Source organism: Prunus dulcis, chromosome 7, assembly GCF_902201215.1.
Source record: "Prunus dulcis chromosome 7, ALMONDv2, whole genome shotgun sequence".
Taxonomy (NCBI): Eukaryota; Viridiplantae; Streptophyta; class Magnoliopsida; order Rosales; family Rosaceae; genus Prunus; species Prunus dulcis.
Genome location: NC_047656.1, coordinates 9139009 through 9200326, shown reverse-complemented (window position 1 = coordinate 9200326; position 61318 = coordinate 9139009). Strand labels below are relative to the sequence as shown.

General features: G+C 36.5%; 6 protein-coding genes, 1 long non-coding RNA gene and 1 pseudogene across 9 annotated transcripts; 5 read left to right on the top strand and 3 right to left on the bottom strand.

Moving 5' to 3' along the window:
* Positions 1–3429: 3429 nt before the first annotated feature.
* LOC117634975 (DNA-binding protein SMUBP-2) lies at positions 3430–10175 on the top strand. 2 transcript variants are annotated; one of them, XM_034369278.1, is made up of 15 exons: positions 3430–3687; positions 3803–3907; positions 4453–4521; positions 4733–4822; positions 4932–5015; positions 5227–5391; positions 6195–6382; positions 6604–6676; positions 7648–7701; positions 8032–8289; positions 8445–8651; positions 8775–8878; positions 9219–9363; positions 9554–9688; positions 9809–10175. In XM_034369278.1, the coding sequence occupies exons 1-15, from the start codon at positions 3616–3618 to the stop codon at positions 9983–9985; spliced, it is 1926 nt and encodes a 641-aa protein (XP_034225169.1). In that variant the 5' UTR covers positions 3430–3615; the 3' UTR covers positions 9986–10175. The 2 variants fall into 2 exon arrangements, with proteins under 2 accessions (XP_034225169.1, XP_034225170.1); XM_034369279.1 differs by lacking the exon at positions 3430–3687 and having other exon boundaries at positions 3801–3907; positions 4457–4521; positions 9809–10019.
* Positions 10176–10436: 261 nt separating this feature from the next.
* LOC117634976 (dehydration-responsive element-binding protein 2F) lies at positions 10437–11569 on the bottom strand. The gene has a single exon (XM_034369280.1). It carries the CDS (start codon positions 11510–11512, stop codon positions 10655–10657), a length of 858 nt encoding a protein of 285 aa, XP_034225171.1. The 5' UTR covers positions 11513–11569; the 3' UTR covers positions 10437–10654.
* A 9238-nt stretch (positions 11570–20807) lies between these two features.
* On the bottom strand, positions 20808–26944 carry LOC117635765. 2 transcript variants are annotated; one of them, XM_034370126.1, is made up of 8 exons: positions 26780–26944; positions 26468–26664; positions 26210–26317; positions 23937–26112; positions 23642–23858; positions 23330–23402; positions 22980–23139; positions 20808–21121 (listed from the first exon to the last, which is right to left on the bottom strand). In XM_034370126.1, the coding sequence occupies exons 1-7, from the start codon at positions 26874–26876 to the stop codon at positions 22984–22986; spliced, it is 3024 nt and encodes a 1007-aa protein (XP_034226017.1). In that variant the 5' UTR covers positions 26877–26944; the 3' UTR covers positions 20808–21121; positions 22980–22983. The 2 variants fall into 2 exon arrangements, with proteins under 2 accessions (XP_034226017.1, XP_034226016.1); XM_034370125.1 differs by having other exon boundaries at positions 23642–26112.
* Positions 26945–44757: 17813 nt separating this feature from the next.
* LOC117634419 (putative pentatricopeptide repeat-containing protein At5g52630) lies at positions 44758–46873 on the top strand. The gene has a single exon (XM_034368524.1). It carries the CDS (start codon positions 44783–44785, stop codon positions 46610–46612), a length of 1830 nt encoding a protein of 609 aa, XP_034224415.1. The 5' UTR covers positions 44758–44782; the 3' UTR covers positions 46613–46873.
* A 1110-nt stretch (positions 46874–47983) lies between these two features.
* On the top strand, positions 47984–53312 carry LOC117634420 (protein DETOXIFICATION 42-like). The gene is made up of 11 exons (XM_034368525.1): positions 47984–48015; positions 48252–48373; positions 48947–49162; positions 49324–49484; positions 50495–50630; positions 51589–51685; positions 51852–51952; positions 52368–52531; positions 52872–52943; positions 53064–53137; positions 53256–53312. Exons 1-10 carry the CDS (start codon positions 47984–47986, stop codon positions 53121–53123), a joined length of 1161 nt encoding a protein of 386 aa, XP_034224416.1. The 3' UTR covers positions 53124–53137; positions 53256–53312.
* Positions 53313–54762: 1450 nt separating this feature from the next.
* LOC117635333 lies at positions 54763–56729 on the bottom strand (annotated as a pseudogene).
* Positions 56730–57129: 400 nt separating this feature from the next.
* Positions 57130–59169, top strand: LOC117634965. The gene is made up of 2 exons (XR_004586845.1): positions 57130–58522; positions 58700–59169. It is a non-coding gene; the product is annotated as an uncharacterized LOC117634965 (long non-coding RNA).
* Positions 59170–59826: 657 nt separating this feature from the next.
* On the top strand, positions 59827–60357 carry LOC117635332 (uncharacterized mitochondrial protein AtMg00820-like). The gene has a single exon (XM_034369666.1). It carries the CDS (start codon positions 59827–59829, stop codon positions 60355–60357), a length of 531 nt encoding a protein of 176 aa, XP_034225557.1.
* The last annotated feature ends 961 nt before the right edge of the window (positions 60358–61318 follow it).

Below are 61318 nucleotides of genomic sequence, written 5' to 3'. Positions count from 1 at the left end.
TGTTCAAGCATCCTAAATCATTTATATATGAACAATGTCCTCGTTTGATTGTGAATTTGGACTATTACTCAAGATTAATTTTATCACAATACATGGTGCCTGTCCGTGAGCAAACATTTTCATATGACAGTATATGGTGCTGTTGCGTAGTATAGCCGCCCGGCTATACTATTTTAAAAACCTGATTCTAGCCGTGCGCCTATACTATTTATAATTATAAAAGGGTCCACCCGCCTGGCACCTAACGCCCTCTTTGCCACGTGTATAGTATTTTTTTTATAATAAAAAACATAGTATAGCCGGGCGGCTGTACGATTTTTATTATAAAAAATCCGTGTATAGCTGCCGGCTATACTATTAACAAAATTTTTAAAAGACCCGCTTGGCGGCTAGCGCCCGCTTCGCCACATGCCAAAAAGGTATAGCCGTGAGGCGGTACTATTTTTAAAAATAATGTACGTAGTATAGCCACACCACGGCTATACGCTTTAAGAATTTTTTAAATTTTATTTTAGTGTGCGGAGAGGCTTTTTTAAAAAAAAATTAAATTTATTTTAGAATTAAAAAAGATAATGGGTAGTTGTGTTTCATAAAAATAGGATCCACTATCGGGTTTTTTATTATAATTTTTTTAATATAAAAAAGTGTGAATTTACCATATTATCCTCATTTAATTAATAATTTTAATTCTTAATGTTTGCATTAACCAATGACATTTTTTGGTATTTTGAATATTTTGCCATTCTCTGCCTTTTGATTTATATATATATATATATCCCCTTCTATTGAGGGATCCCTCAAATAATTTTATTTGAGGGACGCCCTTTAGGGAACCCTACAATTTTTTTCCCAATGATCCAAACCATCTATTTTTTAGGTCTTCATTCATAAATCATCCTTACAAAAAATTAGAGAAATTGGAACCCATTTCGACATCCAATTGTGTCTTACAAAATCAATGAACACGGTGCTTCAAGAAAATACTAAAATTTCAATAACTCAATTGAGTGGTCAAATGATATCTGATTTAAGTGATTTTTTGTAGAGATGATCTTTGAATGAGTATCTACAAAATAGACGTTTGGATTAGTGAAATACAATTCGGAGTGGGGCCTACAAAGGGTATCCCTCAAATAAGCTTATTTGAGGGATCCCTCAATAGAAGCTCTCTGTGTATATATATATATATTATATTTAATATAAGTATAGCTGCCCATCTATACTATTTATTTAAAAAATAAAATAAAAGAAAACGACCTTTCTAGTTGCATTCGTTTATACTTTATAGATATTAATTTGCTAGTTTTGACATCTCCAAAGCAAATATTGAAGAGAGAAATTTCACAGTAAATCAATTTGAGAGTTCAATTTTTTCTTTTTTTCTTTTTTGTGTGGGAATATTTTCCTTTGGTCTACCTCTTTCTCTCGAGTGCTACTAAATTATGTTACTGCACACAGTATTTGTTGTAGAGAATTGCATGCTGAGTTGGAATGTTCTTGGTAATTACTTCACATTGCATGCTAAGTTGGAATGTTCTTGGTAATTACTTCACATTTCAAACAACACTTTACATGAAAAATACTACCACCTCGCTTATCACTATACCCATAAATCTTTGTTTCAAATTGTTGTTCTGGTTGGCAAAGAGTTTGCAAAATCACAATTTTCATTTTTGTTACAACAAGTAAGAAATAATCTTAGCCTCTCACATTCTTTCAGTTAGTAAAATATGGAACGGGAAAAATATGAATAAAATACGTATGTGTTTTATTCGGCAATATTTTGGCAAATTACAACTAATAAGTATATTATTCAATTTTTTAATATATATTATTTTTATTCAATAATGTGCGAAAATTATGTGTATAATACCTAAATTTTGTGTATAATTGAAAATTTTGTAAAAAATAAGTATATTAAACATGAAAAATATGTGTCCAATACGAGTATTAAACGTGAAAATGCTAAATTCTTTATACGTGTAGTAGCTTTAGAAAAGTAAAAACTCAAAAGTGGACAATAGAGACTTAGATAATGGCCTAATAGTAATGAATAATGTTCTAAACTACCCTTATCGATAAATAAAAATTGGGAAAAAATAATTTATTTTTAAAAGGAGGACCCACATGGCGCCTAGCGCCCATTTTGCCACGTGCGGCTATACTATTTTTTAAAATAAAAAACTTAGTGTAGCCGCACTACTATACTCTTTTTATTTTTAAAAAATCCTGAGTATCACCACCCGGCTATACTATTTATAATTATTATAAAAAAAAAGGACCACCCACCTGGCGCTAGCTCCCGCTTCGTCACGTGGGCTCTACTATTTTTTATATAAGAAAAATGGTAGTATAGGCGCGCAGCTATATGATGTTGGGAAAAAAAAAAAAAAAAAAAAAAGGACCCACCTGGCGCCTAGTGCCCGCTACATCACATGTCAAAAACAATATAGCCGCGTGACGCCAGATAGGTCCTCTTTTTATTTTTTGGTAAAAAAAATAGTACAGTCGCACGCTATACTACGGTTTTTATTATTAAAAATAATAATATAGCTGCGCGGCTATACTATTTTTGACACGTGTCAAAATGGGCGATAGGCTCCAGACATGTCCTCTTTTTTTTTATAATTATTTTTTCACAATCTTTGTTCATCGATAAGGGTAGTTTAGAGCATTATCCATTACTATTAGGCTATTATCCGTTTCATTTTGAGTTTTTACTTTTCCAGAGCTATTATCCGTATAAAAAATTTAGAATTTTGCACGTTTAATACTCATATTATACACGTACATACGTATTTTTCATGTTTAATACACCTTTGTTTTATACAAAATTTTCAATTATACACACAAAATTAAGGTATTATACACATAATTTTCACATATTATTGAGTAAAAATAATATATATTAAAAAATTGAAAATATTATATTAAAATATTATGTAGTGCCGAACTTATCAGTTGTAATTTGCCAAAATATTGCCGAATTAAACACGTATGTATTTGATTCATATTTTTCCAGTTTCGTATTTTACTAGTTGAAAGAATGTGAGAGGTTAAGATTATTTTTTACTTGTTATAACAAAAATGAAAGATGGTGATTTTACAAACTCCTTGCCAACCAGAGAGCTTTAGTTGAGGGAATTCCTCAAATATCTTATTTAAGGAGCACCTTGTAGAGCCAGCTTTACATTGTATTTTAGTGATCCAAAACATTTAGTTTTTAGTTATTAATTTCAGTGTGCAAAAAGTTAGACAAATAAGAAACCGAATATTTAACACACATTTGGTGTGTATATTTTTATATTGTGAGAACAAGAAGGAAGATATATTTTTGTCAACAAATTTATTTAATAGGAATTTCGTCAATAAAATCAGCTAACAGCCATAACTGCATTACATTAGAGGGAAAAAAAAAATGATAAAGTGATCAAATTTGGAAAACAGAAAAAGGAAAAAATAAAACTTGTACCAAAACGCAGCGTCAGAGGCACTCACCACCACTAACGTCGTCAATATCCCTGTCTCAGCCTCTCTAATTATCAAATCACAGAAGCAGACCAGGAGCAAAAACAGCAGCAATAGCAGTGAACAAGAACAAGAGCAAGAGTAGCAATGGAGGGAGGGAAGAGCATCACCCTCCAACAGTTCATCTCTATCACGGCCCCTCTTATTGACTTGGAAAAGGTTTTCTCTCTCCCTATAATGCTCTTTTCCTGCTTTGTATCTTTGCACTCAATTTGACTGTAAAAATGCCGGAGAGAAATGAAGTTTTATAGAACTATCGTATTTTGGCAATCAGGACGCTGAGATATCTGCCTCCATCACTACTGGGTCGTCCAGAAACTTAGATACTGCGCAAAAGAAGGGCTCTACTATTCTCAATTTGAAGTGTGTTGATGCTCAGGTACTCGTATTTCATATGATTTCCACTTTCCTATGGCTTCCCAGTTACTGCTATCAATCCCCATTCCACTTCTAGGACAATTCGACACAACCCGAAAAGAGAGAGACAGAAAAGCTTACCCTCAGTTTGTTCCGATAGAAAAAGTTTGTAGGAAAATAATTTCTAGAGCATGTTTTTCTTGATTGGCTTTTTCTTTTGGCTTCAACACAACGTGAGGGTTGGAAAAAGTTTTTCTTCAACTGTCAGAAAGTTTCTGTAACTTTCTTCTGTCGAAACAAACAGGGCTTTACTTTTTCTACGAGAAATGTTTTCTTTAAGAGAACATATGAAAACTTCTCTAGTAGTGACCATGTAAGTTGAAGCATTCATTAAAACATAATTATAAAATCTCTAGAAAGCATTTTCCTAAAATGATGGAAATGTTCCAATGAATAATGTTTTCACAAATGAATGCATTTTGTCAAAACAAACAATTTGTTCTTGGGTGGAGCATAGGATAATAGTAATGTACTTATAACTTATTCTGCCTTTGGTTTTGAGAATAGACAGGACTTATGGGGAAGACTCTTCTTGAGTTTCAATCTACCAAAGCAGACGTTCTTCCTCCTCATAAGGTAAAGAATCCATAATTCCCTCTGGCTACTTGCTCAGTTTGAATTTTTGCAATGTTTGTTCTTCTTACTGTGGACTACAGTTTGAATCACTTCAAAGTTAATATGGTTGTTTTAACTTTTAACAAGCATTTGAAGGGGTCCCAGCTCCAAACTATACCATACTATCTCAAGTTTTTCCTAATATTTTTTCTTCTCTTCTTTTAATTTTCAGTTTAGCTCCCATGATGTGGTTGTTCTAAAACCAAATAAGGCTGACTTGGGGTCCTCTGCTCTTGGACAAGGTGTAGTTTACCGGTTAAAGGTAATTCTGTGTTGGGAGGCTTGCATTTTTTGTCATGATAATTTTAATTTTTGAGGGTCTTACTCTTGAGCTTACTTGTGCTGGTGGTTTGCTGGTGTTTCTTGAACAGGACTCATCAATTACTGTTGCTTTTGATGATGTTCCTGAAGATGGTCTAAATAGTCCTCTACGCCTGGAGAAACTGGCAAATGAGGTATGAAATTCAAACTCAAATCTTTGAATGTCATTTTTTCTTCAAATATTTTTAATCATCACATATTTTTGAAGGTTACAGTTAGTCTGGTTAAGAAGTTCTTAATAGTTGATTATGTATGCAGGGATTACTCAATCATCTATTTCCTATGCCCTTCTAGATTAATATTCATTGGAAAAAATTGCTGCAAGTATTAACTGCATTTTTTCAGGTTACGTATCGTAGGATGAAGGATGCCCTGATACAATTGAGCAAAGGTGTGCAGAAGGGTCCGGCATCTGATTTAATTCCTGTCTTATTTGGAGAGAGGACACCAACAGTGTCCAAGAAGGATGTCACATTCACCCCATTTAACAAAAACCTTGATCACTCTCAGGTCCTTAAGCCTAACTGTTTTCCCCTTTAATTCTCTTCTGAGTTGTGAATGGTGTCACTCACCATGTGTCATCTTGAGTTAACATAAACACATTATATTGATGAAATTTCTCTAATTCAGCGGCTTGAAAGAATGAATACACACAAGCACACATTCAACAGACACAAACACAATATGTACATGCATGTATTTGCCGATCTCTGAGTATGTGTGTGGACACAATGCCACCTTTGAATAAGAAGACTCATCACCTGCAGGTTCTCTGAAATTAATCATTTTATTAGTGAAACTAAAGAAAAAGCCAAACAAATTGAAATGTAGATAATTAATCAACAAGACAAATTCATTATTATCATATATAATCTTGCTTCATCTGAGGTCCTGAGGACCACAGCCTCCTCTTTTTTATATCAGTTTCACTTGTAATATTATCAATTAATGTTTTCAAATACATAAACTTCTTAAGGATAAAGGTCTGATGTTATTTGTTTAAATAATTGCACCTTAGATATGGTCGGTGAGACTAGGCAAATTTTAACTGATAAGTTGTGTCATTCTTGAGGTTACTTTTGAATATTAGTTGATTGATATGGTACCATGCCTATTGTTTTTGTTTTCTGTTTCTGTGTGCCCATTATTTTTGTGAAAATCCAAGTCCAAGTTCACTTTTTATGCATATAGTATTTCCAAGTTTAATCCATGTTTCATATCTTAGTAACTAAAGTACCTATCTGCATATTGTTTTCTTATTTTATTTTATTTTATTGTTCCTTCTCTTTTCCCTTTTTTATTTTGCTCTATAGAAAGATGCCATTTCAAAGGCCCTATCATCAAAAAATGTATTTTTGCTGCACGGACCTCCTGGAACAGGCAAAACTACGACTGTGGTGGAAATTATCTTGCAAGAAGTTAAACGTGGGTCAAAGATTCTTGCATGTGCTGCTTCAAATATTGCTGTTGACAACATTGTTGAACGACTTGCACGCCACAGGTATTGCACTGCTTTTGTTTTTGAGAACTTCATCTTTTAATTGAAATTTTAATGTAAACTCTAGCAAAGAAATATTGAGATCCTAAATATAAGTTTTCTGTAATCCTTTCGCTGGTCCCTCATTTCTTCTTTTATTTGTTTACTCCTTTTTTTCATTATTTCTGTTGTCATGCTGTTGTTAAGGAACGCCACTCGTTACTTATTACTGTGTCGTTTATTAGAGTAAAGTTAGTGAGATTGGGGCATCCTGCACGTTTACTACCTCAAGTACTGGACAGTGCATTGGATGCACAGGTGTGTGAATTCTTCAACTTTGCAAGAAGAGAAAGAATTAAATTCTTGTTTTTCTGATAGCATATTTTACTTCTTATTTAAAAATTATTATTTCATCGGATTAGCATGATTTTTGGTCTATATCTCTGCATTCTGCAACATTGGTTTTTTTTCTCCTATGTATATGAAGATTGACAGTCAGCCTTTGCATCCTCTATGAATATGTAATATGTATTATGCATACATGTGTATGAACAGACATATGTGTAGACACACGTACAGATATGTATATAATCCTTCTAAAGAATATATATGTATGCTTGAACTGATGCCTGACAAGTTATCAGGGATTTAGTTATCTTTGTGTGTCTAATTGGATTAGTAAATACACCTCAACTATTATTCTTATCTCAGATCCCGTTCTTTTCTGTCTTCCATTATTGCTGATGGTGTTAGCATGGATGTGCATATTTGTCATTCTCTGGAATTTTAGCTTCAAAGTAGATGCATTGCCTTTTATATATTATGGTGTGTCACATAGGGAAAAAACTTCTAAATAGGATTCTTCCTTTAGATAAAAAAGTGATCACATGGGTGATCACCCAGAAATGTGGTCAAATTATCCAAACCGTTCTTTTTAAGTACTAATAAAGGATCATCCTTGTAAAAATCAACTAAATAAGAAACCATTAGTCATCTAATTGTCACAAATAAATAGACAAACTTAGTGTTTCGATGACGATTAAACATTTGTAATGATAATAAGTAAATAGCTAAGTGATTTTCGATTTGGTTGATTTTTTACATGGATACACCTTGGGGACCCTAAAACTGAGCTGTTCAGATTTTTGGATCACTTTGAGTGGGGGACGCCATCAAAGTAGTCCCTTCTTTTCTCAGGACATTCCCTTTAGAAGCTCCCTCTATCATATTATAACTTGCCTATTTTTGTTTAACTGTTTTTCTTACCACACATTGTTCTATGGTGTCAGGTCTTGCGAGGGGATAATAGTGCTTTGGCAAATGACATTCGGAAGGAAATGAAGGTAGTTATGTAGAGTAAAATTGAAGCCTGAACTTGTAAAATCTATGCATGTATGAGTTTCAAATAAAAGTTACAATTGAATTTTTGTTGACAAGGATGCTTTACCACACTGACATGTTAGCATTTATTTATTTAGTAGGATTTTTCTTTTGGTTACATAGGAAGGGATTGAACCCTTGACCTATCATAATCCTAATCATTTCCCCACCCTCTCTCAACACTTGGATTTATTTAATAGGACTTAATTATAGAGGTTAATGTGCTGAAGACTGAAGTCTCACTGACCATTGCATGGCTTAACCTTAGGAGCTTGCACATTGCATTTTTCCAGGCATTAAATGGGAAGCTGTTAAGAACCAAAGATAAGAACACAAGGAGGGAAATCCAGAAGGAGCTTAGGACTCTATCAAAGGAAGAGCGTAAAAGGCAGCAGCTAGCTGTGACAGATGTAATAAAAAATGCAGATGTGGTGTTGACAACTTTGACTGGGGCATCTTCTCGCAAGCTGGACAATACTTCATTTGATTTGGTGATTATTGATGAAGCTGCTCAGGCACTTGAGATAGCATGCTGGATGGCTCTGCTAAAGGTAACAGTCAATACAAAGGCATATAAATGAGCATGAACACCAAAACTTGCATATGCATTTCCATAAAGTAACTGTTCATGTCATATGCATGCACATAGTAATGCATGTTGGTTTGTGTGAGTGGTCATCAAACACATAACATTTCATTGTTTTAGGGTTCAAGATGTATACTTTCAGGCGACCATCTTCAGCTTCCTCCAACCATCCAGAGTGCTGAAGCTGAGAGGAAAGGTTTAGGAAGGACCCTCTTTGAACGTCTTGCAGACATATATGGACATGAAGTCGTGTCTATGCTCACTGTCCAGTACCGCATGCATGAACGCATCATGGATTGGTCATCAAAGGAACTGTACAACAGTAAGGTGCTGAGAGCATGTGTTAGAACTTCCAATAACTGAGTGTTAGAACTTATATCATTTTTGAAAGCAAAAAAAATGATTCGCTTTGATTGTGTGATAGGATTATATGGTTTAATATCATTACAGATTAAAGCCCATTCAAGTGTTGCTGGACATATGCTTTTGGATCTTGAGGATGTAAAGAGGACCTCTTCAACAGAACCAACCCTTCTTCTAATAGATACAGCTGGGTATGCTGTGTATTGTTGCCATATACTCTTAAGTTCTTTGTTTTTTTCAGAATACTGTAGATCACTCTTGGAGGAGGTTTGGAACCATATAAATTTCATGCCAATCCCACGTAGTGTTGTTAGTTGTGACATTTTATTTTGTAGTTTCCAAAATTTCCATCCATAGTAGTGTGGCTAACGCCAGATGAGGTCCCATGAAAAAGAGTCATTTTGAATGTTGTGAGAAACAAAAACAAGTAGATCATATGCCGCATCATCTTCTCAAAAGGGATTCCTAATTTGTAATAAAAGAAATGGCTTCATGAATAACTGTTGCCGCTTGTTCATGCTGATCTGTCAGGTGTGACATGGAAGAAAAGAAGGATGAAGAAGAAAGCACTTTGAATGAGGGTGAAGCTGATGTGGCTATTGCCCATGCTAAGAGACTTGTTCAAAGCGGTGTTCAGGCTTCTGATATTGGAATTATCACCCCTTATGCTGCACAGGTATTAACCTGCCCTTTTCCTTGCTGTAAGCATTAGCTTCTTGTTATGAGCTTCATTTCTCTATATACAGTGAAGGATTACAATAGCTTCTAGATAAATGAAAATCCAAGTGTTCACTTCCATGCAGCTACTTGAGTAGCATAGATGCCTTTTTTTTTTTTCTTTTACTTATATCTGATATGTATTGCAGGTTGTCTTACTGAGAATGTTGAGAAGCAATGAAGACAAGCTAAAGGATTTGGAAATCTCAACAGTTGATGGTTTCCAGGGCCGGGAAAAGGAAGCCATCATTATTTCAATGGTTCGGTCTAACTCAAGAAAAGAGGTACACTTGTACTCTGGTACTATTACTAATGCATATTTTCAGAGTTGGATAGTAGACATCTCAGTTAGCACCATATTCTAGAATATAAGGAATTTAATTTTAGAACTTTGAAATATTCAGGTGGGTTTTCTGAGTGACAACAGGCGAATGAACGTGGCTGTAACACGGGCAAGAAGGCAATGCTGTCTTGTCTGTGACACTGAGACGGTGAGTAGTAATGCATTCTTGAAGCGATTAATAGAGTATTTTGAGGAGCATGGTGAGTATCTAAGTGCCTCAGAGTATGGCAATGAATGAGCAAAAATACCTGGGCATAATTTGTTGCTCTGCCCTGCAATCATATGCAAATTGACTGCTTGTGGTGATACAATAGCATGGCTCTGCTTTTGCGACACATGACAATTTATACCTATAGAAAATTTGAAAACAATTTTATTGTTGAAGATTTGCCTATTGGAAATTTGTTTATTGGACTTTTTTCTTCTTCTCTAATTATCTTATGTTATGTTTTATATTGAGGGCCCACATCTAGAATACAACTGACCATGTGGACCTGTAAGATGTTTCCCTCTAAATTCCTTAATTCAAGTCAGAACCAAGCAAACATGAACAAGCAAAACAATACTTTCATACTAAAGGGAATCACACCTCCCATTCACATGGTAGAGTAAAACTGATTTCAACCAGCTCATTTGTGATCAGAAATGTGACTTAAGAGTTATTGAAGCAACAGTAGCATTTGGGACATGTTCCTACCAGATAGTCTGGTATATTATGCCTCAATCTGGACCATGAGGTGAACTCTTGTTTGAACATGCGGTGGTGCCAGATTGACAGTATTACAAAATAACGTGCAATTACCCACTATAGCCTATTTTTAAACGACTGCGAAGTGCCGATTTCTAACAAATTCCTTCTCTGGTAAAGCAAGTCCTACTCTTCCATGTCTAGTTAAACAAGCTTCTCTTACAAGTCCCAAATAGAAGTGGGGAAGGGCAGCTCTTCATTCACATCATAAACTTGAAAGCTACCAGCATCTGCTCCTTGGTCTGAAATCCCATGCATCTCAATCAATGCATCCCAATTGAAATTCTTGTCAGCAAAGGGTCCAAATTCATCATTAAGTTCTGTAACTGAAGATTCTGGAACTCCAAAATTTCCAGTGGTGTCAATTGCCTCTGACTGTCTCTCTTTTTTCAGTACTCCCAGTTGCTGAAGAAACTCATTGAGGTCAATCTGCGGCTTCTCCCGGTTGTCTTCAATAATTTTTTCTGATGAAATTTCTACATCTTTCTCCTTCTCTGCAACATTTCCCATCTGTCTTTTGTCGCTTATGGTGTGAACCTCAGGTTTAGAATCACAGGAAGAAGAACTAGAGGACGGAGTAGTTTGACCAAGAACCCCATTTTGCTTAAGTTCTTGGAGCCTCTGATGAATGACATGAACACTTGGTTGGGCATTAATATTGAGCAAACCACAAGAAGGAAACATGGAAATGAAATTTTGGGAAGGGAACCATTTGAACTTTTGAGATTTGAGTGCAGGATTGGAGTTGGCTTGGAGGTGAGGAAGATTGAGAAAAGCATCTGGACCATAGAGTCTCCTGGCAGCATCATCATAAGCCATGGCAGCTTCTTCTGCTGTGGCAAAAGAGCCCAACCAGAGCCTGGTTCTCTTCTTTGGTTCTCTGATTTCAGCAACCCATTTGCCCCAAGTTCTTTGCCGAACGCCCCGGTATTCACATGAGGCGTTCTGAGGGCCACCTTTGCCTCTTGTTGGGCCTTTCTTCCATGGCTTCAATGGAGATTTTCTGCAGTTTTCCATGGCCTTTTTTCTTGGAGGGTTAGAAAAGCTCAGTTGAGAGTGAGAGTGAGAGTGAGAGTGTGGAGTTGAAGCTTGGGAGTGTGTATTACATTGGTGGAAAGGCGCGGGATATGTAGTGAATGAGAGTGCAGTTTGGTTTAAATGTTGTCACGTTTGGCAAAGTTTTCAAGCTCATGCATGTGACCGTTGTTGCTCTGTACTCTAATACCTTATAGCGATTGGTGAGTGTGAATCTTTTTTTCTTTTTTTTTTCTTTTTCTCACCCTCTTTGTTTTGACCTTTGCAAGACAATTCCAAATATAAATGGCATGATGGCATGTGTGATGGGGATATCTATGCATGCATGTATAAATGGAAGATGGCTGACATGTTAATATTGATTGGCTCATTGGATTTTTTTTATCCACCTTTTCCTTTGTATAAATGTACAAGTATCTACCAAGAGAACATTGGTAATGCCAGCATTTAGCAGGAGACATTTTTTTTGGTCCTATTTATCCGAAACGTGCATTTGTTAGGCCATCATTAAAAAAAAAAAACAAGGACTAACCGTAGTAGAAACTATGTAGTTTTCTAACTATGACCAAATGGAGAGATGAATATAATGTTTTCGATAAAAATTAAAAGGGTTAAAACCTTGCCAATGGGGTCTAACTCAGTGGAAAAGGGCATTGACTTGCAAATAGTGGTTTCAGGTTCGAAACCTCATGGCAACTTGGTTGTGTGTGTGAGAAATTGTAGTTTAGACTTCGTCTGTATTTTTTTTAAACTGAAATTTACATGAAATTTCAATTTAGGTGCTGAGAAAAAAAATTTAGCCAAATTGATCACTATATTAATCAAAGCTTCTAATTTATAGATGTGTAGTTAGTTTCCGTTAAGTGGCTGAATTAAATACATTTTTGGTAACTAGATTTTACACGAAATTTGAATTTGGTCTAAAAATAATAATAAACAAGAACCATGTAAATACTATGCTCTTCCACATGCTGCCCTAGCAGCTTAAAAAAAAAAAATGGAAGTGGATTATTGTCCTAGCAGCTGTTTACCTTGAGAAAAAAGAAAGTTGACAAGATAGTTTTAATGTTGTCTAAAAGAGAAAGTTGGGTGCTTTTAATGTTGTGGTGGTGACTGGAATTCTGGCTAAGCTAAAATGCTTTGGCCTATAAAGTGATGGAAGGAAGTGAATTCTTTGAATGAAGACTGACACTCTACCTAGGATTCTTTGTTCTAATGGTTTAAATACAGAGGGAGAGGTGCTCCAAGAAGACCAAGCATACCATACCCACCTCACAACATTTTAGATTGTCACGAGCTCTATTTCACATGTTTTCCTGCCATTCACAACCTGATACCCGGGACTCTCCTCACCTTTATCCCATGTTGATCCTCTCTCTCTCTCTCTCTCTCTCAAGCAACAGACAGGTGTGAAGTTTTTGACGATGTTATTGTATGTGATGATGTTGATGACAACAAGCTCCATGAGTGGCTACCATCCTTGTCTCTTTTCTTTACCCTTTTTTTCGTTGTTTTGTTTTGTTTTGTTTTATGGTGTTGGATGTCACTATGTTTTGTGTGATTGTACTATAATCATAAAATAACTACATATTATTAGGCGTGGCAATGGATTGGGTCGTGTCGGGATAATAAACGTGTTAAGAATACTCAATTCAAATCCAACCCATTTAATAAATGTGTCGTGTCGGGTTCGAGTCATCTTAAACAGGTTACCTAGTTAATAACATGTTTACTCATTCCTAGTTTCAAATTTAAAAAGGGGAAACATTAAATAGAGGAAACATGAGACTACATTAGGCTAATAAACAAATTATTTCATGTTTAAATAATAAAAAAAGATGAAACATGAGATTACATAAATTAAAAAATAACATCAGGTCGCGCTTCTTGATTCCACAATAGGAGCTTTTAGTTTGGCCCTCTGGATCTCTTCTCTTGGGCACGCACAGCTTTTTGGGGCTAATCACTTAAGCACCCAAAGATCACACTCTTAACATGAGCATAACTTGTATCGTGATCTCGATGCTTGTGTTTACCCCGTCAATCCAAGGCCTCTAGCTACTTTTGCATGTCTTGAGAGTAAAAATCTATTATCTTTGATAGCTTTTGATTCTCTTCATGCAATATTTCAAGCTGATGTTGATTCTCCTCCGCTGTATTTTCCCTCTCCTTCTTCAAACTCCTTATCACACACTGACAATCTTCAACCAAATTCTGCTCTACAACCAACTGAGCTTTTAGCACCTCTACCTCATGGGATTTCACAATGAGGCAATGCCCCACACTTGCGACAAATGTCGCACTTTGCACGCTCAATGCCATGGCATCACTCACCACCCGCTTATCATCCCTCATTCCCAGCACACGCACATACTTGGGAGTAACCAAACTCCTCGCAACTCCAACAGCAACATCATTCTCAAGGAGTAAAGAGTCGTTTATGGTAACTGGTCGTCATGAGGAAGCAAAGTAGGGCATCCACACTGGTGCAGTCCTTTACCCCTATGCCTATGTTGGCGGAGCTAGGTTTAGATTGAGAGAAAATGGGAATGAAGAGGCTATTTTTTATCTGAGTTTGAGGAGATGGGTTTAGATTTTTCTAAGTTTGAGGAGATAGGTTTTTTGAGTTTAGGTTTGATTTTTTTCTCCCACTGTATCCTTTTATAGAAGTAACTTGCAGGGCCGCTCAATAATAATAATATATATTTTTTAAAGTAATCTGCAGGGCCGCTCTGTAATTCCAACTCCTTGTTTCCCTCTCCTCGTTTCCCGTTTTCCGCTTCGAGCTTTGTGATTAGAAAAAAAATATTAAAATATAAAATAATTTTTATTTTTTAAATTTTAATTTAATTACTATTTTTAATTTAATTTAATTAGAAAGAAAAAAGACGTGAAATTCTATGTTTTTTTTTATAAACAGTTTGTAGAAACATTATAAATATCAAATTGTGTAGATCATAATCACAAAGTTGTGTGTAGCATCATGGATAAGGCGTTGGAGATGAATGGAAGTGTAGTGGGTTCAAAACTCATTGTGTGTGTGTTGGATCCTTAATTTTCTTTTATTTTTTTAAACCAATTAAATAAGTATTTTAGCGGGTTGGCAAGTTGATTCAAAATCGTGTTTTTTCCATGCAGGTTTCGAGTTGTATAACATATCGTATCGAAAATTGCCACCCCTACATATTATCATGGGTTGTTGGGAGGAGAGGGGGCCAAGAACAGAAGAAATACAATACACGAAGTTTTCAAATTTGGTTGGTTGGGTGTGATTTGGTGACCAAACCAAAACTATGGAACTTGGGACATGCTTCTGTTGCAGCTTGTACTCTCCAATAAGACATAAGAAAATAATCAAATTGGAAATTAATAACAGAACAAAACAAATTTGGATTAAACAACACACAGAAGACAGATGGGATGGGATGGGACGCACCGTGAGGCATGATGAGCCCCCACAAACAACATACTGAACCCTCCTTTTCAACAAAATGCAACAACATCAGCAAGACAAAGAAGCTCATCATGATACATATATGTACCAATAAAAATTTCAGTTGCCCATTCTGCTTCTACATGTTTTGGTTGGTTTACTTTTCTCCAATCTCTTGCTTGCCATGTCTCATCCACAACCACAAAGCCTAAAGCTTCAGAAATGAGCCTACACTCACATGATGATGGAAGAAAAAAGAAACACAGAAGAGAAATGCAAAGGAGGACTCTATTCTATTTTCTCCTCTGTCCTTATTTGACCACCAAATTTTCATTTTTCATATGTTCAGTAAGAGTTTTGAGACCCCCAATGACCTCAATCAAAATGGGGCATGCATGTTTGGCCATTTTTCATATGTTTTCTCTGTGTATGTTGTTGATAGTTGGCTATGCTTCTTATCCAAGGTTTTATCTATCAGGTCAAGGAGTAAAAGTCTTTGTTACTAGTACGCAATAGCAAATGTTCAGCAGAGGACAATTCTATACATATTTTCGTACATCAATGGAGCACAACAAGTACCTGATGGCTGACGACGACGGCGTTTGGTTTGGTTGACAAAGAAATGACCCCGCCTCTCTCTCTAGTGTGGGTGTGCGTGTGTGTGCTGCTGCTTCGTTATTCTTCCTCAGCGTCTGCGTCTGCGTCTGGGAGTGTAAACCTGTGTTTCCGTGAACCAAGTATGTTGGGCCCAACCCGTATCCACATTGGTCGTGGGCCTCCATTGGGCTTCAAGGCCAGCGAACTATGTGGGGCCCAAACTCTGTCTCGGTCAATAATTCTCACATAATAAAAATAAAAATAAACCGACCCGACCTGCCAAGCGCCCAGACCCGCCTATCCGCCTAGGCCGATTTTTCAAAAAATGTTTCCGAAATTTGAAAAAAGCATCTGATAAGTTGCAGATGCTTTTACAAAAAGCACGTGGCTCTGTCATAATTCTTGATGAGGTTCATGAGCGGAGGTTGAACACAGACTTAATTATCGGAATGCTATCTGGTGCTCGCAGGTAAAGCTAGAGAGTGGTGCTTGTAACTGCTAAAACTTGTATTAATCAAGGTTTATAACCCCTTTTTATTATTATTCTCGATTGCAAATTGCATGTGATGGCAGAAAGCGTGTGCAGAGCAGCAAAAGGCGGTGCTTTCGGGAAGAACTATTAAGTCCTGGACAGCAAGTTTTTCTGTTAAAGCTTGTGCTGATGAGTGCTACCTTGCGATTTGAAGACTTCATTAATAATAGAAAGCTGTTTCGTGATCCCCCCAACCGGTTATAGATGTCAGTGCTAGACAATTTCCAGTAAGCATTAAGTTTGAAATGACAACTGATGAAGAAAAACCTCACGAATTGCAAACCTTGTGATTAATGGAACTCTTATGTGGAACTTTATATTAGTTATAAGATCAGTTCATTAAATTCAAGTGAAGTTACTATTTAAATGAATCAGTGAAGTTACTATTTAAATGAATCCTGCAGCTAATATGAAAGTCCACATCTATAATCCATATATAGCACCCTCACCACCATCAAACGACTCCGATGGCAATGTTGATGCCAGAATAATATTATTAGGTTTTTATGTAAGAGTATGAAAGAAAAGAAACATACATGATTGTGTACTCTTGTTTTTTTTTTTTTTCCTATTTTTTCGTCCATTAAGATATATAAAGGTTCGCTTTTCGAGCATGACTTGTGAGAAATGAGTAGACCTACCCGCATAATTTTGGATTGATTTGACGATTATATCCTTAAATTTAACATTTTTTTTGTACATATTGACTATTTAAGAGCACCTATATTAACATTAGGGACCATGAGTGATAAAAAAAAAAAAAAAAAACTTTAAAAATGCAATCTGATAGTTTCGCAAACGTCAGGGACGTTTTGTGATAAAAAGTCTTTTCAATATATCTGGCAGCACAACCAAAGAAAGGAACCTAAAAACTGAGATAAGGTCCGATTTCAAATTTCAAAGCTACTTGGCCTTGTTGAACAGCAGGGAGGCCAGGCCCACCCTCCATCCAAGTATCGTAGAGGGTATAGAAGGCATCAAGGGTTCATGCTTTTTGGGTATGAGAGAGGCCAGACCTGCTTGCACGCTGTGACCAGAGCTGTTCTCTAGCTTGGCACTAGTCTCTGCGTACCTGAAAAGGATTCAAACATTCAACTAGAAAATTGCCAATTTCACTCCATTGGCACATCACATTTCTATAGGAAGTTCATGTGTAAGAGAGAGATTCGCATGTGAGATATCTACATATAGATATGCAGCAGTTTGTGAACATACAGATTCACATGTTAGGTTACTACTAACATGTTCTGAAGTTTTTAAAATCTTTACACACGACTAAATTCATGCTACATGCCAGACAGAACTAATGAAAAACTGAAAAGCTACTTTCATATCAGCAAAAAGTATGATTATAGACACACATGCATGAAAAACACCACATGGAGCAGGTAAGCTAGATACAATTGTGTAAAAAAATGGCAACCACCATCTCAGAAGTTAGAATTAGAAGACGCAGTAACCTAAATCCTTGACTCCATAAATTGTTGTTTCTCTTCTGCCAAATTGATGACTAAAAGCATTGTAGCCGCTATGAGTTTTGTTCTATGGAGATATTGCCAAGTCCTAATCTCCTAGATAACATTTATTATACAAAAGGAGGCTCCAGGCCACCTTATGCAGGCCTGCCAAATGAAGGTCCACATATAGTAGGAAAAGTGCCTTTTGTGTGCTTAACCTACGTGCCTATGATAAGAAGTATCCAAGAATCACTTAGTAAAACCACCCATCGAACTATGTACAACAAATTTACAAGAGGCAAGGGATCTCCAGGTGTCAGGGAAGATTTGGCGTGAATTCGTCTAACATGTTTTGTTCTGTCTTAGATTACGGGGTGCTTAACATGGTAGATTCTGAATGGGATGTTTCCTTTTAAGATTAACGCAATCAGAAGAATTTGCCAAAGTAAACATATAAAAGCATAAAAAAAGCAAAATGAAAGCATGAAAGGAAACGTACATGGAAGACACCGTGCCTTCGTATGCAAATGTTGACATGCCCTGTCTTTGCTTATGCTTGGGATTGGCTGTGCAAAGCACATAAACACGCCCGCGACGTTTAACTGTCTTACAAAACTCACACATCTTCTTCACAGAGGAACGCACCTTCATGGCTACTGAATTCATATATTTTTTAACAAAAAACAAAAACAAAAATTTAAGAAACCATCAAATTCAGCACCAACCCAAGTCATGCTTGAGATGACTAATGAGAAACAAAAAAACAAAAACAAAAACAAAAAATTGCAAATTGAACAAGAAGCTGGCAAAGTAATCAGTTAAATTTTCAATTTTTGTAAATGAAGGGACCTAATTATAATATGGCATCACCATCAGTAGGTTCAGATTATCAAATCCATGAGAGATTCATAAAATCCATATTAAACCAAAAACAAATGCCGACTGTTGGATCAAAATCCGCCTTTTATTCATCTAAAAAAACAAGTAAAACATGCATAAATAAAACCAATTACAGAAACCCTAGAAGCATGTAGAAATTACTAGCACCCAATAGCAAATGTTCAGCAGAGGACAATTCTATACATACTTTCGTACATCAATGGAGCACAACAAGTACCTGATGGCTGACGACGACGGCGTTTCGTTTGGTTGATAAAGAAATGACCCCGCCTCTCTCTGTAGTGTGGGTGTGTGTGCTGTTAGTGAAGTTATTTCAGACCGGAATTACGCTCAGTAGGATTCGACATCGGGTTTTGGAGACCCACGTTCTTTCCGTTTTGGAGACCCAAGTTATTTCAGAAAGAAATGGTTAAGATATTTTAATGCCAAACTAGGGGTTTCATAAGAAGCCCAACTTTAAGGGTTTCATAAGAAGCCCAACTTTAAGGGTTTAATAAGAAGCCCAACTATTTACAGATTTAAAAAATCAAAACACCCTTTGATGGACCTCTTCATCGTCGTCTCTGGTCATGGTGGTAGTGGACATGCTCTGACTCAGGCTGCGAATCTCCGATTCCTGTTAGATGTCTCCATTATTAGTGTAAATGGGTATTTTCTCCTCAATCTTTTCTGGGTCTTCTTGCTTGATTTTCTTCTCAAAGACTAGTGCTTTTGAGGACCTAAAGTTGAGGACTTTTCAGGGGTAGTGGTGCTCATACAGCAACCCATTTGGTTGTTTTCAAAAGTTTCAAACTTTCAATCAAGATTTGCTAATCAGAAGCTACTAGGCCTAGCTAGTAGCAGCTAGTGGACTGTGAGTGAGTAGAGTGTTGTTGCTGCTGCAATAGGCTCTTTAATCAAATTGGAAAAAGCATTGTGGGGTTTGGGCTCAAAGATTGGTCGTTATTGCCGGAATTGAGGTCACAGACCATGCTCTACGATGCACCATGGTGAGTGGTTGGACTAATTTGCTTGGGACAGGTCAGGGGTTCTTGATGAAAATACTGAGAGGTTGGGAGCTTTTGGGGTCAATGAAATGTATTTATTATATTGCATTGCATGTAGGACAAAAAGTAAAAGGAAATATATTTTCGAAAAAACAATATTATGTTAAGGTTCTTGTTGGGTGAGGAGAGGGGAAATAAAATTTTAAAAAAATATATAAAAAGTTGGAAGTCTTTTGATATTTTCAATGCGTATTAATTATTTTTAAAAATTAATAATCTATTTTAAATGTAATCTTAATCATTGAAAACCTCATATATATACACAACAATCTATATTATTTGTTCATTCTTAATTAAACTAGTTTGTGTTTACATGTTATATGTGTAAAGAGTGTTAAACTTGCATTCAATGTGTTAATTTTGCTCTAGACAATTGGAATGCTATGATTGTCAAGCTCCGATGAATATACTTATCTTATTTATGGTGTTTCATGTATAAAATAATTTAATAATTGAAAGTTTAAACTTTAAATGAAGATAGTTTAAAATTTAAAAAAATACATATAAAATGAAATAGTATGGTACTCTCTACATTTACCAAATATGTAGTACGTTTGCATATAACAAGTACGCAAATGTATTTTTGTTATATTCAAACAAGCACATTTGTCAAAAATATATAATCTTAAAGTTATATACTATTATGTTTTTTTTTTTTTGTTTTTTTGCAGAGCCTATGTAAGTACATATGAATATTTGTAAGTGGGGTACTAAAATATAACAAATAGGAAATTAAACATATATAAGACCTATACACTAAAACTAATGCAATATATAATTAGAAACTAATGGATTCAGAGAACTTCAGAATTTCGGAATTTTCAGCATTTATCGGAAATATGGATATCGGATTTATCATAATCGGATCTTTTTTGGAAATATTCGGACTAGAATCGCTCCTAATCGAATTTTCCAATCCAATTTACACCCCTAGGAGGAGAGTTTCTTTTAGCTTTTATATGCTTTGTTCTTCTAATAACTTAAATCTTACTCTTAAATTAAATTTGAAATTTTTTATCAATATTGTAATGTACTTGAGGAAAAAGAAGGAGCTATGCATGTACCATATCACCATTTAAGGGATTTTCTGATGAACAGCTTAATAGCATAACCACATTGTGATAATTTCTAAACGTGCGGATACTTAAATGTAAAAATTGAAAACATGGGTCTTAACATGCCTTACAGGGTAAAAGTTATAAGAACTAAACTGAAATTAACACTTAAAGAAAAAAATAAAAAATAAAAAACAGAATATAAATGTTGCCAAATGGACTCTTAAGCTTTTAAAATATATGTATATGTATATTGATTAAGGCAACAAGACACTCTTGTGACTTGTTAATTGTTGATAAATATTTACATGCAGTTCTATTAACAGATTGGTAATAAACCACTGAGACACGATGAGGAAATGACTGCAAGTGTCAAAAAGCCCAAAATAACATATCAGCACAGCAGAAATGACCAACTCAGACTTACTACTCTGGCCAGTGGCCATATTCCCCTTGGTATAACAAAAACCATCTCCATAGTCCCCACCCAACTCGGAGTAAACATTAAGTACCAAAAACAGTGCCTGATCTCAAAAAATGTGCCTCTCCTTCATCTTTCACTGCCACAAAACTGTGGAGACAATTATCAATTTGAGCTCACAAGTAATAACAGAAAAAGTAATTAAAATCTGCAAACAGAAGGAAAATAACCCATCAGATGTTCCTGTGAATAAACCAAGGGAAAAATCTTTACAAGGATTCTCAATTTTGTGACAATGTGAAGTAATGCCGCAAGATAATCTTGCTACAGACTGACTTCAAGTTCCAAGTGAATCTTGTCCAAATCTTGCTACAGACTGACTTCAAGTTCCCTGGTCAAAATGGTCCAAAGACCGTGTTCCAGCTCATTCAAACCAAACTGGACTTTTAGCAACCGGTAACTTCATTAAGATCCTGGATACTGATTCACTGAGCCAGATAATGACCTAGGTGGCAAAACATAATAGGCACTGGTTTTGGCAAATTTGAAAACTAGCCACGGTTTAAGGATTTCGAGCACTACTTGAGGGGTGAGGAAGGATATCTAAATTCTAAAGAAATGGTTAAAAGTGTTCAATGGGTGCAAAAAGTGGCTAGTTTTCAAAACTTGCCCACTATTTAGGTTTCAGGCCATGGACCAAGTTTGAGATCGTAATCTTGATAAGGGTTCCTTCACTAAGTTCCATGAATGTCAAAATTGTTCCTTCACTAAAGATGAACTCAAGAAGTCAATCCAATGCCACATCATATATGCAATAGTTTAACACAACTATTGAAGGCAATTCAATGTTTTTCTTTTTTCGCGTTCAAAAGCCCAATTCATGTTTGAAGATGAAAATAACACAATAAATTATTTCAGTTTTCTAAAACATCGTTGCAGTCAATATTATTTGTGCAAATGTTCAAACATGTTAGCATCACGAGCAAGGTCAACATTGATATCTCATCTTCTTTTTTTCTTTTTTGTGAGAGGAGGAGAGGGGGGGCAATAATGTTACATTTCTGATATCATTTGTTAAAAGTACTATTTATGTTCTACTTAATAAAACGTATTAGAGCATTTACAAACTAACCAGCTCTGTCAATCATGTCATCCACCACAACTACTACTTTTCTCTTCACTTATCAAATGCATCACCTTTAAAATAGATGGCATTTGAGAGAGAGAGAGAGAGAGAGAGAGAGAGAGAGAGAGAGAGATGGGATGAAAAAAGGAAATAGTGCCATTGTGAGCAATCAATTGAGATTTTTTAGGAAATGCAAAAGAGTTTGAATGGACAAATATAGAAACAATATGGGCACATTCATCATCATTTTTCAGAATCTGGACACAGGGGTTGTGCTGAGAAATATTATAGTAAATCGATAAGGGGATGGAGGATTTCAATGGCTGGGCAAATATTTCAGACATGCCATCAAGTAATCACATTTTCAGTAGAGACCATGGCTATGTCAGGGATATAGAGCAAAACAGGGGTTAGAACAAAAACAAGGTGGTCTGAAATTGTCCCAATGGATAATATCTGAGACAAAATAGGATGGCATAGTTTTTAGGGTTGATTTCAAAAAGCGTACAACCATTGATTGGGAATTTTTAGATCATTCATGTGTTGGAAAGGAAAGATTCTGGAAGAGGCAACATGGATCAATGGATGTTTGAAATCACTTAATGTTTCAGTCATAATTAATAGCTTTTAAGATTGAGTTAGAAATGAGTTCACTGATGCATCCCTGATATCAATATCAAGAGGAAATTCAGCATCACACCATTGGAAATTATTTTAGGGAAATAAAGATTTAAAAAAATAAATAAATATACTCAAGTTTGCACTTTAAACTGCTACAAGCTAAGTAATTTCGTGGTTCAAACGTTTAGAAATTGGTACCGTGACAAATGAATTTTAGAGGTGGACCAAAATAAGAGAGCATATTCTTATATGTAAACTGACCATTTCATTTCGACTTTGACCTTCGCCTGCATATGTTCCTCCACTTATCCTTAAGGTCAATTGGGGTACGACTATGCAGAAACACAGAACCACCAAATTCCAGTATTTGCTTCCATGGAATATTTCCTTCATCATTTCTTGATACTGTTGACACTCCCTTCTGTAGCAATATAAAAGATGTTACAACATATCTAAAAAGTCTAATAAATAAAAAAATAGAAACAACACATATGCAATTATAACTACAATCAGGTATTTAGTGTAAAATGCAAGTAGAGATATATAGTGTAAACTGGAACTAGAACATAATCTTGAGTCGGTAAAAGAACATTAGAAAGGAAACCACGAACCTTGAGCATTTCTTCCTCCTCAACTGTCCATGGAACTTTAATCCGCCTTAACTGAGGAGTTGCTGGGTATGAGCTACAAGACACAAAAAAGGTTTATTCTCTATTAATAACTATTTCAATCGAATCCTCAACTCACTGCTTTATAACCAATAGGTAAGTGTACGGGTTGATTAGGGAGAATACAGGACTGCAATTAAAGCTCTGGGCAACATAAACACTGACTGTTTTAGACATTCTTTGAGCAGATAGACAAAGTATTTTACATTTCAAGGCATATGAAGTGAGATATTGTAACAATAGAAATTAACTTACTAAGTGTTTTTGCTCCTTCGGGGTCTTATAGAATATTTGGAAGTGCTAGACTTCTGATTATCAACTTGCTCGGAATCAAAATTAACTTCATATCCTTGGTCAATATGAAGGTTTTCTGTGTTTTTACTGGACAAAGGAACACCTACAGGTATGCACTCCCGGGCCACCTTTTCTTCCTCTTCCTTTTCACCGGTTGATGCATCAAGTTTTCTACAAACTGCAGTAGCACTTTCATCTCCACACTCTGAATTGACATGAACACGTGATGCAAAAGGTGCTACATGTTGCTCATTACCTGTAATATTCTGAAATTGAAAGTCATTGACTTCATTTGGATGTTCTTCACATTGCTTTCCTAGATTTTCTTCTCTCTCTCCCAAATGCCCATTCTGGTGACTTTTTTCATTAAGATCTTCATCAAAATTCCTCGTGCAGAAATTCTCTTTGTTGTGTGGTCTTCCAAGACATTCCTTTGGCTGATGTTCCAGAGTATGAATAAACGCATCTAGGTCTTTCTTTAAAAGGGAAGTTTCTTTCTTAGCTTCAAGGTATTCAGTAAGATCAAGAGAATATACACAGAAGGGGCAGTAAAAGTTACCCTTCTCATAATGAATGGCTGAGGAACGCAGCCAATTTTCATGCACCACAACAGGGCAATCACTGGTTTTACAAATCAACAATTGACCGCTTTCATTACTCTTCTTACCAAGATTTCTCTCTGTCCAGTCAGCTGTCACTGAGGAACGATGACTAGATGTGCATTGAGAACTCAAGAAAGCATGCTTCTTCATGGCGACATCAATCTTCTCATCATGAAATCCATCATTATCAGTTAATGTCTCTGACTCATAATGGCGTAGCCAATCCAAGAGCTCTTCCGCTTCATCCGGAATGCTCTTCTGCTGGGACCCATCTGCAGATGCAGGACATGCTATTTCAATGCGAGAATCATGCTCGCTGTTAGAATCAGATTCTTTAGCAGAATCCTTATGCTGGGTTTCATCTAGAGGAGCAGTAACTGATATTCTTGTTCCAGGACAATGTTCCCTATCATCTTTGTCTTCATAAACAGTGCTCTTCTGTCGGGGTTCATCTGCGGATGCGGGATGTGGTACTTCAATATGAAAATCCTGCTCACTGTTACAATTGAATACTTTAGCAGAAACCTTATGCTGGGTTTCATCTGGAACAGCAACACAGGATGCTCTTAGTTCAGGATGAAGTCCACCGTCATCTTTGGCTTCATCAACATATGTATATTGAGGGGCTCCATCCTGAAACGTGCCTTGAGTCATTGAAGTTTCATTACAAGGATTTTCTGACTGACTCTTATGGACCGCATTGTCAGTGCTCTGTCCACACCTCTTTGCGGCAGTATGATAATCATGATCATCCTCTATGACCTTGCCTCCTTCCATCATTCCTATCTGATTTTCTGCCAAGTCACGCCTTTCTCTCCCAGAAAGTGGAACATCTCTTTCAGATGAATCTTCCAACAGTTCTCTTCCATGTAAAGGAATTTGGTTCTGCTCTATAGACTGTAAAACATATGAGGCATCCCATTTCATCCTTTTGGCCATTACATAGCAATCATCAGAATGAATTACTCTATTACTGTTTTCATCTGCCAGGTTTTCCCTAGCCAAGTCCTTGCCATCTTCAGCAATGCTCTTCTCTTCGGATCCATCTGCGGATGCAGGATGCAGTGCTTTAATATGAAAATCATGCTCACTATCACAATTGAATACTTTAGCAGAAACATTAAGTTGGGTTCCATCTGGAGGAGCAACACCTGATGTTCTTGGTTCAGGATGAAGCCCACCATCATCTACGGCTTGACCAACACATGAATCTTGATGGGCTTCATCCCAAAATGTTTCTTCAGGCATTGAAGTTGCATTAAGATGATTTTTTGACTGACTCTTATGGATTGCATCGCTACTGCTCTGTCCACTTCTCTTTGAGGCAGTATCATCATGACCATCCTCTAAGACCGTGCCTTCCTCCATCATTCCCATATGATTTCCTGCCAAGTTGCACCTTTCCCTCTCAGACGAATCTTCCAACAGTTCTTTTCCATGTAAAGGAAGTTGGTTCTGTTCTGTAGTCCGTAAAACATAAGAGCCATCTTGTTTCATCTTCTTGGAGTTTATAGGCCAATCATCAGAATCATTTATGCTACTACGGTTTTCATCTTCCATGTTTTCAGCATCTGAGGCAATCCTATCACCTTTGGAAGGCAATAGATTTGCATTATCTGGATCTTCTTCGGATGGTTTATTCTCATTCTGATGAATCAAAGGATCGGAGTTCCCTTTGACTCCCATGTTTTGAGCACTGGAGCAGCTCTCATTGAGCCTAGTATTACTACCACCCACAGGAACTCTATCACCATAACTTCGTGTTAAACCACTCTTTACTCTCAAGAAATCAGCATGTGGATGGGTGCCATCAATAATCGAATCTTTCAGCTGCTCATAAAGAAAATCCACAAAACCAATTCTAGGCAATAAAGAGCAATTGATTGAACCAAGAAAAAATACAAAGAAAATCCAAAGAGGTAGATACCTGTTTCAATGCACATTTAGGCAAAGAAGCTCTTTTGTGAATAATGAAGGGGCGAATATCCCATTTCAACAGCCCTGGTCCACCCACTCTCAGATCAGATTCTGGTGTCTGACAAAAGAAAAATTTGACCTTTAACAGTTGAACATATTTCATGGAGCTATAAATACAATAAGAATATGGATGGCTTCAAAAGTCACCTCCTTTCAGACATTCATCCAAATTACTTGCACATTAAAGCCAAAAAGAGCAGGACTTTACCTCATCTACAATGCGTTTAAGAACATTTTCACAGCTTTCAGATAAATCAAAGCTGCATTTTGAATGCTGGGCAGAAGGAACATCACTGCTCATCACATCACAAGGACCAAGCAAACCCTCCAAACATCTCAAAGCGACCCTTTCCTTTGCATTCTTTCCCATATCATCAGGTAATGCTGGAGCCATCTCAATCAGGTCTGAAAAGGCGAGCACAAAGTAACGAACACCATGAATAACCCTAACCTTCTTCAGTCACAAAGATTGATAATAAAAAAATGAACATTTGAAGTGAATGTACGAATTCATGGATACCATGTAAAAGCGATACATCAACTTCTCTAAAGCTTGCCAGGGCTTCAATGGCCCAAAGCCAAGCAATGGCTCTCTCCTGTTCATTCATCCCGTCCATGGGAAGCCCTACGCTGAATTAGAAGGTTCAGAAACCAAGACTTGAGCTTTACTTGAAAAGGAAGATGTTTTTCCCTTCTTTTATTTGCTTAAAACGGATTTTATGGTTCAATCTGAACTTATATTGCAACAAGAAGACGAATTGAGTTTTTCTATTTAAAATCCGCGCTTCTCAATGTTTACCCATATTCAAAGTTCATTTCAATTTTTAATTTAAATTTTCACAATTTTTAAAAAAATCTTAATATCTTCCTAAATTATTCATAAATACACACCCAGTAGAATATATAATATCACCATTCTAAGTTCACTTCAGCCTCATATTACTTAAAGATATAAAAATATTGTTGTCAAATGTGTAGCAGAATTATTAAGTATGAGTAACTTGAATTTTTATTTTAAGGATGATATGTCCAGTTTAAATCGCATAGATAAATTTTAATGAAGTAGCATGAATGAAAGTCAAGCAGATCATGACAGAGAAAATCATAGCAGAGGATATGGCCACTCTCCCCTCTTTGCTTTGTTGACTCTCTAGTCTCTCTTAATTCTTGATTCCCAGGAATCTCTACTGCTCAACATCCTAAATTGAATTCCCTATTTTTCATACAGCTTCAATCAATTCCCAATAATTATTTTGAAACAAGTGGATGTCCTTGAACAAATCTTGAGTCTCTATATTTAACATTCGTGCATTTTTTTGCATTTCGCAACATCTAAACCATTCTAATAATCTAACCATTTAAAATATAACACATCATCAAACCTTGAAAAATCTATTAACATTTTTATAAAAAAAATTATTTCAATCTAAAATTTTAAAAAAAATACTAAAAGTTTACAAAATCCAAAATTAAAAAAACTAGAAAGCCAACTCCCCTTCCCAACCCCTATCCATGCCATGGCTACCTACCCCCACGCCACCCTAACGGCAATCCTCATTGCCAGTTGGTTAGAAAACTTTACACGGGCTTATAAGGTGTTAGGTTATTGCCTCTATTGCCAATTCGTTTTATGGTGGAACCAAGGGCAGAAGAACTAGGAAGTTTTCATTGGGTGGGCTAGTTAAAAATTTTAGCTTAAAATCTAATGATTTTTTTATTTATAAAAAAATCTTATCTTTGCAGTGTGAATCCCTAAAAATTTCTTGCCATCAACCGAATAAGCTTCACAAATACAAAGTACAAAAATATAAATAATTAAGTTTTATTTATATATTAATAGTATTTCCCTAATGTGTTGTAGTTGATGGTGAGCCATATAGGCTTTTTTTTTTTCTTATTCAAAAACCTTTTGTCAAAAGCAGTAGATAATTTCACCCCAAAAAAAAGGTTGCAGATTAAAAAAATAATAATAATAAAAAGACACCAAACTTTGCAAAAAATAAAAAGCAGCAAATTTTGTGATTAAAAAACCAAGTGGCAGCATACTTCTTGTCGTGGGCCATATAGATATAGGTATATTGTTGATTTTTTTTTCTTTCAAAACTTCCCTAGGCTATAGCCCACCACAATCTTGGTTGTGGTTCTGCCCCTAGGTAGAACCTCAACTTCCTTCATGGTATCATAGTAAGGCTTCACGTGTTGTGCCGGACGGCCACACTTGCTCTCACGTCACCCAATATTTGTTGTCCACGTGTTAGGCTTGAAAGTTCACCACATGTGTGGGGGTGTGTTAATAATGTTTATCCCACATTGAAAAGTTAAGAGACCAAACTTGGGTTTATAAGGAGTTGGGGAGGAAAAACGAGGAAAGGAAGGAGAAGGAAGGAGAGGGGAGGGAAAGTCACCCTTCCTCTAAGATAGGAGCGGCGGCTAAGGTTTGAGAGGGGGAAAAGTGGGGAGCATTTGAGATAAATTTTTTTTTCACTTATTTATATTTTTTTTAATTAGGTTTTCTTCTTTAATATGGCTTTTACCATTCATTTTGTTAAATTTCAAAGAGACGAGTCAGCAGCCCACTACTAGCAACACCAATATTGTCCATAACTTAACCATCTACCAAGTCCAGTAAGTGTGAGGTTTTATCACAAAAAGCCTTGATGATATTAGGAGTGGAACCACTTATTATAAGTTGTATTTTATTTAGTCAATCATCCGATGTGGGCCTTATATTCTTCAACACGCTCCTTCACGTGTGACCACCACATATTAGGCCACACGTGAAACCAAGCCCACATTGGTATAGGTGGTGTCTCTGTATTGATGGGTCATCGTATTTCTGGAGCCACCACCTAAACGACCCGCTCTCATCCATATGGGTGGCATTTTCATATTGCTGGATCCACCACTTGAGCCCATGCTCTAATACCATGCAGAAAGTTGAAGTTCCACCCCAAAACCAATTGGAAAATGGGGGGGAGTAGCCTAACTCCTTATAAACCCAGGCTAGGTCCCTTAACTTTTCAATGTGCGACAAACACTCTCAACACACCCTCGCACGTGTGTATAGTGTATCGGAAATAGGTAGTGTGCTAGGTGTATAGGCTAGGTGTATAGTGTATCGGAAATAGGTAGTGTTTAAGGTTGGGGGTTTTTATGTTGTAGAGACGGATCGAAACACATCAACATCATCGACAATGACAAAGGAGAATTCCTCCTAATTCAGCTAAAACTTCTCTTCATTCCCATCTCCCCCTGAAGATAAATGGTTGTCGGAGTCAAGAAATAAACTATATCTTCATGGGAATACATCAAGATAATAAAGATATGTTAATAAACATATCATTTTCAGTCCCCCTCCTCCCTTTGAAGAGGAGGGGAGGAAAGCACTTAAATTGCAAGGAGAACTCAAGCACATGTCACAAGAAAACCAAGCTCTAATACCAAGTCAAACAAAGTAAGGCAATTTTCAGATATGCTCAGATATGTTTTATTCTCCAATATGGAGGTATTTATAAGGAAGTACAAAGATGTATTAAGCCTAAATACAATAGGAAATGGATCTAAATTACAATAGAAAATATATCTCCATTGAGTAATACTACTCTTACCACATTTTCATACCACCTTACGTGGCAGATGAAATAGATAGCCACATCAATTAGAAAGTGTCAATAAATCATAAAAGAAAAGAAAATGTTAAATTAATTTTAATTGATATAGATGTCCCCCTCATTTGCCACATAAGGTGGTATACAATGTGGTAATAGTAGCATTATTCATCTCGATTATAATAAGACTAGACAAATGGGTAAGTAATTAAAACCCTAACATAGTGTAGGGGAATTTTTCTTCCGACAGCTGTAAATGGGCTGGGCTACCGTAAAGGGCAGACTGATGGAATTACCCCTTTCTGAATTCAAAAATTAAGCCCCCAAAATACTTCAACAGGGCAGCGGAGCCTTAGGAAGTATTTTGGTTACCTTCACCAACCAAAATAATGACAGCTTACAGGTAATTTTTGCATGCTTACAGATAAACTTTTGACCTTGGCATGAGAGGCATGTGGCATGGAAGCAAAATCAACATGAGTTTAGCACTGAGTGAAAATTTAGGCTTTCTGGGGGGTGAAAAAAGGAAGTGTTAAGGTGAGAAAGAGGAGATTTGTAGGAGATTTGGCTAGGAAGAGAGAAATGAAGAACAATGCTCTTTCGGCAGCTTAACAGATACTCTGTCTGCCAGGAGAAAGGAATGGAGAATAAGGTGAACAGTGCACTAAATTGCTGGGTTTTTGCAAGTTAGAGAGAAAGCTTGCTCTCTAGGCGTGGGTTTTTTGCTGCCTTTTGTTGGGTGGAAGAGACCTCATTTTATAGCCACTGGAAACCATCATTTCCCAAGAAATCTTAATGGCTTCTACCCATTTTGGCCAATCTTTTCCCTTCCTTTCTCATCTCCTTCCTTGACTTTTCCATTCTTGATGAAATCCATTCTGCCTATTTGCACCAGATCAAAGTTTGGAGCTCAAGGCCTCATTTTCCCGCAGCTGTCTCTATGGGAGACTTCCATTCCCAGCCATCTCTTTTATCGTTTTCTTCCTTTTTTTTTTCTATGGCTAAGTCTGATGAGGAAAGGAGCTGGGATGTATATGCTGGTTCGAATGGTGCTTTTTTTCTCTTTGCTAATACCCCCTGGTTCCTTGGATATTTTGGCTTTGAAACTTGCTCCCTCCATGTGCTGGAACCTCCCAGTAGCTTTGTTCAATGATCCTGCAGACTTTCTCTACGTGGCTTCTATTTTCCAGCAAAGGGCTGAGGTTTTTTATGGCTTATTTTGGGTTTTGTATGGGCCCAGGTGGCTCCTTGAGCAAGTGAGTTATTTTTGTTAAACATTGGGCTTTTGGTTGTGTCAATGGGCCATTTTGCTTGGGCTATTGGGCTATTTTTTCTCTCTTGTGCTCACCCACATGTTTGGGCCTAAGAAATGGGTTTAAGTCTCGAGGCTCCCAAGCAACCCGAGACCTTCGATTTCTAGACCCATCAATGGGCCCCATGTTGATTCATTACCATCCATACCATAACCCGCTCATGCAAGCCCCGAGCATTTGAGTGGCTAGGGCCCACTTAGGCTTGTAGCGTGGTTGTGTGTGAAATACGATTTCATGCTTGGCGTGGCATGTCGCTTAACATGTTTTTTTTTATTTTATCATCCTTGGGAAGGGTTGCGATGTTCAATTTTAGCATGGGTTCGTAACTCAGGCATATTTTATCTCAACTCCTAGCATGACAATTTATTTATTTAGCGTGGCATGTGAACTGTAACTCTCATGTGATGAATTTTTATGCACTTCTCTTCACGTCTTTTCTTAATAGAGCGTCACTTTGGGCCAATAATTTATTTGGGTCCAACCATGAATTTTTTGGATCTCAACACATAGTAAGGAACCACAATACTAACTAAGTGAGGACTCGCCAACAATTACTACATTCCAGGCCAAATATAGGAGTCATCTGTTTGTTTGAACCACCATAGAGATAATGGATAAAGTTATATTTTCCCTCTTTATCAATGAAATAAGTGTGGGCCCTAGAGAGTGTTTTGGTAAAATCTGTTATGGCTCATTGAGAGGATTGTGGAGTGAGCCAAGTATCGACATGTTACGCATAAAGAAATTCCTTTTACATTAGGTATGCTTAAGATTCAGAAGAGTGGTGCTAAGGGTATCTTCAAGACTACTCAAAACAAGAACAGATGAAGGGAAAAGAAGGAAAAATATTCGACAATAAACACCATAACATATTTATGGAATCTATTTATCGATATATAGCCCATTATGGTTAGAAATTTTAAAACCCAAAGAAATGCCATTACTGAACTAAAATGCTAAAAACAGAAGAAAAAAAAACATTAAACCATAGCAAAAAGGTAAACTAATCGGCTGAAATTAAAAATTAAAATTACAACAAATTCACATTTCTCCCAATCTTTGCTACTCCTAGAAATAAAAAAATACAACTAAAAAAAAAAAAGATTCACTATTATACCCAATATAGAAGCCCAAATTATATAAAAATCTTATATAAAATGGACTTTAGAAACACACCCAAAACTCATTTACAACAAAACAAAGAGGCTTTTAACTTCTTATAAATTACAAAACTGCCATCAATTTCTTAAAACAAACCCAACCCTTAACCTTATAAAAAAACCCAAAACACTCAATAAAGTATCAAAGTAATTTAATAATTAAAATTAAATTCAATAAGGCCAACTATCATTTTTTGAGTTTATTTATAGAAATTAAATAGTTTAGGGTTTAACTATATTATTAGTGCTAAAAATGGGTATATGACTAAATATCTCAACAACCAGAAAAGACATGGGCACGTGCATGCCGAAAGGCTAACAACCAAAAAAGACATGGGCACGTGCATGCCGAAAGGCTAAGTATAATATATAAAGTAAAAGACCCTTATGTTTACATTTTCAAATAACCCAAATTTGCCTTAATTTAAGAAAAAAATCAAAATTTACCAATATTAGAATATTAAAATGCAAATAATTAGGAAAAATAAAAAGGTTAATGTCCAACAAAAATTGTATGTAGATGGATATAGTAAAATAAAATAAAAAACATACTAACGTGTGTCGAGAGACTATTATAAATGGAATAAAAAGATACGAGTGTGGATCACAAGACTAAAATTTTAATATATATATATATATATATATATATATAATTAAGGAGCTGATTTTCTCGCTTTGTCCACTTACACTCACTTTTACTTTTTGATACTTTTTAATCAATTTTGTTCTCTCTCTTTCCTATTCTATCCTTAGCTACATTAAAATTTTTTGTTTCTTTTGTAGCCACATTGGCCATCTCTATATTTTATTGTCTTTTGCATTAAATTTGTTTCCTTTAAAAAAAAAAAAAAAAAAAAAAACCTATGACTTCAAGATTTATTCCTGGGGCATGAGTTTTTGCAAGGTGGACCATATAATTTTGCCTCGACAAATATATAGTGTTAATTATTTCTTACTCGATGAAAAAAACATGAAAATAGAGTAAGGATTGAAAAATTAAGTATATAAAGAAAAAAAATAGAAAAGAGCAAGAATAAAAAATAACAAAATTAATTAAAAAACAAAAAGGAATGTAAGTGAACAAGCAGGAAGCAGAGAAATGAACTCCCAAAAATTAAGTCCTAAGAGCAATCCCATTGATGCAGCCCAGCCCGAGGCAAGGACAGAAAAAAAAAAAAAAATTTCGCTCCAGCGGTGCGCCCAGGACCGGGGGTGGTGTGGGACCCACCAACTCGGGCCAGCCCGAAGGCCAAACCAGCCCCAGGTCCAAAACGCGGTTGCTGACGTCAGCGCGCGCGACGCCAGCTCCAACGGTACGCTGCCACGTGTTGCGCTCGGTACCTTCCGATCTGCTTCTCCTTTCTAATCCAACGGCTGAGGCTTTTTTGGGTGAAAAAAATCGTAAAAAATTCTAAAAAATTATTAAAAAATCTGATATTTTTTTTCTATAAATACCTATCAATACCCTTCACTTTCAACACCAATACTCTTACATTTCATTATACTTCTACTATAATTCACTCTTTTTACACAACATTTTCCTTTTTTTCATCTATCATTTTGATTTCATATTTTTATGGCTTCTTCTATCGAAACCGGAGGGGCTTGGAGCACCATGGAAGATGTTTCCTTGTGTGAGGTTTGGCTCCAAATTTGTCATTGTCCCGTGTCCGGCAATGAGATGAAATTTTTTCATATGTGGAAAAAAAATTCATGCCGAATTTTGTGAAAAAATTCCGGGGTCTACTCGTACGGAGATGGCATTATCCAGTAGGTGGAAAATTCTCAATAAAGAGTTGGGAAAATGGAGAAATGCCCTAGCAAAAGCGATGGACAACTATAGAAGTGGGCAAAATCGTACTAACGAGGTAAGTATTTTATAATTTTTGTTTTATTAAGTTTAATCTCGTAATATATATATTTTGTTAATATTGCTTGCATTTTCAATATTTTGTACATATTGCTTGCATTTTCAATATGTTGTTAATATTTTTTGCATTTTCAATATTTTGTTAATATTGCTTGCATTTTCAATATTTTGTTCATATTGCTTGCATTTTCAATATTTTGTTCATATTGCTTGCATTTTCAATATGTTGTATATATTTTGTTAATATTGCTTGCATTTTCAATATTTTGTTAATATTGCTTGCATTTTCAATATTTTGTTCATATTGCTTGCATTTTCAATATGTTGTTAATATTTTTTGCATTTTTAATATTTTGTTAATATTGCTTGCATTTTTCAATATGTTGTTAATATCCAATATATTTTAAATATTGATTGCATTTCCATTTTTTTTGTTAAATAGATGATTCAAGCACAAATGTGGTTCGGTGCAACCGGGGGTGGCAAAAAAAGTTTCACCCATCATGAATGTTGGGAGGTGGTGAAATATTGCAAACGCTTCATAATTATTCCGACGGGTCTGGAGGTTGTGTTAAACGAGACGCCACTCCGTGATTCAATGACATCGGATTCACCTCTCGATTCTCCTATGAGTCAAGACTCACCCATCGAAAAGGAGCCGAGGCCCATTGGCCGAAAGGCCGCGAAGGCAAAGAAAGCGGTTAATTCAAGCAATCAAAATTCACAATTTTTGGAGGAAATTGCAAGGCAAAACGGCATAAGAATAGAAATGGAGCAAAAACGCCAAGATCATGAGTTGGCCCTTGAAGCTGAGTATGCACGAGAAAGGGAGTATTTGCGCAAAAAAGATATGGACAAGACAGATCGGGAAACCATGGCGATGGATACAAGTCATATGTCCCCTGAAACAAAACAATTTTGGAAGCTAGAACGAAGGGATGTTATGAGAAGAAGACTTTTCCGGAATGATGGGCCTAGCAACACGGATTGGTTAAATGATGGAAACCATTAAATTAGTTAGCATATCTTTTATGTATTTGTATTTTAGTTGTTTTCTATTAAAGTTGTTGTAATTCATGTATTTTATTTTAGTAGTAATTCATAATGACTTGTATTACATTTCATTATTTAATAAACAAAGCATTCAATAAATTACCTTTTTATTCAACATATTCCATACTTCAAACAAAACATAATAAAAATAAAAATAAAAGTACAAACAAGGGACAATAATAAAAATAAAAGTACAAACAAGGCACAATAAAAATAAAAACACAACCAAACCATACTAAATAAAACATAAGCAAAGCATCTATTCTCCATCATTAATCTTCATTGCCTTTCACCGCCCATAGATGCTCCATCAAGTGAAATTGACTCATTTCATGAATATACGAAGATTGCATCTCCTCATATCGATCTATCATTCGGGTCATCAAATGACCATCCCTCACCAACGGTTCCGGCTCAAACGGTTCTCCATTTGGCCCCATGGGCCTTTCATAAATCCGTGTCAAAGCCGTGTTCATTGGATCTGGTTCGTAGACCTCTAAAGCATCATAATCGTACTCATCCTCCACAATCATATTATGGAGGATGATGCAAGTCATCATAATGCTTCTGAGGATCTCCTCATCAAACATACGGGCCGCACCTCGAATAATCAACCACCTGGCTTGAAGGATGCCAAAACACCTTTCGACATCTTTCCTGTATCCCTCTTGATATGTAGCAAATAATTTTTGCTTCTGGGATCGGGGATTTGGAATGGATTTGACAAAAGTCGTCCCCCTCGGGTAGATTCCATCAGCTAGGTAGTATCCCGTCTGGTATACTGTATTGTTGACTTCATAGGTGACATTGGGGCCTTGGCCTCTCAATACATCGTTGAAGACGGGGGATTGACCCAGCACGTTGAGGTCATTTTGTGATCCTGCAACTCCGAAGAAGGCATGCCAAACCCATGTGTCGAAACCAGCAACCGCTTCAAGGATGATACTTTTTTGGCCTTTTCGATTTCCATAATCACCTTGCCAGGCAGTTGGGCAATTCTTCCATTGCCAATGCATGCAGTCGATGCTACCAATCATTCCAGGGAACCCTCGAGCTTCGGCTTTTTGTAGAAGCCGTTGGAGGTCCCTGGGAGTAGGTCTACGCAGGTAGTCCCTAGTGTCCAGAGTTTCAACAGCTTGACAAAATCTTACCAAAGCCTCCAACGTAGTGGACTTCCCCATCCGGGCAATCTCATCCACCTGATCAGCAGATGCTCCATACGCCAACATTCTTATAACAGCTGTAAGCTTTTGCTCCGGAAGAAGCCCCAAAAGCCCAGTAGCATCACACTTTTGAACAAAGTATGCATCATAATTGCAAATATCATGCATGACTTTATTGAACAAATGAGGTTGCATTCTAAATCGCCTTCGAAAATCAACATCAGAGTACAAAAAAGTTGGGATAAAATAATCTTCCAAAAGATTCTTACCCCGAGAATGCCTATGTCTTTCCACATTCCGGCGGCGGCCGGCTTGTGAACTATGGCGGCGACCTTGGTTCTCTTCTTCTTGCAAAGCCACTGCTATGAGAACTTGCTCATCGACTTGTCTCTGCAACTCATTGACTTCATCTGCTCTACGGTTTCTCTCATTTGTTTCTCTCTCTTGCCTCTCCAAGCATCTCCTAAATTCTTCCATTGAGAATGAATGAAGTATGAATTCTAAACTATGAGAAATGAAAATATAGAAAGATGTGGTGTGAGAGGTATGAGCTGAGACTCTGGTTTTATAGAAAAATTTGGCAAGATAGACATGCCACGTGGCTTGATTTTATTGGATGAAAATCTTATCTGAAATTTGAAATTCATCCGAAATTTGAACCCTAATTTGTATGAAATTTGAATTTTGAAATTCATCCGAAATTTGAACCCAAATTTATCTGAAATTTGAACCCAAATTTATCTGAAATTTGAATTTTGAAATTCATCCGAAATTTGAACCCAAATTTATCTGAAATTTGAACCCAAATTTATCTGAAATTTGAACCCAAATTCATTCGAAATTTGAACCCAAAAATTTATCTGAAATTTGAACTTTGAAATTAATCCGAAATTTGAATCAAAATATCTTATCCGAAAATTTTATCTGATTATGAATAGTCTTGACACGTAGGAATCCGAAAATCTTATCTGAAAATATTACCCAAATTAATTATTTTCATTAAAAAATAGGAGGAAAAAACAAAAAAATGAATAGTAATTGCCATGGCTAAGGGCAACGGGGGGAGACACAATTTACTATTTGCAAGGGCAAGCACTATTCACGTGAATAGTGCTTGCCCTAGCTCCACCCTTGCCATGACTAAAGACAAATGGGTGGAGTTGCTCTAAGGTCCTTACACATGTGTTCAGAAAAAAAGAAAAAGAAAAAAAGATTAAAAAAGGACTACTAGTCTTACTTTGACCATTCTTTCAAATCAAAGCCATACTGCTATTTGGTCACACACAAAAAAGAAAAAGAAAAAATAAAAAATTCCCACGGTTGAGCCGCTGAGGTAGAGCCAAGTATGCTGAAATCTTTGGTTGGCCTATGACCTCTTGTTGTCTTGAATTCTTCTTCTTTTGCGCATGTAGAATGTGCCAATCCTGTTTTGGTGCGCACCTCCGTTTTCTTTTGACCCTCCTCACCTCAACCAAGTTTCCTTCAACTTTGCTAAAAGTGGCTTTGTAATGAATTGGAAATTGGGTTGCTGGTTTCACTTGAAAACGTTCAGTGCTTAAAAATAATTATTAATTCTAGAGTTGTGGTTGTGCAACCACATCTTGCAACTCATTGTGAATGAAGCTGAAGCTAATTAAGCTGCTTAAAGATAGGCTAAGCATGTTCTTCTTTCTTCTTCTTTTTTCTAAAGAAATTTAAGGGTTAAAAACTTTTTTCGTCACTGTGTTTATGCCGAAAATCTATTTTGGTCATTGTACTTTACAATGTTCGCAAGCGTTACAATGTCTGAAATGATTTTTGGTATGAAGAGAAAAACCATTAATCAAAATTTTTTTTTTTTGGGTTCAAAAAGGGAAAATGATGAATTAGAGATGATTTGTGGGGATGGTGATACCCATATACTCCAAGTCCATGAAAATAAATTATAATTCAACAAACACAAAAACCCAAGAAAACCAACACCAATAGAGAAAGATAGAGATATAGTTGCAATAATTTGAGGTTATGGAAACCCCAATTAAATTATTAATAATGGGTTAATTTTGCAAATAATACACAAACCAACCATTTGGGAGACTAAATCCCAAAAAAAGAAAAAGAAAAAAAACTAAAAATTCAATCTCCCAACCCAATCATATAATTTCATGAACAACACCCCCTTCAACAAAATTAAAACATCACAAACAACTCACAATTTACAAACCCATCCCTCCTAAAAACTAAAAGAAAATTATACAATAAAAAACTAAACATTTATAAAATAAAAAAACTCGGGTAGTTCGGGTCGGGTCGGGTGAGCTGAGCAATGTAATGGGTTGAAGAAGAATTGAGGAAATCAGGCGTGAGTGTGGGGTCTACCTGGAGAAGTGGAGGAGGGAGTTGAGGAGACGATAGAAGGCGTGGCGGAGGCGAGGGTAGAGTCTGATGCTGTAAACGGCGGTGTGGCGGAGAAAGTCTTCGATTGTCTCCACGAACAGGTTGATGCTTCGGATCGGCGGCACGTAGAGGGTCAAAGGCACCGCTGAGAAAGCCACCGCGAATAGCAGCTGCAGCATTTTAAACTCCAACCAAACAAGTCAAAATCAAAGGATTCAATTTCACACCAAACCAACCCCAACCCAATAACATACAAAGATTGCAAGACTCTGCAGCTCTAGATTGCGATAACATATATATGATTTTGCTTTTGGGTTTTTTGGTCTTTGGGCAGAGAGAGAAAGTGAGTGACTTTTCAAAGAGAGACAGAGAAACGAAGCTTTCTTCTTTGTCTCTCTCCTTTTTCTCGCTATGGGTAACGTGGTTTTGTATTTTTTTGATTGGATGGTGGGGTGGTTAGGACAAGGCATGCTTTTATAGGAGGATGATGTAAATTCTAACCTCTCTCATGTATATGTAATGTTGTATGCAAAAACCCATTTATATCATGAATTTATGGGTGATGCCTTATGTTAAACTAGCCCCAAATTGGTTTTATTTTTTTATTTTATTTTTAAAATTAAAAAAAGATAATATGAGTAGTTATGTTTCATAAAAGTATAATTTATTTTTTAATTTTGTTTTTAATTTTAATTTTTTTAATATAAAAAAATGTGAATTTATCATATTATCCTTATTTAATTAATAATTTCAATTCTTAATGTTTGAATTAATCAAAAGTATTTTCTAGTATTTTGAATGTTTCACCATTTTCTGCCGTTTGCTTTATATATATAAATAAATGTTCTATGAAAATATATATAATTATAAAAATATTCATCTAAGGGATAATACAAAATGCAACCTCTTATCTATATTGTGGGCCTTGCTCTCAAGATCTATTATGTACGACACACGTATGGTTTTGTTTTAAATATGCAATCAAACTGATATAAAGGGACAAACCTAATTTGATGAATTTGGTGGGGTCATATAGTTGCATCGGATGGCGAATTTAAAATTCAATCATATTTAGGTTTTGTTTAGTTTTTTTTTAAGGAAGATTCAAACCTCAAAATAGTTAGTTGGTTTCGTATATCTCTTGTCAACGTTGAAAGATGTTTGTAGAAGAAAAAAATTTCATTTCACATCTAATTCTATTAAGGTTTGAGATTGAGTTTGATTTAATGATAATTCTTTTTTTATCATTGGAGTTCGAACTTAAAACTACTAATTTGCATGCAAATACTCTTACTACTAAACTATAGACTCATTGGCGAGTTTTTTTTTTTTTTTTTGTTCATTATAAAAATGAAGGATTTGATTGGATTGGATTCTAACATTAGAACATATAATTGGTTTAATGTGAAATCTATAAGGATGTTGTTTTTGCATTTTTAAGGAATTAGAAGAAATGTTGAAAACTAAAAATAAAAAAAGGAAAAATGTTGGTAAAGATGAGAAAAATGTCTTAATTTTATTATTAATTCCAAGTATTATAATATGAATGAATCACAAATTTATATTATACAGTATAGTAACAACAAATATTCACGAATTATAATATGGGACTTGTTAACATTACACACCGAAAATTTAATTGAAAAGAATGTTCAACGACTTTCTTTAGAAAAATAAGAATTCATTAAATTAGAATTCTATGGGTGATGGTGTGGGGACAAGTGGTATCAGAGCTTCTGGAATTCTCAAGACAAATGTAGCCCATAGGAAGGTTTGGTTTGTACGTTGGTTTGGTAGTGACTGGTGGTTTGAGAAATGTACCACACCTTGGAATGCTTTTCATTTGATAGAAGAATAAGATAAGCATGTATTGTGTGTGTGTGTGTGAGAGAGAGAGAGAGAGAAACAGAGAGAGATAGACAGACAGTTGTTATTTTTTGGGGTTTTTTTTTGAGTTTGTTTATAGGAATTCAATTATGTATGATTTATTTATAATATTAATACTAAAAATAGGTATATCACTAAATATCTTTATATGTATTTGACAAGTCCTTACACACGATACTAAATTTTTTGCAAGAGATTATTTTCTCCTTCAAAGAAATGCGCAAGCAAGCAAAAGATAATTTAGACTAGAGTATGGCCATGGAATATCTCTTGATAGGGGCAATATCTTATAGTATTAAAGTAATTTGACAACAAATTGTGGATTGTCTTTGAATTGTTCGGAATTGAAACTACAGAGACGAAATTGATTAAATTGAAATGACAGGGATTAAAATGGTAAAAATGATAAATTATAAAGACAAAAAATAAAATTTTGTCTTTTAAAAATATGGTATTCTTTAACTTTGGGTAACTTTTTCTTTTATAAATAATTTCACTTTCACCATGCAACTTTTTGATCGGGAAATTGTTATTTTGTTTTGAATCATGCATCTATCCTGTTGTGACTAGTGCACATGATAATAGGAGGTGACACACGGTGGAGGACAAGAAAGTATGATATCATACAGTCTCGATCTCTTGGACCACATGAGTCTAAGAGATTGTGGTCAGCCACCGTTGAATATTAATCCAATGGTTCAAAATGATATATATAAATGCAATATGACATAAATGATTATTACCCGATTCAAGTTATAAATGAGTGAACCGTTGAATTTACATCCAACGGTGAGTGACCATAAATCTCTTGGACTACAAGGGTCCAAGAGATCAGGACTGTGATATCATATTAATAAGATATCTGTACATCAAATTTTGAGCACCATCGACTGTAAACATTCATTCAATGTATAAATAAGATTGTCTTTGTTCCCATTCAGAGTTTATTTTAAGCACCATTTAATCCATACTTACATAAATATTTTTAAAAGTTTATTTGTGAGAGAGTGGTTCAGTTGCCAAGCTCGGTGACATAGAGCTGACAATATAAAAAAGTCTTGTTGTCAAGGTACGTAAAAGAATTGACGTTCAAGAGGTGTTCTTTCTTTGACCACGATTGCTCAGTTAGAAAATAAAAATCATGCACATTTATGCACACCATATATTACACTCACTCGCACATATGATCATTGAGGTCACCGTGCTGGCACACCTTGCACATTCACACATCTCAAGAAAGATGGCTAGCTGGCATCGAATTCTTCCACATGTCACATCATGATTTCCTTTATTATTTTAAATTAATAAAAGGGATCGAAAAGGGTTTTAGATCAACAACTGCTAGATGAGTTAATAGAAATATAAGAGTTTTCTTGCAATATTTATATGCAATGACATGCTATTGTAGATGTATTTGAAATTTTGGAGGGCCAAGGCCACTAGTAGGGGTGGGCACGGTTCGGTTTGGACCGATTTTTGCCTCAAATTAGAACCGATTCGATACTATTCATGCGGTTTGGTTCGGTTCGGTTTTAATTAAAAAAATTCAAAAACTGTCCGGTTCGGTTTGAACCGGTTTCGGTCCGGTTCCGGTTCCGGTTCGGTTTTGAACCGGATTACAAAAATTATTTTTTAAAATTGTTTTGTAATACAATTCTCAACTGAAATATTATTTTTGTACTTGAAAATTAACAAATTATTCAATTTCATATAATTAATAAATATTAAAGTGAGAAAAGAGAGATATTTTGACATTGAACTTGGATAAATATTAGGTTTTTTTTAGTGAAATTAAAAATATAGCATTAAATATGAATATATATTGAAATTATATATTTTTTTAGTTTCACCGGTTCGGTTCGGCCCGGTTCGGTTTTTGAAGACATGGAACCGGATCAAAATCCGGTCCAAACCGGTCCGGTTCGGTTTTTGACCGGTTTTTGACTTTTTGGTCAACTCGGTTTGGTTCGGTGTGGTTCGGCTCGGATTTCCGGTTTGTCGGTTTGAGTGCCCACCCCTAGCCACTAGTAGTTTCGCCCTTGATCTTCTCGATTAATCATAGATACACTCTTTAGTTACCAATCAATGTTCATAAAATCATAACTTCGAAACTAATACTGATATGCATTAGTAGATTATAACTCTAGAGTTTAAAAGTATTTATTCATGCATCGTAAAAATGAATCGACGGTTGGTCCTTGTGAAGACACACAACATAAAGACAACAGGGGAAGAAGAAGTTGACACGGAAAGAGACTGAATTGATTTTGATGTTAATTAGTTGGCTGGACCTTCACTCCTACCATTAAGATCAGCAGTTGAGCACATTGCAGCACAACAAATGGCATGGAGAAAAATGGGTTCTCAACTCAACTACTAGTCTCCTATCGACCAACAAATTATACACCTATAATCTACCAGTCTTCAAATATATATTATATAATTTTAAAATGGGTTCATAGGGTAAACTAACACACAGTTCAATCCCTTGTTAGAATTCCCTCCTCGTGAAATTAATATTTATCATTAATGCTCATCTGTATGAGATGTACATCCTTAAACAAAGAATTATTACAGCTGTCGTGGGTATTTTTTGAGAAGCCATATAATTTATTGTTGGGTGTATTCTCTAGGAGGTGGTTGTTTGCTTGCTGTATTACTTAGAGCATCTACAATCATACTTTTTATTTTTTAGTTAAATTTTAGATAAAAATATATAAAAGTTATTTTATGAGTTTTCTATAAAATTTAAACTCTAATCATGCTTTTTAATTTAGGGAGTCATAAATGCTATAATCCTTTTTTAATTGGTCCATCTCTATTAAAAAATAATATAAAAAATAATTAACATTAATTAAAGGTTTGAAATACTGATTAAATAAAGCAGCATTAAATTATAGGGAGTCACTATGAGTCATTTCTCTCTCCTCAGATTTAGGAGCTCCTAGAGGTCTCCCTATTTTATGAGGTGAATAGGGAGCATGGTTGGAGTTGTATTTTTCCAAATCCTCCCTAAAATTTGTTAAAGGAAGTGGTTTAAGGAGCCTATTATGGATGCTCTTAAGAAGTTATCCTACATATTTTATATATAGAGAGAAGAAGAAATAGTATGTGGGTGGGGTTTTTCCTCTGTGTAGGAGAGAGAGTTCAGCTAGTAGAGTTTGTTCTCTTGAAGCCATTCTCTATTGATTAGAGAGATTAGTGCTTGTAATCCCATTTTCTTTAGTGGAAGAAATTTCGGAGTTTGTCCCTTAGTTTTTCCCTTCACATTGAAGGATTTTCCACGTTAAATCTTGTGTCTCTAAGCTCTCTATTTTTCTTATTGTATTTACATTTGTTTCCGTTGCACTTGGCTTAACATCCCTAAAATCAATAATTACGTTTTTTTTCTTTTGCTTTGAAAGGATAGTGTTTTTTTTTTTTTTGTCAATAAATAAGCCAAACCCTCTTCCCCAACTCCAAACCCTAGCCCACCCCACAGCCTCAGGGGAAGGGGGTGGCTGCTTAGGGCTGATGTGGTTTTATTTTATTTTATGTTTATAAATCTTTTTCTTATTTTTAATATTTTATTAATGTTTTAAGTAATTTAAAAAGGTAAGTCCACATAGGCCACATCAGCAACTATCGAAACTGTAAAAGATTTACAAACATAGAGTACCTCATTGTTAAAATTAAAAATACAGATACAAACATGCCTTAAAGTTACAACTGAATGATACCAAACTAAAATTGACCAAAAAAATGAAGTACTTTTCAATTGAGAGGTAGAAGCAAACTACAATTATCCACAAGGCACACCCCTTTCACCTTTACTGGTTGCTTTCTCCACCCGTCCATGCCACCATCCACACACCCATATAGCATCATTAAGGAAAGATATGGGGATGGGATCAACTCCCCCCTCCCAATCTATCTAATTCCTTTTCTTTTTTTTTTAGGTATTAGATTACGAATTGTGATTTGAAATCCACATAAGTAGAAGTCATAAATCAAAATAATTATAATATCCATATATTAGTAAATGCAAGAGAAGTTGAGCATTGAAATAATCCAATACCCATCAACTCCCAAACCAAAGAACCCCAACCTCTAAATGCTTCACCCACTTCCCAAAACACACCACCATCAACTGATCCCCAACTTCACACTCCCAAAACCCCCACAAAACCCTCTAAACCAACACAGCTTTGAACAAAACTACAGGCACATTTGCAACCTCCTCCTCTCCCTAACCCAATCAAGAGCCCTCCCAAAGGGTCTCCAACTCCATTCCCATGTCCTCAAATCAGGCTTCCAAACCATCCCTCTCATATCTCACCACCTCATCAACTTCTATTCCAAGAACCAGCTGCCCCTTCATTCCCGCCAAATTTTTGAAGAGGCCCCAGATAAGTCATCCACCACTTGGAGCTCAGTCATCTCCTCCTTTGCCCAAAATGAGCTTCCAGTTCTCGCCATTGAGTACTTTCGTCGAATGCTTGGCACGCCATTACGCCCTGATGACCATATATACCCGAGCGTGACCAAGTCCTGCGCGATTTTGAATAGGCGGGATGTTGGGCAGTCTGTACATGGCTTTGCGGTGAAGACTGGGTTTGAGTTTGATGTGTTTGTGGGGAGTTCAGTGGTTGATATGTATGCTAAATGTGGGGAGATAAGAGATGCTCGGAAGATGTTTGATGATATTCCTCACAAGAATGTGGTTTCTTGGAGTGGGATGATATATGGGTATGCTCAAGTGGGCGAGGATGAGGAGGCTTTGAGACTGTTTAAACAGGCCTTGGTTCAAAATTTGGACGTCAATGATTTCACATTTTCGAGTGTTATACGGGTTTGTGGCAACTCCACGCTTCTTGAATTGGGGAAGCAAATACATGGCTTGTGCTTCAAAACAAATTTTAATTTGTCGAGTTTTGTAGGTAGTTCTTTGGTTTCCTTGTATTCTAAGTGTGGAGTGATTGAAGGAGCTTACCGAGTTTTTGATGAGATACCTGTTAAGAATCTTGGAATGTGGAATGCAATGCTTATCGCATGCGCGCAGCATGTGCACACAGATAAGGCTCTTGATCTGTTTAAACAGATGGGAAGTGCTGGGATGAAGCCAAATTTCATTACGTTTTTGTGTGTGCTATATGCTTGTAGCCATGCTGGGCTTGTTGAAAAGGGGCAATATTATTTTGCTCTTATGAAAGAGTATGGGATTGAGCCAGGGGAACAGCATTATGCTTCCCTGGTAGATTTGCTTGGCCGTGCTGGAAAATTGGAGGAGGCAGTTAAAATTATTGAGGAAATGCCTATAGAACCAACAGAATCTATATGGGGAGCTTTATTAACGGGTTGTCGAATCCATGGTGACACTGAATTGGCAGCCTCTGTGGCTGACAGAGTCTTTGAGTTGGGTCCTGTGAGCCCTGGCCTGCATGTGCTTATGTCTAATGCTTATGCTGCTGCTGGAAGATTTGAGGAAGCAGCAAAAGCCAGGAAGATGCTCAGAGACCGAGGCATGAAAAAGGAAACTGGTTTGAGCTGGGTTGAGGAGGGAAATAAGATTCACACATTCGCGGCCGGGGACAGGAGGCACATGAGAACTAAAGAGATTTATCTGAAGTTGGAGGAGTTAGGGGAGGAAATGGAGAAAGCTGGTTATGTTGCAGACACAAGTTTTGTGCTAAGAGAAGTAAATCGAGAAGAGAAAGATCAGACTATTAGGTATCACAGTGAAAGACTAGCCGTAGCATTCGGTCTAATTACTTTTCCACCTGAGAGGCCAATTAGGATTATGAAGAACTTGCGTATTTGCGGCGATTGTCATACCGCTATCAAGTTTATGTCCAAGTGCTCAGGAAGAGTTATCATAGTGAGGGATAACAATAGGTTTCATAGGTTTGAGAATGGAAAATGTACGTGTGGAGATTATTGGTAATTAAGATGTAACAAATTCATAAACCATTAACCAAAATTCTTAAAGCTCCCCTTCAAGCTCTGGCTGCTGGTTGATCATAAAAGTGTGCATCAGCAGACCTCCAGTTGATCTTTCCGTTGATTGTTAGGGACTGGAGCCTATCTCTTTCATTGGATACAGCAAGTTAGTGAGCCATTTTTTTCCTGTACCATTTTTTTTTTCTCCTTTTCAGTCCTGAGCACTTGTACATCCATATATTCAATTTACAGATCATCTATCACATGTTACGGATTCACGCTATGCAGGTCTCGAGTTCTTTTTTTATGTTACCAAAATATGTCTAGATTCTTTTATAATCTATATTGTTAAGCATGCTGGATGAAGAAGAGATAAGCCACAGCCAAATTAGTAAATGAAACTTTTAACACCATGGAACAAAATGCAACTCAAACCGCAAGTCAGTCAAGGGCAAAGTTTTGAGTACAATACTAATACAAAAGGCTTCTGAGGAGATGGAATGAGCAAACAAGGCTTCTGGTAAAACAAATAGTCGATTATCGGCACCACCAAGCCCCTTCCCCACAATGGAGGCCAAACTCCAATATTATATGTGTGTATATATATAAATATATATTGTACGTGTGGCTAAAATGATCAAATAAGTGCCATGTAAATAAAACACGTTTGAACTAAAAGAAAACCTCAACAGGAGGCAGCATTGCTATTGGACAAATCGACTTTTACATAGTGAGTCAAATCATATGGGCTTTTGAATCCTACAATCATGCTACGACCCTTTATTTTTCTTTCTTTTGTAGTTGTTTACGTTAAACGTGTATACACTATGTAGATTGCCATTGTCTGAGGTTAAATTATTATAATATATTGATGGGTTGGGTTCTGTCTGAATTTTATGAACTGAGGGAGGTTCATTCGGTGTCTGCTTACATGGTGGCAGCAGGTTAGTTTAGCACTCCAAATCACCTCTTCTGGAGGAGAAGATTTATTGTATTTTTGTCCTTAAGCGTACTCTTTTCGTTTGATTATTTGGGTCCTCATTCTTACAGGTTTTTATTAATCATTTTAGTATTAAAAACCAAAAAAATATACAATCTTTAGATAGCTGTTGTCAATTCTTAAGGGTTGTTCCTATTTTCTTTCATGGCTTTCGTTTCAAGTTGTTGTTTGACTTTTTCTTGAAGTTGGGTTTCCTTATTTCTTGATTTTTTATCCATTTGAAGCATTTCTTGTTTCTGGAATGATGATGATCAGAATTAGTTTTGAATATTGAGATTTTCTCTTTCATAGCACTGTTTATTGTTTGTTGCATTGCTGTATTTGCTCCATGAAAAAGGCCTTGCTCTCTTGAATTTGTGAAAGAATATGGGCAATATGCCCCTCTTTGTTTTCTTCAAGGACATAAGGTAACTATTTGTTTCCCTAAGTGGCCTCTTTTAGCTTATTTCTATTGTCATCATTATCGTTGTTGTATTAAATTCAATAGCTTTGTATTCTAGTATTTGGACACATAGTTAATCTGATTAAGGTTCAAACGTCTAATTAAAACTGGTTTCTTTTTTCTTTTTGTTGGTTGTATTTGTTAGGATTTTAGTGGCAAATTTATGATTTCTAATTGCAGTTTTTTGCTTGTTATTGCCAGAAATGTTTTCAAAGCAGATGAGCTAGGCCTGGAAATAGTGCATATAGCCCTTCCTACACTGTTGGCGTTATTGGCAGACCCTGTTGCTTCTCTAGTTGACACAGCATTCGTTGGCCATATAGGTTTGTCATATAACAAAGATAATCTTCACTCGACGAAGCTGTGACTTCTTGAATTGTTTGTTTGGGGTTCACAAATGCATTTCCAATCTTTCTTTACATCTTGACCATTTTAGTGGAATCTTTTCTGGGAGATTAAAATGTAAATTTTTTTCTCTAAAATCAAAATTTTAAAATGGGAAGCTTTTTGTTCATGTTGCAGCTTTTTTCTTTCTAAAGCAGAAAAATGTGAACTGCACAGAGTCTTTTTTCCAGGTTGTTTATAGGACAGTTACAAAGTTAAATGTTATGAAATGTCATGACAGGAACAAAGTTAATTACTTGCAAAATCTTGGAAATAGTTATCTACTGGGTTGATTATAGAATTGCAATATTTCATTGCTCGCCATTGAAACTGTTGCTTTGCAATGAACTACATGGATTAGTTCATCCATTTTATGTATCTATGTATGTATGCTTAACTTCTGCTGCCATGTCCAGTAGATGTGCCATTTAAATGCTGTTACATTTTCCTTTATTATAGAATTAATACTAGTTATCAATAATTAAGCTCTTGTTACCCAATAATCCATATAGGTCCAGTGGAGCTCGCGGCTGTTGGAATTTCTATTGCTGTTTTCAATCAAGTATCAAAGATAGCAATTTTTCCGCTTGTCAGTATTACAACCTCTTTTGTTGCTGAAGAAGATGCTACTGAAGAACTGAGGGCAAATGAACAAGTTCATGAAAACGTTGAAAATGGTACTCCCATTAGCATGGAAATGGAGATGGAAGAACTCGTACCACTAGTTGGTATATTGCCTCCTTTACTCCCTTCTTAATGTGAGGCTATGCTGAATATATGGATAAAGTTGCATATGTTCATAGGAGCTCCTCTATAATTTAATTCAACTACTTAGAATTATACTCACTTATTATATATTTTTGCTTCAATTTTGAACTACACTCCACAGGCAAGTCATCATCTACGGAAATGGTCAAACTTGAGCGTGTCCGAAGGCATATTCCATCTGCGTCATCAGCATTGGTGGTTGGCAGCGTACTTGGGTTTATTCAAGCTGTATTCCTAATTTTTGCTGCAAACCCTGTCCTGAATTACATGGGTGTTGATTCTGTAAGTAATATTTTGAAATGCTGGAGTCTTTAGATATTTTGTTTTATCCTTTATTTTTATTTTTAAAATTCTTGTTATGGAGTACCTTGAATATTAGTCAAGTTGATCTCATATCTTTGTCATTAGCAACTTCAGTTTATTTGTGAGGGTTTCCTTATCGAACCCTTTTTGTTTCCATTTCTGCATCATACATTTAATAAGCTATGCTTTACTGTTTTAAACTTCAACCTCCAAGTATATTGGGTCGGTGTTTGCAAAAATGTCGAGCCGACGGGGTGTCTTTTCTGCCTGGGGGGGGGGCAGTTCTTACATACCTATCAGTAAAAATGTTTTTCCACGAGAAGTGTTTATGAAAATCAGGCAGGGATTAAGTTAGGAAGTATTAGTAGTGATGGAACAAACTTACGGAGAATGTTGCATGATGGAAATTAAGATTGTTCTCTCTGCCTCACATCTTCACAAGAGAGAGGGAGAGAGGGAGAGAGAGAGAGAGAGAGAGAGAGAGAGCTGTGCCTTTGAGGTGTGGAAGATATCTCATATCTGAGACATACCATTTTTTTGCTGGGTATGTTTCGTGGGAACTTCCAGCGGTACTACTGAATCATTGTTTCTGCTCTTTTTATTAGATTCAGATTCTTACAAGGATAGATTTGATGTGTTGAAGTCAATCATTTTCTATATGTTTAATGAGTACTAAATTCTTGAGTTATCTGTATTCAGAATTTGAAGTAAAGCACATTTGGATTCCTTATTGTTGCAATGTTGTTCAGATGTACATAATTTACTTGTTGAAGTTGTTCCGGTACTTCACATATATAAGTCCTGAATTTTCTACAATTCTTATGTTGATGTTATATTTCTCACATAAGTTTGTTTTTCTATTCGAGAATGCGCTTCGAGTTCATCTCTATTTGCCTTTTGGTTCTATATAAAATTACTGAAGTTTAAGATATATCTTGGCATGTATAGCAAATTCAATAATGACAGTTTCTTTTGTTTTCTTAATGCAGAATTCTCCTATGCTAAAACCAGCAAGAGAATACTTGACATTGAGGTCACTTGGTGCTCTGGCTGTTCTTCTCTCTTTGGCTGTGCAAGGGGTTTTTCGTGGTTTTAAAGATACAAAAACTCCTCTATATGCTACAAGTAATCTAAGCCTTCTCTCTTTCTTTTTAATTTCTTTTTCCCTTCAGACTATTAGACAGTAATATGTTGTCAATGCACATACGAGCATGACCCAAAAAAATGCAGTGACTTCATTAGCTTTTGAAACATGTATAATCTTCTCCCAGAATTTGAACTGAATAATTTCATTCTGCAATGGAAGATCATTATGAAGATCCATGTCATGATGGCATTCATAATTTCTATGCCAATTTATCAGATCCAGGGGGACTACTATCAAATTGAATTGGATTGGGTCTGGGACATCATTTGTGTCCTCCATTATTCTTTCTTCATCCCGTCATTATATCATTCTGATCCTATTATCATTTTCAAGCATAAAATCTCAAAACTAGCAATCCTCCATTCTTGTCTTATCTTCACCTCCAGGGAAGTGATACTGGCATAAGTTTTCAAGTTTCTTTTACTCATGATCAAACGATAGCATTAATCTCAGTTTCGTATGTAAAAATGTAAATACCAACCATTTATCCTGGATTCGACTTGTTTTCCATTGTCGGGGGTTAGGAATCTGTTTCATTTAATTCACTGTTTGTATTATATTTTGTGCATCCGTCTTATGAAAAGATTGCATTTGATAGTTGATCCAAGTTGTAGAATGCTTGAATCCCATATATATCTGTTCATTGACTTGGACATTTAGTCTTCCAGTTATTTTTTGTTTAACTGCTTATACTGCTAAATAATCAAGGAAGAAAGTATCAATGATCTAAAACTTTGCAAAAACTAGAATATATATTGTTACTAAGTATGTGTATATGCACATATTTTGTCTACATTAACAATTTCATTACTTGTTAGGGGTAATTCTAAATTTAGTTCTATTGAGCAGATTCTGCTCTGAAGGATATGAACTCGTCATCTTTGTTGGGTTAATTTGACTGAAATCCTTCTACATGGTTTGTTTCTTAAAATGTAGTTGTGGGAGATGTAGCAAACATCATTTTGGACCCAATATTAATGTTCGTAATCCATATGGGTGTTAGAGGTGCGGCCATTGCCCATGTTATTTCTCAGTAAGCTTATCTTTGGCTGATAGTAATTGATTAGTTCAGACCATTTGCCAAGACTTCTTTTGTTCTTTTTTTACTTTACCTTTTTTTTTCTTTTCATTTTTTGTTAGTATAAATGATACTCTTTGGCATCTTTGCTGCTGTTTCACTTGATTTGTGATCATTGTAGGTACTTAATCTCCCTGATATTGTTGTGGAAATTAAACAAGCAAGTTGATCTCCTAACCTCAGGTGTCAAAGATCTACGATTCGGCCAGTTTCTGAAAAATGGTAGAGGCTTCTATTTCTTTTTTTCTTTGTAAGTAAATAATCTGCAAGTAGAATTTCACCAGTCCTTAGATAATGAATCCATATCTTTGGTATTATTGAAACTCAAGGCCCCAAATATGTCTTAATATATGTACGAAAACACTGATAGTCTATAGTCGAGTTCCCATATCTTCTCGAGCAGGTTTTCATGAAGTTAAAATGTTTGTTATTATCTTAAAGGTATTATGATCATTTTGTTTGACATTCAAGTTATTTTATAAGAATTTATCGTGTTGGCCCTTCTATTATAATCTAAATTCTCAACAAACAAAAAAATTCCTTCGCTAGTTCCTCATCTTCTGGTCTATGGTTTTTCTATTAGAAAATAGTTTCTTGTTGATTGTTCTATAACTTTTTTTTTTTGGTCTTGGATCAGGGTTTTTGTTATTGGTGAGGGTGATAGCTGCAACATTCTGTGTTACTCTGGCAGCAGCATTAGCTGCAAGGCAGGGACCGACGACAATGGCTGCATTCCAAGTTTGCTTGCAGATCTGGTTGGCAGCCTCTTTGCTTGCTGACGGGTTGGCTGTGGCTGGACAAGTAAGTACTGGATTTTGAAAAGAGAATGGATTGATATGATGGTAATTTACATTCCTGACATCCCACAATTTTGTGGACTTACCTTATCATGTTCAAATAAGAATTGCACTTCACTTGAGAATGTTTAGAAATTGTATCAAGCATAGTAAAAATGTACAACCTATGAGCATGGTGTTTGGCCATATATAGACTATCTTCTGTACATATCGTTTCAGAAATTATGTTTTGCTCGTGTTAAGAATCGCATTTTGCTCTGTTTTAAGGCAGTCTTAGCCTTGTTTTATTTGCTGTAATTCTGTTGTTTCTTATCCTCTATAACACCGTCTTACTTCACTTTCAGGCAATCCTTGCAAGCGCCTTTGCAAGGAAAGATCACAGCAAGGCCGTCGCCACAGCTTCACGTGTATTGCAGGTAACCTAACTTTTGAACATATCAATTTACTCTTTTTCCTTGTCGTATTTTGAATTGCTTATGGTTCTATTATGCAGTTGGCTTTGGTTCTAGGGCTAATGCTCTCGACCATCCTCACAGTTGTATTACAGTTTGGCTCCAGAATATTTACAAAAGACATCAACGGTTTGCAGCTTATAAGTTTAGGCATCCCGGTATCTCTCTCCCCTTCTGCCCAAGCAAAGAAACAAATGACTCTTTTTTTTTTCTTGTTCCAATAGTTCCAGGGTAATTTTGAGCTGAGACTTATTTTTTTGTTTTTGTTTTGGCTAGTTTGTTGCAGTGACTCAGCCTATTAACGCTTTAGCATTTGTTTTTGATGGAGTCAATTATGGAGCGTCAGATTTTGCATATTCTGCATACTCAATGGCAAGTCTAACGCTTGTTGCGCTCTTAATCAATTATTTTTTATTTTGCTTCTTGTTTACCGGTGGTAGAATAGATGTCTGTACAGACAAATCTCTCTCTCTCTCTCTCTCTCTCTCTCTCTCTCTCTCTCTCTCTCTCTCTCTCTGATTATTCTCTGTTAATTCCAGGTTTTGGTGGCTTTAGTGAGCATATTGTGCCTATTTCTATTATCAAGCCAAGGCTTTGTTGGTATCTGGGTTGCTTTATCTGTCTTTATGAGTTTGCGCGCACTGGTTGGATTTTGGAGGTAAATATCCAGTTGAACTAAATTGTTTAACAAAGATTGTTGTCATAACATATTTGGTGATCTGTAAATTCAAAGTTGCTTCAACAGCATGAAACCTTTTGCAGGATAGGAACGGGAACGGGACCATGGAGCTTTCTTAGGGAGTAAATTCTGAATAATATGTTTCTGCATATATTCCTTCTTTTCCAAACATTATTTATTGTCGAGCATGTCTTACAAGCTCACCAGAAGGGCAAAGAGGAAACTCTTATGAGGGGATGATATTACTGATCTGCCATCACCATTTCTTGTTTGGGGATGATTGAGATAACCACACATAGGGGTGGGCATCGAGACAGGAAAATCGGAACACCGAACCGAACTGGTGAAAAAACTGGAAAAAAAATCGGTTGACCAAAAAAGTCAACAAACCGGACCGGAACCGGTTTCGGTTTCAGTTTCGGTTTTACATCCCACCGCATCGGACCGGATTGAACCGGACCGGTCATATATATATTTTTATTTTTACAAAATTTTAAAATCTAATGCCATAAATTTCTAAAATGTATGAATTGGATTATTTGTTAATTTTTAAGCGAAAAAAATAAGTTATTTATTATATATATTTATATTTATATTTAAAAATTTTTAAAAATTAAAAAATTAATAATCCGGTTCAAAATCAAAACCGGTCAGAACCGAATCAGTCAATTTTTGAAAATTTTTTTTTGCCTAAATCGGATCGAACCAGACCGATTAAATAGTAACGGTTCCCATTTGAGGTGAGAACCGGACCGAACCAGACCGCCTCCACCCCTAACCACACATATGTAATGAAAAACAAGAGAGCACCATTCTTTTACTGCTTTCTCAAGTTAGGTCGAATGAATCGTAATTGGTGATCTATACTGTTGTTTATGTTCACGCGTGAATTATGATAAGGATTGGGTGATTGTCAGCCGTTGATGCATGTAGACTATTATCAGCCGTACTCACATGCATCAACAGTTAACGTTCATCTAGAAGTGTGTGGGCAACTATTCTTAGCACCCCACAAGTTCACGTCCTTTAGCATCCCCAGTTAACTAAATGGCAAACTAAATCCCTCAAAAGATCTTATTTACCATGTTGATGACACTAACTTATCTGACAGATGAGATGGCAACTCACATCATCTACCACGTGAGATGGCACAAAAATAAATAGAAAACCACTTACAAACAACAGCAGCAGCGACAACAACGCTGTATGTAGTGTAGTGATCATCAGGGAATGAAAGGAATGGCGATAACATACAGGTCATTCTTCTTGATAGCAGCCAACTTGATAGGTTCCGTCATGTCAAACTGAACCTGTTGCTGTTGCTCTTGTTCTTCTTCTTCTTCAGTGGCATTAAAGGCATTTTTTAAGACAACAGGAGTGCAGGGGGGAGTGAGTTTCCAGTTAAAGTGGTAGAGCAGTTGAGCAAGTGCAAGCTCAATGGATGTAGTTCCAAATAATATGCCTGTACACATTCTCTTACCTCCCCCAAATGGAATAAATTTGAAGTCATTCCCTCGAAAATCAACCCGACAACCTTGGAACCTGTCAGGCATAAAGCAATCAGGATTTTCCACATCCCTCAAGCATTGATTAACACTCTCGATTTACTTGGTATATCGTACCCGCCAATTTTATGTAATAATAAGCCGCTTTGGTCATCATCATCTGCTTCAGCTAATTGCCTTGGGATTAAGGAAAGAGGAGGGTGTAATCATAGAGTTTCTTTTATCACCATCTTCAAGTAGTCTAGCTTCTTCATGTCTGCATCTTCAAGTTTTTTCTCATTTCCCAATCCTGCAACAACTTGGCGTACCTCCGCCTGTGCTTTCTCCATTGCTCTAGGATTTCTCACAAGTTCTGACATTGCCCATTCTGTGGTAGCCGCTGCAGTCTCACTTCCAGCAAAATACAAGTCCTATAAAAATGAAAGAAAAATAAAAGTACTTTATTCACTTAATATCATTTTCATACCAACTAATTATAATGTCATGTCCTGATGACCTTGACAGAACAGAAACTAATTAGTCAAGAAACAAAAGAAGTAGATTATAACACTCATAGAGGTAACGTTATGCACATACGTACCAGTGTGACAGCTTTGATTATGGTGTTTGTGAGATCAATTTGGAGTTCACCAGACTCATGGAGTTGTAAAAGCACATCAACTAGATCTTCTTCTTCTTCCTGATGGCATGATTCTTTGTTATTTTTGTTGGTTAATAATGCAAAGGTGGCCTTTCTTTTCTTTCTATGGTCATCGATGACTTCCTCTAGAATCCTGTCCATCTTTCGGTATATTTTCTCCGAGGCAGGCTTCAAACCAATGACATAACGGAGGAGCTAAAGCGAAGGGAAGAGATCAGGCAGATCAAAGCCCGCCACGAACTTTCCCATTTCCTCCACCAATGATATAAATTCTTGTTGATGTATGCACTTTTTCCCCAAGGCTGCACGGGCAGTAATGTAATTCTGCATGTTGAAGATCATGCGCTAAGATTGACAGGATGACCCTCAGATGAGGAGATTGATTGAACTAGTCTCGATGCCTCTTCGTTTCTTATCGATGCAAAAGACCGCACCCGTTTCGCACTCAGGAGCTCAAGCATGCAAACCTTTCTCATTTCTCTCCAGTGATCATTATCAGGAACAAAGATGAGACCTGCACAATTGTAGGAAAAGATTTCAGCAGCGATAAGCGCTGGCCGGCCGTTCGGAGAAAGCGGCCTTGTTTATCTTCAACACCTCTTCAGCTAACTGTGGTGATGAAATGACTATGTGGTTGATACTTGTCACAGTTTGAGGTGCATGATAGGCCCATACCATACTTCTTGGCCAAGTCTGTCAGGCAATGATGTTGTAAAGAGCCAGCCAACTGGTGCAAGGTTTCCAATCAGATGTAGCTTCCATGGCTCTGGAGGCAACCTAAGATCAATTGGACAAGTATGGCTTCTAAATCTCTTCCAGTATATAGCAAGGACAACAAGGAGCACCAGAGAAGTGAAGAGAGGAAGGGAAGGACTTTGGATTATTTGGAGCATCATCTGTGACACAAATGAAGAAGCTCCTGTCATTATAATCATGCATCTGTTTTGCTGGCAGAAGTATTTTTTTTAAAATGGGCACTTTTACATGCTTCCAGGCTTCCTTTACAATATCTGGATACTGAAGATTTTTGTCAATTTTTACGATCTTTTAACTGGGTTTCTATCAAGAATGTCTTCAGTAAAGCTAATATGGATGTCTATGTTTGGCTAATAGCTCTGATGCGTCAAGACTGTTGCGTTAATCATGGGTGTGTGTTTGTATTAGCTGTTGTAATAGTAACGTGTATCTTTCAATTAGTTTGGAAGAGCTAGTTTAATTGCTAAGCAAAGCCCAAAGTATAAAGGTCTCTTGGTACCGTAATATTCATGAATTGGAAAAGAAATGCAGGTTTCGATCCTGGGACCTGTGGGTTATGGGCCCACCAAAACCTGGCTCAATCTGCAGACTTCTATATAGCTCTGCGTGGCTTGTACACTCTGATCCTGATGTGCTTCCTCTGTGTGTTCAGCTCTGATTTCCTGTTCTCTTTCTTTCCCCATCTTCAATTTCAAGTCAATTTCGTCAATTTCATGCTCAATTCCTTTCCTGTTCGTTGAATCAATTTCTTCGATTTCACTCTCAATTTCTTTCTCAATTTCACGTCTTCTTCTTCGATTCCAAAACTCTCATCTTTCTTCTGTGATTGTTAGACAAATTCCTCTTCTGAGGTTTCTTTGACATTCTATTTTTCTGCATCAATGGCGGCTTCGTCTCTCAAAATTGAAGGATTGCTAGGAATGGTTACTCTACGTCTGAAAGATTATAATTTCTTGAAATGGCGGTATCAGCTTGAATCTGTCCTGGAAGGTTATGATCTTTTCGGCCATTTCGATGGATCTACCATTGCTCCCCCAAAAGTTGCTATTTTGGATGAAGAAGGAGTCATCTCAAAGGTTACAGCGGATAAGGAGTGGCTTCGGGCTGATAAAGCGTTATTGAGCTTTCTGATTGCAACACTCTCGGACGACCCGATTGAATATGTTATCGGCAGTAAAACGGCTCATGATGCTTGGTTGAGCCTCTCCGATCGCTATGCCACCGTGTCTCGTGCTCGAATCAATCATCCCAAGACTGAGTTATCGATAAATTTCTCCTGCGTCTATACATATCAAGGATCAGTTGTCTGTTATTGGAGTTTCAATTTCGGATGATCATCTCATGATTGCAGCCCTCAATGGATTACCTTTCAGCTCTTCATACTCCTATGGTGGCCATGATTGGTCATACTTCTTCTGGCTCTCTCAATGCAGGCGCTGGTATCCTTCCCACTCCCTCGACTGTTCCTATATCTCCTTCTGGTCTTCATGCCAATGCTCAGCCCTCTAGTTCTATGTCTAATTCTTTCGGCAGAGGACGGTTTTCTGGTAATCGATCTTTTCCTCCTCGTGGAGGTTTTCAAGGCTCCAGACCGTCTCATGATGTTTTCCAAAGATTGGTGTTGTGCCAGAATGCCAAATTTGCAACAAGTGTGGATATACTGCTGTCAACTGCTACTGTAGGAATGTTTCTCCTTAACACTCAGCCTCATCATCTGTTATTGAGTGTCAAATCTGTGGGAAACGTGGCCATGGTGCTTTGGATTGCTTTCATCGCTCAAACGACGTGTATCAAGGTTCCTCTCCTCCTAAATCTGTCATTGCAATGACAACTCAAACCTCGTTTTCTCCTGAAACATTCTGGATAGCTGATAGTGGTACCAGTCATCACATGGTGCTGTTGATCAATTGGATTCTGTAAATCCATGTACTTTTCTGCAGATCAAGTTATTATTGGCAATGGGGTAGGTTTGCAGATTGCTCACATTGGCCACATCAATCTCTCTAGTGGCACTTCTAAACTACATCTGCACAATGTTTTTCATGTTCCACAAGTTACTGCTAAACTTATGTCTGTTCATCAGCTATGTCAGGATAATAACTGTTCTGTCATTTTTGATCAGTTTGGTTTCTGTATACAGGACAAAGCAACAAACCAAGTTCTTCTCAGGGGCAGGAGCAATAAAGGCATATATCCTATACCTAGTGCAGTTTCTCCAGTCAATTCTTCTTCTCTAGCTGAAGGTTCTTTTTCTCCAGCTACTGCTTATGTGGGCCAACAAATCAAATCATCTATGTGGCATAATAGGTTAGGGCATTCCACTAATGAGGTAGTTCAGACTATGCTTAAAACCTCTCAATTACCAGTTCTTGTAGATGCTCATCAGCATATTTGCCCTTACTGTTTAAGTGGTAAAATGCACACCTTACCCTTTCCATCTACTCATGTTAAGTCTTTAGTGCCATTTCAAAGAATCCATAGTGATCTTTGGGGACCCTCTCCGTGTAAATCCTATGATGGATACAGATAGGTAGTGACCTTTATTGATGAGTTTACTGGATATTCTTGGATATTTCCATTATTCAATAAATTTAAGACCTTCTCAAAGTTTCTTCAGTTTTCTGCATTTATCAAGAATCAATTTTCTGCATCTATTAAGTGTCTTCAAACTGATGGGGGAGGAGAGTTTATGAGCAAGCAGTTTACAGATTTCTTGTTGAATAATGATATTGAACATCAAATATCATGTCCTTATTCTCCCCAGCAAAATGGTCTTGCTGAGAGAAAGAATAGACATTTGATTGAGACATCTATAACCCTGTTAACTGCAGCTTCTTTGGATGAGATGTTTTGGTTTCAAGTTATGGCACATTCTCTCTTATCTTACTAACAGAATGCCTAGTAGAATACTAGCAAATGAATCGCCTTATTTCAAATTGTTTCACAAAATTCCAGAGAGTAAGCGTCTAAGAATATTTGGTTCGGTTGTGTATCCCAGTCTGAGGTCCTTAACTAAGCATAAGCTTTAGCCTCGATCTTCCTTACGTATGTTTTTAGGCTGTATGCTGGGCTATACGGGTGTCATGTGTTATAATATGGAAAATCACAAGGTTCTTATTTCTAGGAATGTTATCCATGATGAAAGTATATATCCTTGTAAAGGTCATAAGGTGTCTCCTTCTCAGGACACTTTTTTAGTTTCCTGGATACCTATAAGTGTTCCTTCAAGTGTAGTTTTCCCCACCCCTCATACAGATCCTACACCACATGCTACCTTCTTTCTCAACATCTACAGAGGAGTTTTCTTCTTCTCAAGCCTTTGAGACTTTTATACCTGCAGTTCCTACTTTGCCAGCTTTATGTGAAGCTCAGTTGGAAGCTTTACTCCCTCATATACCATCATCTAGTTCTTCTGAGGTTGTTCTCGACCCAAATAGTTCCTCCAGGTCTAATGATTCAAATCATGCTAATGATCATCCTATGGAAACTCGAGCAAAGTCTGGTATTAGCAAACACAAGGATTTCTCAGATTATCATTGTTTTAGTTCGACTTTTCTACCCCCTTCCGAACTAGATGAACTTGCCAGTTATAAGATAGCTTCTTACTCCTCAGAATGGACAAAAGCTATGCAAGAGGAGATTGCAGCTTTACATATGCAAGGCACATGGGTTTTAGTTCCACCTCCTTTGCATAAAAATGTGGTTGGTAGTAAATGGATCTACAAGATCAAACAAAATTCTGATGGCACCATTTCCATATATAAAGCAAGGCTCGTAGCTCAGGGCACATGGTTTTGATTACTTCAAGACCTTTAGTCCAGTAGTTAGGCACACTACTGTTAAGAATTTTTTTTTTTTACATGGTGATCTTGATGAAGAGGTCTACATGAAGCAACCACAGGGTTTTGAAGATCCTCAACATCCAAATTTTGTGTGTCGACAAAAGAAATCATTATATAGCTTGAAACAAGCTCCAAGGGCATGAAACTCAAGGTTTACTAGATACTTACCTTCTCTAGGTTTCAAAGTCTCTCAATTTGATCCCAGTTTATTTGTCAAGCATCATGGTTCAGATGTAGTCATCTTACTTCTTTATGTAGATGATATAATTTTAACAGGTTCTAATACAAGTCTCATTCAATCATTGATGATCTTGGTTCTGTTTTTTAGTTAAAAGATATGGGGCAACTCTCCTATTTCTTGGGGCTACAAATTTCGTATCAGCATAATGGGGCTATAAGAGCAGCTCCACTGATGGAGCCCAGCCCGAGGCAAGGGCAGAAAAAAAAAAATTAGTCCCTCCAGCGTGCAGCCCAAGCCCGAGTTTGGTGTGGGACCCACCAACTCGGGCCAGCCCGAAGGCCAAACCAGCCCCAGGTCCAAAACTCGGTTGCTGACGTCACGCTGACCCCAGGTCAATTCATTATTTCATTAAGGAAAGAGGCAAATAAATTCTAATATTTAATTAGTGAAGCGTTTTCTTCTTTTCTCTCTCCCCTCTCTCTTTTCTTCCTCTCTCTTCACCAGCCCTTTTCGTTTCTTCTCTCTCTGTTTCTAGTTTCATTATTTTCAGCTTCTCTCTTTTTGGAACTTCTACGAATTGGAACTGCATGCAATTTGACAAAAAATCATTCAATCACAAACAACCCAGAAAGAGAACAAGGCAGAAAATTACAGAACTTGGGCAGCTCATCTTCAGGCCTTTTTCCATACCTCTACTCCAAAACGAAATTTGTAAAATGAAAGTGTTGCCACCGAG

Coding starts and splice junctions, on each gene's coding strand:
- LOC117634975 (XM_034369278.1), top strand. CDS start 3,616: ATGGAGGGAGGGAAGAGCATCACCCTCCAACAGTTCATCTCTATCACG. Junction 8,652..8,774: donor AGGAACTGTACAACAGTAAG/GTGCTGAGAGCA, acceptor ATATCATTACAG/ATTAAAGCCCATTCAAGTGT. Junction 8,879..9,218: donor CTTCTAATAGATACAGCTGG/GTATGCTGTGTA, acceptor CTGATCTGTCAG/GTGTGACATGGAAGAAAAGA.
- LOC117634976 (XM_034369280.1), bottom strand. CDS start 11,512: ATGGAAAACTGCAGAAAATCTCCATTGAAGCCATGGAAGAAAGGCCCA.
- LOC117635765 (XM_034370125.1), bottom strand. CDS start 26,876: ATGGACGGGATGAATGAACAGGAGAGAGCCATTGCTTGGCTTTGGGCC. Junction 26,318..26,467: donor TTAAACGCATTGTAGATGAG/GTAAAGTCCTGC, acceptor TTCTTTTGTCAG/ACACCAGAATCTGATCTGAG. Junction 23,403..23,641: donor CGAAGGAGCAAAAACACTTA/GTAAGTTAATTT, acceptor TGTGTCTTGTAG/CTCATACCCAGCAACTCCTC.
- LOC117634419 (XM_034368524.1), top strand. CDS start 44,783: ATGCTTCACCCACTTCCCAAAACACACCACCATCAACTGATCCCCAAC.
- LOC117634420 (XM_034368525.1), top strand. CDS start 47,984: ATGCCCCTCTTTGTTTTCTTCAAGGACATAAG. Junction 49,485..50,494: donor ATTACATGGGTGTTGATTCT/GTAAGTAATATT, acceptor TTCTTAATGCAG/AATTCTCCTATGCTAAAACC. Junction 52,532..52,871: donor GGTTGGCTGTGGCTGGACAA/GTAAGTACTGGA, acceptor CTTCACTTTCAG/GCAATCCTTGCAAGCGCCTT.
- LOC117635332 (XM_034369666.1), top strand. CDS start 59,827: ATGCTACCTTCTTTCTCAACATCTACAGAGGAGTTTTCTTCTTCTCAA.